Consider the following 71,782-nt stretch of genomic DNA (forward strand, 5'->3'; position numbering starts at 1 on the left):
AACAGCATTTATGTTTGTGTCCTGACACATTTTAGTAGCCAGTCTGTTTACTCCTTAAGACTTTTGTTATAAGTGTGAGCTCTAAGTTGTTTTCTTACATAACTATCTCTCATTGTTCTAGTTAAACTGGTTGACCACATGGATATGGGGTGGGGACACTTTTGGGATTTTGCTTTAACTGAAGTATGCTAAAATAGTTTTTTCCCACCTTTTGAAAAAACCTTACCTTGCTTAGACTGCTTAATTTAAAAAATAGCACATACTGGAGACAGAAACTGTTTACTTAAAGTGTGCTTATCTTAATCTCTGTTTAATATATAATTTTGTTTCATCTAGGAAGTGTCCTCAAGTCCTCAGAAAAGACTTTGCAAGTTATACATAAAATTGTTCCTTCTGCTTTTTATTTACTTTCACATTTTACATATATGAGGTTATAGATTTTTAAGAGCATTTAAATTACTTAGGATGAGCTAGGCATATGCTATTCTTTATGTGTGTGTGTGTGTGGTACTGGGGATGGAACCTAGGAGCTTTCTACCTCTGAGCTACACCCCCCAGCCCTATTTTTATTCTTTACTTTGAAACAGGGTCTCACTAAGTTGCAAAGGGCCTCACTAAGTAGCTGAGGCTGTCCACAAACCATGATCCTCCTGTCTCAGCCTCCCAAATGCTGGGATTACAAGCATGTGGATATACTGCTCTTAATTTTTTTTGTTTTATTTGTTTGTCTTTTTATTGTAGAAGGCAAAGAGGGCACTCTAAATTTGGTAGGGGCCAATTAGGGCACTCTAAGTTCAGTAGGGGCCAAAGAGGGCACCCCGAGTTTGTAGAGGCCAAAGAGAGCACCCTGAGTTTGGTAAAAGTCAAAGAGGGCACCCTGATATGGTAAAAACTGCCTGTTGTATTCAAGGATGCTTGCTTTCCAATAGCTGCAGAAAATGGGTGAGCCAGCATTGTCTGTTCAAATTATAGGCTGGCTATGGAAGATATTGACAGCTGGTTGGGGGACAGACAATGATCTGATCCCGAATTGCCTTTTGTTTTGTCTTGTTTGTTTGTTTTAAAATTCTAGTTTTGTGTTTTTCTCTTTATTTTTTTTTAAATCCTAAAGTGCACAAACAAGATCGTGGGTGATTCTGCTTTTGTGCCTAAGAACTCTTCCCTTAAGTATAAATTAAATAAGTAAAAAGCAAGGGACTTCCAGGAAGATGGCAAACAAGGTAAGCAGACATTTCAGTCCTGCTGACACCCAATCTCCATTGCCTTAAAAACAGCATTCTTACAAAAGCAAGAAAACATCATAATTTTAAAAAGATCATGATAAGTAAAAGGTGGAAGGGGGAAAAATAAGCTATAAGACTGATCAGAGAGCAGATAAGAAATTTGTTTGCCAATAACACCATTAATTAATTAATTTTTTAATTTTTGTGGTATTGGAGATGGAACCCAGGGGCATTTTACCTCTGAGCTACACCCCAGGCCTATTTTTTATTCTTTATTTTGAAACAGGGTTTCATTGAGTTGCAAAGTGCGGCAGACTGGCTCAGCTGGGCACTGAATATGTGCACTAAGTCCGTTCAGGACCGAGTTTATCAGAAAGGTGGGCAAAGGTTTTGGTTGTAGTTCTGCAGCCACTTATCTGCAGCAATTTTTTCCCTTTTTTATGAAATAAACTCCTTTAAGTTCCTGTTCATGGCGCTAAAAGTGGAGATTACTCTCAGGGAAAAAATCTGAAATGATTGACACGGACAAATGCCTCTTGTGAAATTGATACTTTATTACAAGAACCCAGGAAAAATTATATCCTTCACCAATGAGATTAATAGTTTAAAAAAAAAAAAACAAGTGTAATCAACACAAAACAATAGTGAAGGACATGTTAACAAAGTAAAAGGACACTAGTCCGGCATTCAAGATTAACTCCGGATCCTGTGACCAAGTCCAGCCCCCTGCACTTGAGCCCCCTGCCCTTGCAGACAGGCGGCTGTGAAGGGCAAATTCCAGAAGGCACAGGCACGCCCAGGGCTTGGAGAATACGGCCTCTCATGGAATTTCCTTTAACTCTTTTCAGAACTTTCCGTTCCTAGGGCTTAGTCCATATGGCAGGCATGGGAAGATATGGAGATCCAAGGGGCTGCGATGGAGGTCTCCCAGGTTTCGTCTGCATTGCCATCTAAAGTCTGAAAGCTTAAACAAGCTCACAACACAGTTTATTAGATAAACACCAAAAAGTAACATGAAGTTTTTAGATTTAGTTGTCAGATGTACTTCTCTAGCTGCTGAGCACTTTTCCTCAAATGATAGGCTTATTAGAAGCCTATTTTCCTCTTTTAATAATCCATTTTCCTATCACAAACCCTCTGCAATTTCCTTTTCTTTTCTGATTACCCTGATTCTCTCTTTCCCATTTGGGACAATCTTAGGATAAGCTCTTCTTCATACAAAAATGCTTTCTTATTCTAACCATTTTTCCTTTCACACTTACACATTTATTATATCTGTCCTTGTTCTGACATATTCATTTCTTAACCACGTGGTGCCTCCCTGTCTCGGGCAGCTCACATACTGGGTGTAAAGGTCAAGGATCTTCCTAGCCTTCTGGCTCTATTGTATCAGGCAGTATTGGCTGCTCATCTACTAGGCTGCTTTGAAGTCACACACAAAGTTTATCTTCTCTGTATCTAAGCTGGATCACAAGGAGAGGGGGTAAAAAGAGGCACCAGTTGCCTCCCTTGAAAGTTTTTAGGGCTAATGGTTTCAGCTGACTTTTAAGGCTTTTACTATAGGTTAATGATTAGAATGAAGGTTAGAGATAGAGAGGAATTCTGCACTTGTAATTGCTGTAGCTGGAATTCTACCACAGCATCTGAATTCAGACTAGATTTTATTACCGTTTGAGCAAAGCCAAGGGCGTTTAAAGGTTCAGACAAATTACTAGAAAATTTATTTTCCACGGACTCAGTTTCTCCCACAGTCCTGATCTTACATCACCGGAGCAATTCATGTGGAAAGTTAAAAGAATCATTACCAAAAGAATAATAGTTATGAAAGAATACCTAAGAGTGGGGGAGTACTTTGGCCAAAGACAACACTTTCCCTCGGGGCACTGCTTTCTTTAAGCTAGCCAATTTTTTGCGTGCGAATCTTTCACGCATGCAAATGCTGAGGAAGAGGAATCAGAGGCGGCAAAGGACCTCACTAAATAGTAACTGAGGCTGTACGTGAACCATGATCCTTCTGTCTCAGATTCCCGAATGCTGGTATTACAAGTGTGCACCACCATGGCCAGCTCAGTGGCGCCATCTTGCCTCACTGCACCCAACTCTAGAGATGAACAGAAAAACAACCAAGGACTTGAAACAAAGTAAGTGGCTACAGATCATCAGAATTGTAAGCCATCAGTTCCTCCTGCACAAACATTAGCTACAACTTGTAGCAGTGGCAGCAGAGCTCACCACGCCTTCCAGAGGTCCAGAGCAGTGCTCAATAACACCATAAGTGAACCCACTGTCTCTGGGGGAGAAGCCCAGTGTGGTGCCCCCAGGCACTCATGCAGCCCTGATAAACTCCCTGGGTCTGAGACTTTGTGGTTCAACCCAGTGAAGGTGGGGATGGAGTCTGCTTTGGACATAGCAGAGTCTCAGACAGACTCAGGTTCTGCATCAATGGAAAGCATGGAGAGAGACCTACACTTAACACTGGATCCAAATAGTAGGATCTCTGGGATCACCACAGAGCACCCAATTGTGGTGAATGGAGAAAAGTCAGACCAGACCAGCCCTCACTGTGCAGAATAAAAGACTCTTTGGTCCCAGAGGCATCCACCACCTACGCAGGCAGAAGAGACCCTGATTGATAACTTCTGTGGGTTCTTGGCTCCTGGGGTGAAAAGAATTTCAATACAAGCTAGTCAGAGATAAAAGCAAAAGTTTTAATTTAAGCAAAGTAAGGATACATGTTCAGAGGAAACACAAGCCATTTTAAGAGAGCACAAGAGCGGCCATGTGAAGAGAGGCCAAGAACTCAAAACATTGCCCAGAGTGTCCACAAGCTGCCCAAATGGCCCTCAAATTGCTGCAAAATGGTCTAGAGTGGCTTAGAGCTCCTTAGAGTTCTACTTTCTTATAGGGCTTACTAGAGAGGGGGTGGCCAGAGGCACATGGAATTACAGGCTACTTCTTTGAAGCTTCCTGGTTCACAAAAGGTGATAATTTTGGGGGGTCAGGAGTCAGAGACAGGAAGTTGGGATTGGAGATAGGCCTGTGAGGTGTGGGGCTCTGTTAACAAGAAGTGTGACTTTGGGGGAATCTTCTTTGAGGGGAATAGAACTTTCACAAAGGATAAAGCTCTTAGGTTTTAATTGACTCTGGAATTTCTTGAGCCATGCTTTTTTAATTTAAAAATGTGGGCCTGCCTTCTTAAGAATAACCAAGTTCTGTTAACTGAAGATTTCAGATTTTTTTTTTTTTTGGTACTGAAGATGGAACCCCTTTTTTTTATTCTTTATTTTGAAACAGGGTCTCACTGAGTTGCGAAGGGCCTCACTAAGTAGCTGAGGCTGGCTTTGAACCTGTGCAATCCTCCTGTCTCAGCCTCCCAAATGCTGGATTACAAGTGTGTGCCACCACGCCCAGCTAAGATTTCAGATTTTTTTTTGGTGGCACTGGGGATGGAACCCTTCTACCTCTAGGCTACACTCCCAGACCTATTTTATATTTTATTTGGAAACAGGGTCTCTTAAGGCAGTGAGGCTGGCTTCGAACCTGCGCCATCCTCCTGTCTCCACCTACCAAGCACGGGGATTACAAGCGTGCACTACCACGCCCGGCAAGATTTCAGATTTTAAAACCCTATCTTCCCTTCCCCAAGTCTCCTTTTTACCTAAAATTTTATTTCTTCTATTCTACCATATAATTCCCCCCACCCCCTGAGACTTTCGACCCTTAATCGTAAGGCTTGCCAAAAGATGAAGCACATTACACATTACTTGTGTAATGTCTTCTCAGCTGGCAAGGGGGTTCTATCCCTGCTTATCCAGGGACCAAAAATCTGGTCCTAACTGATCTAAAGGAGACATGGGAAGGTCAGGCCTATTGTTAGTTGTTGAATTATTATTCTCTGATGTTCTGGAACAGAAGGCATAAACATGCTAGAGATTAGCCTTAAGCCACAGCAAAGTAAACAACAGAAGACTATACTGGTACAGAGTATACTGGCCAAGAAAATAAAATTTTTATCCCACCAAGATGCTAAACCCATCATTTTTTGTAAAGGGAACATGCACCAAGGCAGTCTAGGTGAAGCGGAAGGGAGTAACAGCCCAGAAAATCCAAGAGGCATCCTCATTAATATCCTGTTGTGGTGCCCAGTCTAGGACAAAATTTGCTTTTCCCTGGAAGAATGATATGAGAATTAGGAGACAAATAAGTTGATATTTTCTAGTCTGAATAGACATAATGTACTTATAAGGGAAAAATCACAAAATAAAACTTATCCTGACTCAGTTATCTTGGTTCTTTTGAATAATTCCATTAAATCTTCCAAAGGCTCAAAGGAATAGTATTTGTGGGTCTTTTTAGCATCTGGGGATTTATTTCTGTCTTCAGCACCTTCATTCTGTAAAGTCTCAAGAGGGACAGGTTTAATTCTAGACATATGAATCCAGGAATTGTGTCCCTGTAATTTAACAGCCATGGTGGTGGCAAGAAGAACTTGGAAAGGTCCCTTCCACTTTGGGAGAAGCTGATCTAAGGGCGAGTCATTTTTCCAGGTTTTGAGTAAGACAAGCACTTGGTTGTACTTTTACCACATGATGGGCCATAAGCATAACCAGAGCGCTAAGCTGTTTAGAGGAAGTGGCTCTTTCTCTGTTACCTCCTGAAGGCTCACTACTGCATAGCCTGATTTCTGAGTTCCTCACTCATGAAGCTGTTATCAACAGTAAACCATTTCACATCAGGGTCAGAGGCTCATCATTTGGATCAGGCCTGGTAACATACAAGAATGAACTAAATTATCTTTTTACAAGCTTAAGACATTATAAATATATTTGGCCTTGGGGTGTTGTCAATTCCCAGTTAAAATACAGGTCTCTTTAGAAAATAATTCTAGGAGAGACAAAGTGAGCAGAGAACTAAGCCCTGGATCAATATCTTTACCTGCCATGTCAAGAGTCACCCAGGCTCCTCTGTTGTGATGTCCACCTGGTTAGAAGCTGATCAGAGGGGGACTTCTGAGCCTCAGGCATCCTCAGTCTTTGAGGGCAACCATGATGGAGGCAGATGACCTCACTTCCCTTCACAGGTGAGGGCAACACACCTCCCAATATATTTCTCTTTACAGAGGTGGCACAACCCAGGTGCAGAGGAACTCTGCTCGGGGAAGTCCTTGACCCAGTGCCCAGGCACTTTGCAATAAGGTAGGTGCCAGGCCTCTAGCTCCTTTTCCTCTCTCTGGAAGAATCCTTTGGTATCTCTGAGGGGGCAGGGAATTATTACCCAATGCCAGGGCAATTAAATGGGCTTGTCCCTGTGTCTGCATTTGTCTCCTCTGGTGCTTAATTTTGTATATCTTGTCTGTTGTTGAAAACTCCAAAGGTCAAATTTAAAAACTGATTAATAGGTCCTTTGCCTGGGCCCCCAGACCCGACCCTGGGCGGGTGGGCAGGTGCTGGCGGGTGCCCCTAGGCGACCCTCCTCTCCACCCAGAAGGACCCCGTGGTCAGGGCCCCGGGCCCTGACCCTGGGCGGGTGGGCAGGTGCTGGCAGGGCACCCCTAGGCGATCCCCTTTCCACCCAGAAGGACCCGGTAAAAAAGGAAAAGAAAAATAAAAAAAGAAAATATCGGAGAGAGGTCAAGGAGGCTGTGGCGGATGCCAGGATACTGGAGATGCAGACAAAACTTATCCAAATGAACTGGAATTATTGGAAAAATTCCCTGCTAAAGATGACTGTTTCTTCTCTACACTGTTAAGAATCTTGGACATCACCTGTAAGGAGAGAGACTTTAGCGGAGACCAAGGAGAAAGGCGGTGCTGAAAGCAGTCTCTGAGTTGGTGGTGGAGACTTGTATTCAGGAGGAGCAGAAATCGGAGCCTACCAAACTTATTTTTTTATTTTTTATTTTTTGGAGAAATTACACCAAAGGTCAAATGCTACCATCGCGCATGCTTAGGAAGACTGGACAACATTCAGAGTGGAAAAAGAGCTTGGGAAAGATTTGAAATGGTGGAGGCAGTGGCAATGGCAGTGGCCAGTACTCAGGGGAGGCAGAAATCTGATGCATTACACCTGAAACCTTTGAAGTAATGACCCCAGAGGCAGAATGCTACCACCACCACACACCCTCGAGAATGTGGGACAAATGGTTGGGCGAAGAGGGTGCTCGGATTAGAGCCTGCCGAGGGTTGAGGCCGGCGACAGACACAGCAAAGCTGGGATCAGAGCCTACTGTGAGGCAAGGCCGGTGCTGGGGCCTCCAAGGCCGGGATCAGAGCCTGCCGAGGGGGTAGGCTGGTGCCGGGGCCAATGGCTGGCATCGGAGCCTTCCATGAGGCAAGGCCGTTATTGAGGCCTCCGAGGCTGGGATCAGAGCCTGCCGAGGGGTTAGGCCGGTGCTGGGGCCAGCAAGGCCGGGATCAGAGCCTGATGTGAGGCAAGGCCGGTGCTGGGGCCTCCAAGGCCGGGATCAGAGCCTGCCGAGGGGTTAGGCCGGTGCTGGGGCCAATGGCAGGCATCGGAGCCTTCCATGAGGCAAGGCCGTCATTGAGGCCTCTGAGGCCGGGATCAGAGCCTGCCGAGGGGTTAGGCCGGTACTGGGGCCAGCAAGGCCAGGATCAGAGCCTGCTGTGAGGCAAGGCCAGTGCTGGGGCCTCCGAGGCCAGGATCAGAACCTGCTGAGGGGTTAGGCTGGTGCCGGGGCCACTGGCCGGCATCGGAGCCTTCCATGAGGCAAGGCCGTCATTGAGGCCTCCGAGGCTGGGATCGGAGCCTGCTGAGGGGTTAGGCCGGTGCTGGGGCCTCCGAGGCTGGGATCAGAGTCTGCCGAGGGGTTAGGCTGGTGCCGGGGCCAGCAAGACCGGGATCGGAGCATACCATGAGGCAAGGCCAGTGCTGGGGCCTCCGAGGCCGGGATCAGAGCCTGCTGAATGGGTTAGGCCGGGGCCGGGGACACTGGCCAGCATTGGAGCCTTCCGTGAGGCAAGGCCGTTATTGAGGCCTCTGAGGCTGGGATTGGAGCCTGCCAAGGGGTTAGGCCAGTACTGGGGCCAGCGAGGCCGGTATTGGAGCCTGCCGTGAGGCAAGGCCGGTGCTGGGGTCTCCGAGGCCGGGATAAGAGCCTGCTGAGGGGTTAGGCCGGTACTGGGGCCAGCGAGGCCGGGATTGGAGCCTGCCGTGAGGCAAGGCCAGTGCTGGGGTCTCCGAGGCCGGGATAAGAGCCTGCTGAGGGGTTAGGCCGGTGCCGGGGCCAGCGGCCGGCATCGGAGCCTTCTGTGAGGCAAAGCCGCTATTCAGGCCTCCGAGGCCGGGATCAGAGCCTGCCGAGGGGTTAGGCTGGTACTGGGGCCAGCGAGGCTGGGATTGGAGCCTGCTATGAGGCAAGGCCGGTCCTGGGGCCTCCGAAGCTGGGATCGGGGCCTGCTGAGGGGTCAGGCCAGTGCCAGGGCCAGCGTAGCCGGGATCAGAGCCTGCCACGAGGCAAGGCCGCTATTGAGGCCTCCGAGGCTGGGATCGGAGCCTGCCGAGGGGTTAGGCTGGTGCCGGGACCAGCGGCTGGCATCGGTGCCTTCCATGAGGCAAGGCCACTATCGAGGCCTCCAAGGCTGGGATCGGAGCCTGCCGAGGGGTTAGGCCAGTACTGGGGCCAGTGAGGCCGGAATCGGAGCCTGCCGTGAGGCAAGGCTGGTGCTGGGGCCTCCGAGGCTGGGATCAGAGCCTGCCGAGGGGTTAGGCTGGTGCCGGGGCCACTGGTCGGTATCGGAGCCTTCCGTGAGACATGATGGAGGACATGGAAGAAGCCTGAGGAACGAAAGGTTCCGAAAGAGTTAAGGCAGTTTGGCGAAAGGTCAAGCTTTCTGAGACTCTGGGTGACTTCTTGTCTTTCCGGAATTTCTTACACCCAACCCACCGGTGAGAGCAGGAACTGGCTGCAATCATACTCTTAATAATCTTTAACCAGGCCTCTTTGTTTCTTCTTTTTTTTAAATTTTCCCTCCATGATTGTATTCTGCAAGCATATGACGTATGTTCTATATCAATCATTCTGGATTGTGTTTGAGATTGTACTTTGATGTTTTTCTTTCTTTTGAAGTTGTGGTTTTGGTGCAGGGGAAAAAAGATATAAAAACTTAGTTCTAGAAAATAAAGTTGTCAGTGGTCCAAGAGACGACTGTCCATGTCTTCATTTCAGGTCTCTCCCTCCCAAGTCCCGGGGAAGAATCCCCATAAGGCAAGGCCGCTATTGAGACCTCCGAGGCCGGGATTGGAGCCTGCTGAGGGGTTAGGCCGGTGCTGGGGCCAGTGAGGCTGGGATCGGAGCCTGCCGTGAGGCAAGGCCGGTGATGGGGCCTCTGAGGCCGGGATTGGAGCCTGCCGAGGGGTTAGGCCGGTGCTGGGGCCAGCGAGACCGGGATTGGAACATACCATGAGGCAAGGCCAGTGCTGGGGCCTCTGAGGCCGGGATCGGAGCCTGCCGAGGGGTCAGGCCGGTGCCGGGGCCAGCGTGGCTGGGATTGGAGCCTGCTGTGAGGCAAGGCCAGTGCTGGGGCCTCTGAGGCTGGGATCAGAGCCTGCCAAGGGGTTAGGCTGGTGCTGGGGCCAACGGCTGGCATCGCAGTCTTCCGTGAGGCAAGACCGTTATTTAGGCCTCCGAGGCTGGGATCAGAGCCTGCCGAGGGGTTAGACCGGTGCTGGGGCCAGTGAGGCTGGGATCGGAGCCTGCCGCGAGGCAAGGCTGGTGCTGGGGCCTTCGAGGCTGGGATCAGATCTTGCTGAGGGGTTTGGCCGGTGCCGGGGCCACTAGCCAGCATCGGAGCCTTCCGTGAGGCAAGGCCACTATTGAGGCCTCTGAGGCCGGGATCAGAGCCTGCCGAGGGGGTAGGCTGGTGCTGGGGCCAGTGAGACTGGGATCGGAGCCTGCCGTGAGGCAAGGCCGGTGCTGGGCCCTCTGAGCCGGGATGGAGCCTGCCGAGGGGTTAGGCCGGTGCTGGGGCCAACGGCCGGCATCGGAGCCTTCAATGAGGCAAGGCTGTTATTGAGGCCTCCGAGGCCGGGATTGGAGCCTGCCAAGGGGTTAGGCCAGTGCTGGGGCCAGCAAGGCCGGGATCGGAGCCTGTCGCGAGGCAAGGCTGGTGCCGGGGCCTCCGAGGCTGGGATCAGAGCTTGCTGAGGGGTTAGGCCGGCGCTGGGGCCACTGGTCGGCATCGGAGCCTGCCGTGAGGCAAGACTGATACTGGGGCCTCCGAGGCTGGGATTGGAGCCTGCCGAGGGGTTAGGCCGGTGCTAGAGCCAGTGAGGCTGGGATCGGAGCCTGCCATGAGGCAAGGCTGGTGCTGGGGCCTCCGAGGCCGGGATCAGAGCCTGCTGAGAGGTTAGGCTGGTGCCGGGGCCACTGGCCGGCATCGGAGCCTTCTGTGAGGCAAGGCCGCTACTGAGACCTCCGAGGCCTGGATTGGAGCCTGCCGAGGGGTTAGGCTGATGCCGCGGCCATTGGTTAACTTTGGAGCCTGCTGTGAGGAAGGCCGGAGCTTGGGCCTCTGAGGCCGGGATCGGAGCCAGCTGAGGGGTTAGGCCGAGCTGTTGGGGCCAGTGAGGCCAGAACCGGGGCCTCCCATGAGGCAAGGCCGCTGCTTGAGCCAGCAAGGTCTGGATCAGTCCACCGGGTAGCCAGGCCACAACTGGGGCCGTCAAGAGTGGGATTGGTATTTTCAACACGGCATGCACAGAGAAATATTGCAGAAAATTAAAACCAGATGCTTCCCCTAATCAGCAATAACTAGAAGGAAACAGGCAACAGGAAGTGGTCGAGCTATAGAAAGGGCCCTATAGTGAAGCAATTAAGGTGACCAATCAGAGGGTATGGAATAGGGGAGGATGGAGCCTCTTTAAAAAGCAGGAGGTACATAAACATATGTATCATAGTTAATCACCAAACAAGCATGGGATCGAAGGAGGGGGAGGGAATGGGATGGGGACTGGATGAGGGCTAATTGGATGATGTGTGCTTGTATATCCTCTCAAGTCTTATATTCCAATGTGATGTATGATTACAATGCACCAATAAAAATAAACTTAAAAAAAATAAAAACTGATTAATAGGAGTCTGAGGTCCCAGAAATACAGAAGGTTTTACATCTCCTTATTTCTGTGAGACCAAACATAATATTCAGGTTTTTGAAACCCATTAATATATCCATCAAGGTCCTCTGAAAAAGACCCATTTTTTTACACTGGACTAGCTTAGTAAAGTAACTATAAGTCTGTGTAGCATAATAGCATTTGACAAAAATCAAATAGCTCTAGATTTTTATAATCTTAGATAATAACATTAATAATAAAAATAAACTGATTTTTGTCAGATGATTGTATCTTATACAATTATGTATTATTATTATTATTATTATTATTATTATTATTATTATTTTGGTGGTATTGGGGGTGGAACCCAGGGATTTTTCTACATCAGGGCTATACCCTCAGACCTATTTTTATACTTTATTTGGGAACAGGGTCTCACTAAGTTGCTGAGAGCCTCACTAAGTAGCTGAGGCTGGCTTTGAACCTGTGTAGTTCTCCTATATCAGCCTCCCAAGTACCAGGATTACAAGTGTGAGCCACCACACCTGGCTAAACCAGGTCTTAATGATGAGTCTTTGAATGGTACTAAACATAGATGACAAAAGATTTAGCAACTTAAGATATGAATACAATGCACATTGCATAAAAAGATCACTTATTAGCTCACACACAGATATAAAACCCATATACCTTTAACTTATAAGTTCTAATGAAATATTTAAATGAACCTAGATACATAGCACATGTAGTTTCAGATATACCTCTGTGGTCAGACATATATACTTCATATTTGGCAGCTGATATTTAGCTTTTAACTTATTTAGACATACTTTATTTACTTATATTTACTTAGTTTATCCATTTTAATATCCAGTCAGTACCTTAAGCCATCATTTTAACAAAGTAAAGCCTAAAAAGCAATGGGCATTGCAATGTAAACATCTACTAGGAAGACAATATGATAGTAATCGGCTAATTGGCTTAACCTGAGAAAAACAAAATCTGTTAGCCTTTTTTTGTGGTAGTAGGGATGGATCCCAGGGGCATTCTACCTCCAAGCTACACCCCCAGCCCTATTTTTTTTAAAATTTTTATTGGTGCACTGTATTCATACATCATAGTGGGATACAAACTTTTGTAGACATACATGCACACATCGCCCAGTCAGCCCCCACCCGATCCCCACCCCATTCTCTCCCCATCCCTCCCTCCCATGCTTGGCTTAGTGGTTGACATCTAGTATTATAGCAATTTATCCAAACTTAAAAATGATAATCTCACATAACAGTTTCATTTGTCTGATACCAAGCTTTTGATGACTTAAAGATAACATTTCAATATTTCTTTTTACTTTCTTTCTTACCAGAGAATATTTTTTTTCTATTTTTTTTTGGTGAAACTATCATATATTTATATATTTATTTTTCAGAAAAAAAATCTATCCTAATATGGAATATGGACTCTAGATACCCACAATGATCTTAAAAAAGAACAAAGCTAGAAGATATATATTTTGATTTCAAACCATATAAAGCTACAATAATTGAAACAGTGTAGTACTGTTCTAAAGGCAGATATATAAACCATTGGAGTTAAATACAAGCCTAGAGCTAAACTCTTCCCTATATTGTCAAGTTATTTTTGACTAGGTTTCCATGAACATTTGGTGGTGGAAATAATAATCTTTTAACTAAATATTGTTGAAAAATAATAATTACATGGAAAAGAATAAAATTGGACCCTTACCTAATCCCATATACAAATATTAACTCAAAATAGATATGGCGCTGCTGCCACGCCCTCGGCCGTGAGGCTGGTGTATTTCTTCTTGGTTTTGATTTCCACTCTGAATCCCTGCAGCGTGTGCTGAGCTCAGCCACTGGGAGCTTTAGATGTTCCTTCGCCGAGAAATCCTGCCTGGCTGTTCTGCAGCAGCTCACCTCAGCTTGCTGTAGCCGTCCGGTGAAATCGCTGCTGCCGCTGTCTTCATTGGCTGCCAATGTTTTCATACCTAGGGTCCTAGGCTATGGAAATTTGCAGCTCACCAGGGGTACATTGCCCCCTCCATGCTGACAATTCTCTGTGCCTCGGCATCCCTGTCACAGAGTTGCAGCCTGGATTCCAAATGGACCACTTCAGTTCATTTTCTCTGCCACCTTTGAAAATACAAATGTCATTTATCTAGTGGATGCCTTTTACCAGACCCTTGCCCCTTTCAGATCCTCTGAGCACACTCAGGGGCTTTAACTGAAAGGTAAGCAAACAAAACTAAACTAAACAAGGCAAAACAAAACAACACAGATAGTTTTTAAGTACAGTAAATTCCTTCTCTCTCCCTAATAATTTTACTCTTAAGTTGATAGGAAAGTCAGATCAGTTCCCTGAGAAAGCTTGTTGTGAGCATACAAAATATATGTCAAAAATGTTGAGTATATGAAATATATGTCAGGATATAGGTATAGTGTAGGGACAGATGGCCTGGCCAGATATACAAAAAATTGGGGCGAAAGAAGGATGTAACTGACATGTCCAAGACAAATTAATGGACACACCCCGGGCACACATCTGTAGGATGGGATAACTGGAAGACGAGATAAGGATGAAGTAATGGACACACATCCTGGACACATGTCTGTAGGATAAAACAGCTGGGAAGGCAAGATGATGGCCACGCAATGAGCATATGTGATCAGTGGCATCAATTTAGGGTATGTATGACCTAGTAAATGGCTCTGACCCAACTGTCTTTAAAAAGCTGAAAGGTAGCCCAGCTGGAGGGAGAGACTCCCCTGGTAGCTGCTGGACAATTCCTTTGATGACAGTCAGACTCATCCCCGTCCGACTCCTGGACATTGGGCATCTGCACCTCGACCATGGACGACGGCTGTGACAGCGATCCTGAGCCTAGGTTACCCATGGAGACCCGTTTTGCCTCAGGTAACCAAGTGCTATCTGGCCAGTGGCTTAGTTAGAGAAGGATGGGAGTGTTATGAGCATTGTGAAATAAAGCGAGTATTTGTGAAAGACATTAAGTGTGACCTGTCATTCTCGCCACTGTGTCAATAAGACTCATAACAAAGCTCCAGCCCAAGGCCAAAAGCTCCAGCCCCAGGCCAGCCTAGCCGCTCCATCTCTGTCCCCATACTCAGTTTTGTTTTCTTGGGAGGGTCCAACCCCTTTCCAGGAAACCACACAAACTGTCCGCACGCCATTTCTGTTATCCAATGAGTTTAAAAGGCCATAAGACCCTCCAGTGAGATGTGACATCCAGCCTGGTTGGCCAATGACAACACGCCAACTCAGCCTAAAACTGTATTTAGTCCCAAGCACTGCCAAGTTCTCTCTGTGACTGCTTCTCCTTCGGACCCCACTGCCCAAATAAATCTCTTGGCTGCGTGGTGGTTGTCTTTGGTGCAGTTTTTTGCCCTTAAAAATTTATAACCTTATACCTGCAACTAAAGCATTTAAGCAAACAATTTGAAACAGAATGAACAATTTTTATATAACTTGCAAAGCTCTCTTTCGAAACCTCGAGGACATTTACTTTTTTCTTTTCTTTTCTTCTTTCTTTCTTTCTTTCTTTCTTTCTTTCTTTCTTTCTTTCCTTCTTTCTTTCTTTCTTTTTGTTGGTCTGGGTATGGAACCCTGGGGCATTCTACCTCCAAGCTACACCCCAGCCCTATTTTAGTCTTTTTATTTTTGAAACAGTGTCTCACTGAGTTGTGAAAGGCCTCAATAAGTAGTTGAGGCTGTCTGCAAACTGCGATCCTCTGGTCTCAGCCTCCCGAATGCCTGATATTTTCTAGATAAAAACAAAATTAAGCAGGGTATAGTGATGCATGCTTGTAATCCCAGCATTTGGGAGGCAGAGACATGGAGGATCACCGTTCACAGACAGCCTCAGCTATTAGTGAGGCCTTTTACAACTCAGTGAGACGCTGTTTTAAAAATAAAAAGACTAAAAAATAAGGCTAAGGGTATAGCTTGGAGGTACAATGACACTGGGTTCTATCTCTGGTACCATAAAACAAACAAACAAACAAGGTGGTGCTGTTCTTAGGTGCCCCCACCCCAGTAACCATGTGGTCTTCCAGCAATAACTAGAGTCTGAGACGACAACAACCACAATTCAGAGCTCACAGAAACAACAGGCTTAAGGTGTCAACAGATTGGCTGCAAAAATGTGCCATGGTCCAAATATACGTGCTGTTTTCTGTTAAAAAGAGTAGGATCCTTTAAGAGAGGATGGGGCTTGACAAAGAAGGGAGGGAGCATGAGAGAGGAAGGGAGAAAGAGAAATCTCTTAGATTGTCTCCAGCTGCACAGTGGGCAGGCAGGCATGGGGCTGGAGGAGGTTGCAACTGTCCACGCCACTGGCTTTCTAGCATCCCGCCAGTGGCAGGAGGAGGGGCCACGATCGCCTGTACAATTGCCCACTGCAATCCTGGATCCTCCTGTGGCACGCAAAAGGCTTTGGGTAGGTGGCCTCTGAGCTTGGCCTCACCACTCGCGGGCTCAGCCCCGTTCATACACCTCTGATCCATGAGCTCCCCCGGTACTCCCCGAAATCTGCACACACAAAGAGAACATTTAAAAACAGGAAAGGAAACAACCCAAACATTGTTAAACTTCACCAAAACTCCACAGTTGAGCGCCTAAGCATATGCTATAAGAGGACTTAAAAATATGTCTCTAAAACCAGGTGTGGTGGCACATGTTTGTAATCCCAGAAATCGGGAGGCTGAGCCAGGAGGATTGAAGTTGGAGGTCAGCTACTTAGTGAGGCCCTCTGAAACTTAGTGAGACCTTGTTTCAAAATAAAGAATAAGAAATAGGGCAGGGGGTGTAGCTCAGAGGTTGAATGCCCCTGGGTTTCATCCCCAGACCTGCAAAAAAAAAAAAAAAAAAAAAAAAAGTCACAAACAGCACAGTAACTTCTTTAGTTCTTGGATTCTGTGGCAAAAGGAATTTCAACACTAGCCAGTCAGAGATAATGGCAGAGGTTTTAATCTAAGCAAAGTAAGGATATATGTTCAGGAGAAACATGGGCCATCTCAAGAGAGCATGAGAGCAGCCCAGGGAGAGAGGATAAGAGCTCAAAACATTGTCCAGAGTGTCTACAAACTGTCCCAAATGGTCCAGAGCTCCTCAGACAGAGCTCTACGTTCTTATAGGGCTTATTAGAGAGGGTGTGATCAGGGCACATAGTATGGCAGGCTACTTCTTTGAAGCTTTCTGGTTCACAAAATGTGATAAATTTTTTGGGGCCAAGAGTTGGGACCAAAAATACCAAGCTCTGTTAACTGAAGATTTCAGATTTTAAAACCCTATTTTCCTTCCCTTCCCAAGGAGTCTCCTTTCTACCTAAAATTTTATTTCTTCTATATTACCTTCTTGGTACTGCAAAGAAGAAAAAAAGAAAAGATAATGCGAAAAAGGAATACAAATTCTGCTGTGTTTCTGGGACCCCAGACTTCTATTAATCACTTTTAAATTTGGCCTTTGGGATTTTCAACAACAGAGACAAGGTAGATGAAATGAAGGACCAGAGGAGATAAATGCAGATACAGGAACAAGCCCACTTACTTGCCCTGATATCAGGTAATAAGTTCCTACCCCCTCAGAGATATCCAAAAGACTTCTCTCAGAGAGAGGAAAGCAAACTTCAGGCCTGGTGTTACGGTGGTACAGCAGAACTGTACCAGTGTGCAATGTAGCTGTGGGTTCTTGTTCTGAGCTATTTTAGAAAAAGAATAGCTTGAATTCTCTTGTAAACTTAAGTAATTTTATTATTACAAAGACAGGAAGAAGAAACCAAAATTAGATTAAAGTACTGCATTAAAGAAATAAATGCAGTGAAGCAACTTGAAAATAAGTTACTGAAGTTTTTGGCTATAAAACAGTTTTTATAAAAAATTTTATCCCATATCTTTGCCTAACCAATCATCTTCCTGACCCGACTAGATCTGCCCCTTTTTGGGGCAAGTCTTTTGACATAGGGATTCACTGTCTTACATCCTGTCTGACCAAAAGTCTTCTTCCTATAGCTTAAATCTTTAAGACCCCAAAATGTGTTATTTGATCAGAAGTCAGGGATCTCTTGAAGGCTTGTGCCATCCTCTCACATCCTAGCCTATCTGCTAGAATTTATTTTCCCTGAAAACTTCTCTTTTGCAAAGGCCCTGGGATACCTCTATTTTCTTGCTAATCACCCTTGGCGTGGGGTGGGGTGAGATGGGGGGGGACTCTGCAGGGTTCCTTCCCTGTCTGAGTGCCTGTGCAACACCCAAGCTCTGACTACGTTCTATATTTTAAAATTAATGCCAAAGCATTTGAAGTCAATATATTTTGAAATTAGTATCAAAGACATTTCTGAAATTAGTTCCCAATACCAGCACATTGGGACCTGAAATTGCTGCAAAGAGCCTGGGTATTGGGTCAAGGACTGCCCTAAGTGGAGTTCATCTGCACCTGGGTTGTGACCCCTCTGCAAAGAGGAAAAACACTGGAAACATGATTGCCCTCATCTCCAAATGGAAGTAAGGTCATCTGCTCCCATCATGGCTGCCCTCAAAGACTGAGGATGCCCGAGGCTCAGCAAGGCCCCCTTTGATCAGCCTCTAACCAGCTGGACATCACAACAGAGGAGCCTGGGTGACTGATGTGGCAGGTAAAGATATTGATTTTCTTTTAAATATATATATCTTAGTTCTCTGTTTGCTTTGTCTCTAAAGAGACATAAATTGTAACTGGGATTGACAGCATCCCAAGGCCAAAAATATTTAAAATGTCTTAAGCATGTAAAAAGATAATTTAGTCTACTCTTGTATAGAGACTATAGAACAGATGTATGCTATCAGGCCTGATCCTAATGATCAAATGGCACTTCCTCCAAACACCACAAAGACCTGGTTGCACTTACTGTCCACTAACCTATGTGGCAACACTACAACCAGGTGATTACGTCTTACTCAAAACCTGGAAAAAGGACTCCCTCTTAGATCAGCCTCTCTCAAAGTAAGAGAGTCCTTTCCAGGTCCTTAGCACTCCCACAGCTCTTTATTTTTTTATTTTTATTTTGTATTTATTTATTTATTTATTTATTTATTTATTTATTTATTTATTTTGGTGGTACTGGGGTTCCTGGAAGCCCTTCTACCTCCGGGCTACACTCCCAGACCTATTTTATATTTTATTTTTGGGAACAGGGTCTCTTAAGCCAGTGTGCCTGGCTTCGAACCTGCACGATCCTCCTGTCTTCGCCTCCCAAGCACGAGGATTACAAGCGTGCGCCACCACGCCCGGCTCCCACAACTCTTTAAACTATAGGAACACAATTCCTGATTTCATATGTCTAAATTAAATCTCTTGAGACTTTACAGAAACAAGGCCCCAAAATCAGAAATAAGCCTCCAAACACTGATAAGACCTATCAGCATTATTTCTGAAACCCTTTGGAAGTTTTAAAAATATTATTAAAAAGACTAAGAAGGACAGCTGCGCTTGAGTGAGTCTGGGAGAGGAGTTAGTCCTTTGGGGTGACATTCAAGATGGATCCAACCCTAACAGCGAGTGAAATCTGGAAGCGATTTATAGATTTCTTCAAGAGAAATGAGCACACCTATGTCCACTCATCTGCCACCATTTCCTTGGATGATCCCACGTTGCTCTTTGCCAATGCAGGCATGAACCAGTTTAAACCTATCTTCTTGAACACAATCGATCTGTCTCACCCCATGGCAAAGCTGAGCAGAGCTGCCAATACCCAGAAATGCATCAGGGCTGGAGGCAAACAACGACCTGGACAACATGGGCAAGGATGTCTACCATCACACCTTCTTTGAGATGTTGGGCTCCTGGTCTTTTGGAGATTACTTTAAGGAATTAGCATGTAAAATGGCTCTGGAACTTCTCACCCAAGAATTTGGCATTCCAGTTGAAAGACTCTACGTTATTTACTTTGGTGGGGATGAAGCAGCTGGCATAGAACCAGATCTGGAGTGCAAACAGATCTGGCAAAATTTGGGGCTTGATGATGCCAAAATCCTTCCGGGCAACATGAAGGATAACTTTTGGGAGATGGGTGACACGGGCCCATGTGGTCCCTGCAGTGAGATCCACTATGACCGAATCGGTGGTCGGGATGCTGCACATCTGGTCAACCAGGAGGACCTCAATGTGCTTGAGATCTGGAACCTTGTCTTCATCCAGTACAACAGGGAGACTGATGGCATTCTGAAACCTCTTCCCAAGAAAAGCATTGACACAGGGATGGGCCTGGAGCGATTGGTGTCCGTTCTTCGGAATAAGATGTCCAACTATGACACTGACCTTTTTGTTCCTTACTTTGAAGCCATTCAGAAGGGCACAGGTACCCGGCCATACACTGGGAAAGTTGGTGCTGAGGATGCTGATGGGATTGACATGGCCTACAGGGTGCTGGCTGACCATGCTTGGACCATCACTGTGGCCCTGGCTGACGGCGGCCGGCCTGACAATACAGGGCATGGGTAGATGTTGTGACAGATTCTCAGACAGGCTGTTCGATACTCCCATGAGAAACTCAATGCCAGCAGGGGTTTCTTTGCTACATTAGTGGATGTTGTCGTCCAGTCACTGGGAGATGCATTTTCTGAGCTGAAGAAGGATCCAGACTTGGTGAAGGACATCATCAGTGAAGAAGAGGCGCAGTTTCTCAAGACTCTCAGCAGAGGGAGTCGCATTCTGGACTGGAAAATTCAGAGCCTGGGAGACTGCAAGACCATTCCAGGAGACACTGCTTGGCTCCTCTATGACACCTATGGGTTCCCAGTGGATCTCACAGGACTGATTGCTGAAGAGAAGGGCATGGTGGTAGATATGGATGGCTTTGAAGAGGAGAGGAAACTGGCCCAGCTGAAGTCACAGGGCAAGGGAGCAGGTGGAGAAGACCTCATTATGCTGGACATCTATGCTATCGAAGAGCTTCGAGCAAAGGGTCTGGAGGCAACAGACGATTCTCCAAAGTATAATTACCATTCAGACTCCAGTGGTAGCTATGTGTTTGAGAGTGCGGTGGCTACGGTGCTGGCTCTGCGCAGAGAGAAGATGTTCGTGGAGGAGGTGTCTACGGGCCAGGAGTGTGGAGTGGTGCTGGACAAGACCTGTATCTATGCTGAGCAAGGAGGGCAGATCTATGACGAAGGCTACCTGGTGAAGAAAACTGAGTTTACGGTGAAGAATGCTCAGGTGTGAGGAGGGTACGTGCTGCACATAGGAACCGTCTACAGCAGCCTGAGAGTTGGCGATCAGGTCTGGCTGTTCATTGATAGGCCCCAGCGGAGGCCTGTCATGGGCAACCATACCACTACCCACATTCTTAACTTCGCCCTGCGCTCTGTGCTTGGGGAAGCTGATCAGAAAGGCTCACTGGTTGCTCCTGATCGCCTTCGGTTTGACTTCACTGCCAAGGGAGCCATGTCCAACCAGCAGATCAAGAAGGCCGAAGAGATTGCTAATGAGATGACCGAGGCAGCCAAGCCTGTCTATACCCAGGATTGCCCCCTGGCAGCAACGAAAGCCATGCAGGGTCTGTGTGCTGTGTTTGATGAGACCTATCCTGACCCTGTGCGAGTCGTCTCCATTGGGGTCCCTGTGTCCAAGCTGTTGGATGACCCGTCTGGGACTGCTGGCTCCGTCACTTCGGTCGAGTTCTGTGGTGGAACGCATCTGTGGAACTCAAGTCAGGCGGGAGCGTTTGTGATTGTGACTGAAGAAGCTATTGCTAAGGGTATCCGGAGGATCGTCTCTGTCACAGGCGCTGAAGCCCAGAATGCCCTCAGGAAGGCGGAGAGCTTGAAGAAATCTCTGTCTGTCATGGAGGCCAAAGTGAAGGCCCAGACCGCATCAAACAAGGATGTGCAGAGGGAGATCGTTGACCTCGGAGAGGCCCTGGCCACTGCAGTCATCCCCCAGTGGCAAAAGGATGAACTGCGGGAGACTCTGAAATCCCTTAAGAAGATCATGGATGACCTAGACCGAGCAAGCAAAGCCGACGTCCAGAAGTGGGTGTTGGAGAAGACAAAGCAGCTAATCGACAGCAACCCCAACCAACCCCTGGTTATCCTGGAGATGGAGAGTGGCGCCTTGGCCAAGGCACTGAATGAAGCCTTGAAGCTTTTCAAGACGCATTCCCCTCAGATGTCTGCCATGCTCTTCACAGTGGACAATGAGGCTCGCAAGATCACATGCTTGTGTCAGGTCTCCCAGAATGCAGCCAACCGGGGTCTGAAAGCCAGCGAGTGGGTGCAGCAGGTGTCGGGTCTGATGGATGGCAAAGGTGGTGGCAAGGACGTGTCTGCCCAGGCCACAGGCAAGAACGTGGGCTGCCTGCAGGAGGCGCTGCAGCTGGCCACCTCCTTTGCCCAGCTCCACCTGAGAGATGTGAAGAACTGAGGGCAGGGGCAGCTCTCACTGGGAGGTGTCTCCCACTTGCCTGGAGGCATCAGTCCAGCTGGGAGCTCATCTGCCACAAGGACATGTGAGTCTTGGGACTTGTACACAGCCCCATCCGTCCTCCTAAACCAGCAATGACTGGAACACACCTGGGAGCCGTCCTGTGACTCAGCGCCCCGTTACATTGCTGCCCTGAGCCCTCCCACAGCGCCATCTGTCTAGAACCACCACCCCAGGATTGCAGTTTAACATTGTCATGCTTGTGTCTGTAGGTAACAGTTCTCTGCCCACCCAAAGCTTCTGGGTCTATAGTAGGAAGCCTCTTTGATGTAGAGAATAAAAGGACCATGTGCAATAAAAAAAAAAAAGACTAAGAAGACTGGATCAGGATAAGTTTTTAAAGTGCCTTTTGGATTTGTGTGCTAGTACTCACCTCCAATTCAGATTACCTTGGTGGATTTCCCCTTTTCCAGAAGAGTATTGTTAACATCTTGGTGGGATAAAATTCTTATTTTTTTGGCCAGTATACTTAGCTTTAGTATACTCTTCTGTTGTTTGATTTGCTGTTGTCTAGGGCTAATTGATAGGTCGGGTCCCTCCCTTCCCCACAGGACCCCGTAGCAGTGACAGGAGGAGGAGCCCCAGAAGCCAGAAGCGGGGATATTGTGAGACTCCAGGTGTCAGGAGACTCCAAACATCATGAGACAGACTCCAGGCATCATGAGACTCTGGATGTCGTGAGAGAATCGGCATTCCTACACTGCTAGCCCCCCTCCCCCTCCCCCCCCGCTTTAAATATCGGGGTACTTCTGCTCCCCTGTGCGACTCTGCTGACTGCATGGCTCATCAGTCCCTTCTATTATGGTTGAGGAAACTGTTCCGGGGACCCTGTTAGGCTACCAAAACTGTTCTAGTAGCTGCAGGTTCTTATTATGAACTAGGTAAAACACTAGTCTGAACTCTTGCTGAAAGCTTAAATGAGTTATTATTACAAAGATGGAAAGATAGAATATAGTTTAATACAGCCCTATACTATCCCTAATCCGAGATAGTATGGGGGGGGTGTGACTTGAAAAGAATACCCCGAGTATTTTATACCAATAATCTTCTAACCCAACTAGATCCACCCCCTCTGGGGCCAGTCTTCTGATGTGGAGATTCCTTCCTGTAGGTCTGTCCTGTCTCCAGTACAGATCCTATGCCTGAGTCTGGTATCTCTTGAATGCTTATGGCATCCTCCCACGATTATCAGAGTCTGGGATCTCTTGAAGGTTTATGGCATCCTCTTACATCCTTGGGAAATCTTACCTTTACAATGAAAAAGTCCCTGAACTATCTCTGTTGTCTTGCTAATCACCCTTGGTGCCTGGAATTATGCAGCCCTTTCCCTGAAGCCCCTGGCCTTTTTTTTTTTTTTCACTACCAAAGATATATTTTGAAAATTGAAAATATTTCCCAATACTGGTACATTAATATATTTTGAAGCCTCTTCCCAATACTGGTATATTTGGCAGACCAGCCCGAAGGCACCTGTTGATTAAAGCAGCTTTTGATAACTCAGCTAGTGTTTACCCTCTTTGCGACCCTCGCTCAATTTTAACGTTACACTAATATCTTGCATGTTTATGACTTCTGTTCCAGAATATCAGAGGATGATGGTTGTTGAAGCCAACAAAAAGACAATAGAAGAAATAAAATTTCATGTAGAAAGGAGACTCATTGGGAAGGGAAGGAAGATAGGGTTTTTAAATCTGTAATCTTCAGTTTACAGAGCTTGGTTATTCTCAACAAGTCAGGCCCACACTTTAAAATGAAATAGGATAGCTCAGGAAATTCCTGAGGTGATTAAAACCTGAGTTTCACTTCTGTCAAAGTTCCTTCCCCACCATTGGGCGTGGTGGCGCACACTTGTAATCCCAGTACTTGGGAGGCTGAGACAGGAGGATTGCGCAGGTTCGAAGCCAGCCTCAGCTACCTAGTGAGGCTCTCTGCAACTTAGTGAGACCCTGTTTCCAAATAAAATATAAAAGAGGTCTGGAAGTGTAGCCCAGAGGTAGAAGGCCCCTGGATTTCACCCCAAGCACCACAAAAAAAAAAATAAAAAGTTCCTTCCCCTCTAGGGAGATCCTCAAAAGGTTTCCACGAACATTTGGTGGGGGGAATAATAATCTTTTAACTAAATATTGTTGAAAAATAATAATTACATGGAAAAGAATAAAATTGGACCCTTACCTAATCCCATATACAAATATTAACTCAAAATAGATAAAAGACCTAAATATAAATCTTAATACTATAAACTTTTAGAAGAAAATCTGGGTCATAAAACCTCACAACATTGAAATTGGCAATGATTTCTTGGATATGATTTCAATGGCACAGGCAACAAAAGGGTATACAAACTCCCTAAAAAATAAGAAAATATTGTATATCCAAAGACAATGTAAACAGGGTTAAAAGTTACTGATAGAATGGGATAAAATATTTCCAAATGCTATATCTGAAGGTATATTAATATTCCAACTAGAAATCCTAAAAATTAACAACAATAAAAGCAAACAATACAATTTAGAGATAGGTATAAGACTAACATAAATAATGAATCTCCACAGATAACTAATCTTAGTTGTCTGTTGGATGGAAAATCTTGTTTCTCTGGTTCTGGTGTGTGTTACCTATTTCTTCTTTGTAGTTAATCTCTTTGAGTATTTTCTCTAGCGCTGGTTTTGAAGACATAAATTCCTTCAGTTTCTGTTTGTCATGGAAGCTTCTTATTTCTCCATCTAATTTGATAGAAAGTTTTGCTGGGTAGAAAATTTTTGGCTGGAAGTTGTTTTCTTTCAGAGTTTGGAATATGTTACTCTAAGCCCTTCTGGCTCTCATGACTTGGTTTGGGAAGTCTGGAGTGATTCTAATTGGTTTGCCTCTGAATGTCACTTTGTGGCAGACTGGAAAAATACTAAGCCCACCTCCTGGAGGCCTACATGACCTTTTGAGAAGTGATATAGATCAACTGTAGCAGGAAGGAGCCTGCAGCTGTAACCATAGGAATTTTTACAACACTGTTACCTCCTCCCCTTCTCATTTACTTCCTTCTTCTACTCTCCATATAAACTACCGCTTATCACTGAAATAAACAGACCTTGATAGGAATTATCTACTTGGTCTCGTCTCTCTTTCTCGCCCATTTTTATTTGCAGATTGGGGTCCTCCTCGCCCCCCGAATTACTTGTCCCGCGGGACGGGACACGTGGCTCCCAATGTGGACTCGAGGCACGGACCCCCATCGAACGACCCCTCATCAGATGAACGCAGCTGCGCCCCATTCTCGTGGAAGACATCCTCATCGCTCGTGGGACCGATATCTTCCTGGTAAGTCTTTTCGTCGTTCCATTTATCAAAATGGGCCATACTTTGTCTAAAGAAGCAGTCTCTATCAGAGACTTAAAGTGTTCTCTCAGAGAAAGAGGGATAAGAGTTAAGAAAAAGGATACCATACCACATGAGCATTAGAAAAAAAAATGTTGAATGTTGTTAACAGTTTTTATACAGAGATAAGTCATTTTGGATAAAGACTTAAAATTTTATGAAAAATGTTCAGCACTTAAACGTGCTTAGTGTGAAATTTAAATGTTTTTATGTTTTACCTGCTTTGTGGATGCAAAATATTTCTGAGTGGTAGTTTTCTGACAGGTAGGCCATGTCTTCTTATCTTGTTTCAAAATAAATATTTCTGATTTTGTAAAATGAAATATAAAATATGTCTCAGATCTTAAATTTTCATGCAAGTTTTTACTGTTAGAATGGTTAAGATGTATATAGGAGAAAATGTTAAAGTCTCTACTATACCTACTTTTTTGTTGTTTCCTTGACTAGTAATAGTAGTAGATACTTCTTTTAAAAATGTTCTCTTAAGATCCTAATTCTTGGAGATTATAAAATACTGACAAGTATATTGTTTAGATTTTTTTAAAGAACTTGAATTCAAGAATCAGTATGGGTAAACAATGGAAGTTTAAAAATGCTTCATAGAACACCCAGGATTTACACTAGAAGGTTCTCATGAGAGCTACTGTAGAGGGGAGTGGAACATTTTACTGCAGAGAACAGTTTGAGAATAAAACTATAAAAAACTTTATTTTTGTTATATTTTCTAATAGAGAGTATTGTTATGTTTTCCTAACCTCTGTTGACTACTTTGTAAGTGATACCCATTTAAAACATTGAAAATTTAAATGAGAATTTTAGAAAGTAAATAATGATTGACCTATTTTTGTCTTATTATGTAAATCCTCATTTCCTCTCCTTTGCTCTGTGTTCCACTTGGGTTTGGTTATATGGCTATTAAGTTGAATTTGGTCTGAATTGTCTAAGTTTTACATTTAATTATACCTATCTCAATACATAAGGATAAAAAAAGTGTTAGAGTTTTTAAAATATGGTTTCCTGGATAATTAAGCTCCAAGCAGGTAGGTAATTGAGTCCAGTTGTTAGCCAGGGTGGGGAGTCGTTTCAGGCCAGCCCTGAGCCATCTCTTCACTCAGCCTGCAGAGGTGTTTAAAATGACCTGCCATTCTACGGTCTTAGCCACACCAGGAAATTCAGCGCCTTTGTTCTTACTGGTTGCACTAAAGTTATTACTCAAAGATATTTTATCTCAATTAGTCTTAGCTAAAATGGTTACTTCAGAAAAGTTGTCCAACTAGACTCCTGTGAGAGGTGATTAAATAAAGTTATTTTCTTTGACAAAATCAATATTTTAAGACACTAGGGATGCTTTTATGATGTCATGAATTTCTGTGGTAATTTACAACAGTTTTAAGGTATGTGGTCAAATAGGATATACCTTGTCTTTAATATTACTCCTTTTGCAAAATTAAGGTTTTAAGGTGCTAATGATATCTATCTAATGTCTTAATTTTCCATATAATTTATAGTTCATTTATTAAAAATGCTAAATATAATGCTTTAAAAGGCTCTTAACTTCATGAGGTTTAAAATAACACTTAAGTCTTTTAAATGTTTTTTTTTTGATTGCTGGTATGTGGACAACATTAAATGGTATGCTCCTTTTGGGGTTTGTTTATAGATAACAACAAAAAGATAGACGGAGAAAGTCTATAGATGTATTTCTTTATATGTTGGTAAATACAGAGAAAGGAGGTTTTGTGAGACTAAGAAAGCATGTTGTGAGGTTTGTCCTAAGGTTGTCCCTAAGGAAAACAAAGGACCAGATAAAAAGTTAGAGGGTTAAAGCAAGGTATAAAGCATGGATGGAATTTGTTTGGTTGTAAGTTTTATCCCAAGATTGTCTCAAATGGAAAAAGTAAGAAATAGGATAAAACAAGAAAGTTAAAGCACATTGCAAAAGGTGTGTGATAAGTTGCAAAACAGTGTTTGTGATATGTTTTGGGTATGTGATGAAGATGGATTATTAAAAGGAAATACTAAAGTTCACCAGCAGGGATATACTATGGATAGAAAGGCTAGAGGATTACTTTTTGCCATAAAATTGGGAGCCTCAGTTCATGGAAACTTTTCCTTTAAAACTTGTGTTTAGAGTTAAGTAAGTTCTTTTTTTTTCCCTCTCCATGAGTTGTGAAATTTAATGCATGAAGCTGAGGAGGCTAACAAGTGTATTTTAACAACTGTTTAGAAATGCTGTTGCTTCAGGCTCTTAAATCACTCAGCACTCCAACTTCTAATCAAAATTTGGAGACTTACCAGAGTCTGTCTGAATTCACACTACAAAAAAGCTTTAGACCCTTTCCATCTAATTGTGCAAAAATTTATCATTTACAAGGTTAATAATATAACCAGATCCAAATCTCCACAGTTCTTACTATCCACATGTAGACAATTCCCTTGTGTGTAAGGTTCACTCTAGAATTTTTTGGGAAGTCACTCTATTTTATTACATTTTAGTCATGTGAAGATTGAAGTTATTTTGTAATAATTTGGTGTGCTGATGAAAAGCTTGGCTTCACCTTTGAGCAATGAGCTTAGCATTTATAAAATTCCAGTTTATTAATTAATGACTCCAAATTGCCTTCCCTGCTAGATTTGGTTTTTCTCCCCTCCCTTTGATTAGGGACTGAGGTTGAGTGGGTGAGTGTATATAATGTGCATTATGATATTTTGTTGTTTTATTGTTATATTATTTAAATTTATTTATTTTCATTTTAGTAGATGGAATTTGTATTTTGAGCTCTCAAAATAGTTACTACCACCCTAGCATTAGTGGCATATATTGTTCCTTTTGGACCCAAATCATTATGTATAACTCTGAAAAACCTTCCCTTGAAAAGGCACAAGAAGCTCATGCCCTTCACCATCTTAATGCTAATACTCTATGTCTAAAATTCGCCATCACTAGAGAACAAGCATGACAAATTGTTAAAAATTGCAAGGGATGTTTAACATTTTTACCTGAACCACATTTAGGCGTCAACCCTCGGTGGCTAATACCTGGGGAATATTGGCAAATGGATGTTACACATTATCCGCCCTTTGGAAAATTAAAATACATACATGTATCCATAGATACTTTTAGTGGCTTTCTTTGTGCCACTTTACAAACAGAAGAAGCAACAAAACATATAATTAATCATGTTCTTTCCTGCCTAGCTTATATTCCCCTCCCAAAAACTATTAAGACAGATAACGGACCAGGATATACTAGTCAAAAATTCAAACAATTTTGTGCCCAAATGAACATTAAACATATAACAGGTATTCCTTATAACCCACAAGGACAAGGCATTGTCGAACGTGCTCATCAAACCTTAAAAAATATGATTTATAAACTCCGCACCGGACATCAATCCATTTATATTGCCAATACAAATCCTAAACTATTATTAAATCATGCATTTTTTGTATTAAATTTTTTTAATAGTAGACCAAAATAATAAATCGGTAGCAGATTGCTTTTGTCATCCTACCACTTCACAAACTTATGCACAAGCCTTATGGAAGGACCCTCTGTCACACAATTGGCAGGGACCTGATCCTGTGCTAATCTGGGGCAAAGGATATGCATGCATATATGACTCCAAAAATCAAAATGCCCGATGGCTCGCGGAAAGATTAATAAAACCATATAATTCGTCCAGGAACAACCGTCCCTGAGAATTTCTGCATTTCCTCTCTTTTAGATGCCTCCTTCACAATGGCTGATAATTGTTATTCAGGTATGTATACCTCCTATTTTAGCAACATCTCCCCACCAAATATTTAATTATACATGGACTATTATCAATGAGGCAGGAGATATTGCTCTTGCCTCCTCCAGCATTGGTCCTTCTCCCTCTTGGAATCCATTAGAAGTGGACTTATGTAAACTAGTCCTCAGAGGCCATCCCGACTGGGGAACACCCAGCACCTTTTTACCCTTATCATCTGCCCCCGAATTACAGGATAGTACCACCGATCCTGGGTGTAGTAATGCCCGAAGGAGAGCCACCCTTGCTGTTTTCCGTGATGGAATATATATATGTCCTGGACCCACCCACAGAGATCGTACCCTAAATCATAAATGCGGGTTCCAGGAAGCTTATTTTTGTGCCTCCTGGGGATGTGAGACTACTGGAGATACATACTGGAATCCTAGCTCCTCCTGGGACCTCATAGCCGTTAAAAGAAAACATCCCCCTAAAAAAGTTTATTCTGCTGATGAACAGCCCTTAAACTCTGAATGTTCCTCGGATAGTGCCCACCATGGCTGGTGTAACCCCTTGCTTATTACATTTACATCAGCAGGAAAAAATTTTAATTGGGCTTCCCCCCGGGGAGCAGAATGGGGCCTTATATTATATAAGGACAGTAAAGACTTTGGCCTCACTTTTAAAATAAAACTTATTAAAGATTCCCTCGTATCATTATCTGAAGTAGTGCTACAAAATAGACGAGGCTTAGATATACTTTTTTTTTTTTCAAGAAGGAGGGCTTTGCGCTGCTCTTAAAGAAGAATGCTGTTTCTTTTCTTTTTTTTATCTTTTCTTTTTTTATTTAAAAAAATTTTTTTTATTGGTGCATTATATTCATACAACTTATTGGGGTAAAAAACTTGTGTGTACAAACATGTACTCATCGCTGATTTAACCCCTAACCAAATCCCACCCCATTCCCTCCCCGTCCCTCCCTCCCTTGCTTGGCTTAGTGATTGACTTCGATATGTTTTTAAGTACATTGTGAGCTTTAGAGATTTTCCTCTTCCCCCCTCATTTCTCCTCCTTTAGGTTGACTTGTTTGCTCCTCTTTTCTCCCTAACTCTCACATATTAGGGAAAGAATCTGATTTCTTATTTTTTGTGCCTGACTAATCTCACTTAGCATAATGTCCTCCAGTTCCATCCATTTCCCTGAAAATGATGTAATTGAGTTTTTTTTGATGGCTGAGTAAAATTCCGTTGTGTACATATCCCACAATTTTGTAATCCATTCATCTGTTGATGGACATCTTGGCTGGTTCCATAGTTTGGCTATGGTGAATTGTGCAGCTATGAACATAGATACACATGCATTAGTTTGGTAGTTTGGTTTCTTTTCTTTTGGGTAGATACCCAGAAGTGGTATTGCTGGATCATATGATAAGTTCTTTCCCATTCTTCTGAGAATCCTCCATACTGTTTTCCAAAGTGGTTACACTAATTTGCAATCCCACCAACAATGTCTTAGAGTTCCCACTTCTCCACATCCTCGCCAGCATCTGTTGTTGTTTGTGTTTTGAATGATGGCCATTCTAGTTGGAGTTAGGTGAAATCTCAGGGTAGTTTTGATTTGCATCTCTCTGATTGCCAGTGATGTTGAGCATTTTTTCATGCATTTATTGGCCATTTGAATTTCTTCTTTTGTGAAGTGTCTATTTAGTTCATTTGCCCATTTTTTTTATTGGATGCTTTGTTTTCTTAGTGTTGAGTTTCTTGAGTTCTCTGTATATTCTAGATATTAGTCGTCTATCAGTGGTGTAGGTGGCAAAAATCTTCTCCCATTCTGTTGGCTCTCGATTGAGATTCTTGATAGTTTCCTTTGCTGAACAGAAGCTCTTCAGTTTCATGCAATCCCATGTATTGATTCTCCTTTTAATTTGTTGTGCCTTTGGGGTCTTGTTGAGGAAATGTTTGTCTGTGCCTATGTGTTGTAGTGTTGGACCTATGCCCTCTTCAAGGAGCTTCAAAGTCTCTGGTTTAATTTCCAAGTCTTTGATCCATCGTGAGTTGACTTTTGTACAGGGTGAAAAAGTGGGATTAACATCCAATTTTCTGCATATGGTTAACCAGTTTTGCCAACACCATTTGTTGAAGAGGCTATCTTTTTTCCAGTGTATGTTTTTGGCCTCTTTGTCAAAAATCAATTGGCTGAAAGTGTGTGGACTTGTTTCTGGGTCTTCTATTCTGCTCCATTGGTCTATATATCTGTTCTTTTGCCAGTACCATGCTGTTTTTATTACAATGGCTTTGTAGTATAGTTTAAAGTCAGGTATTGTGATTCCTCCTGCGTGGTTTTTGTTGCTGAGAACTACCTTGGCTATTCTGGGCTTTTTGTTATTCCAGATAAATTTAAGGACTGATTTTTCTATGTCTGTGAGGAATGATCTTGGTAGTTTAATGGGCATTGCATTAAATCTGTAGATCACTTTTGGGAGGATGGCCATTTTAATGATATTTATTCTGCCAATCCATGAACATGGAAGGTCTTTCCATCTTCTAAGATCTTCTTCGATTTCTTTTTTTAGTGTTTTATAATTTTCTTTGTAGAGATCTTTTACCTCCTTGGTCAAGTTTATTCCTAGGTATTTTATTTTTTTGTGGGAGATCCTGAGTGGAAGTGTTTTCTGAATTTCTTTTTCAGTGGATTTATGGTTGGTGTACAGGAAAGCTTCTGATTTATTAAGATTGATTTTGTATCCAGATACCTTGCTGAATTTGTTGATCAGTTCTATAAGCCTTTTGGTTGAGTTTGTTGGGTTTTCTAAATATAGTATCATGTCATCTGCAAATAGTGAAAGCTTAAGTTCTTCTTTTCCTATTTGTACTCCTTTGATTTCCTTTTCTTGCCTTATTGCTCTGGCTAGAGTCTCTAGTACTATATTGAAGAGAAGTGGTGATAGTGGACATCCTTGTCTCGTTCCAGTTTTTAGGGGGAATTCTTGAAGTTTTCCCCCATTTAATATGATGTTGGCAGTGGGTTTATTGTAGATTGCCTTAATAATGTTGAGATATGTTCCTTCTATTCCAATTCTCTGCAGTGTTTTTTATCATGAATGGATGTTGAATTTTATCAAATGCTTTTTCAGCATCTATTGAGATGATCATGTGGTTTTTGTCTTTGATTCTGTTTATATGATGAATTACATGGATTGATTTTCGTATATTGAACCAGCCTTGCATCCCTGGGATGAACCCTACCTGGTCATGGTGAATGATTTTCTTGATGTGGTTTTGAATGCGTGTTGCTAGTATTTTGTTTAATAGTTTTGCATCCAAGTTCATCAGAGATATAGGCCTGTAGTTTTCCTTCCTTGAACTGTCTTTATTCGGTTTGGTTATTAGTGTGATGTTGGCTTCATAGAATGTATTTGGGAGAGTCCCGGTTTTTTCTATTTTCCAAAATAGTTTGAGTAGTATTGGGATTAGTTCTCCTATAAAAGTTTTATAGAATTCACTTGGGAAACCATCTGGTCCTGGGCTTTTCTTTGATGGTAAGCTCTTTATTGCTATTTCAATCTCTTTGATTGTTATTGGTTGGTTTAAGTGTTCTATATCTTCTTGACTCAGTTTAGGAAGGTTGTATTTATCTAGGAAGTTGTCGATTTCCTCCAGATTTTCCATTTTGTTGGAGTATAGTTTTTCAAAGTAGTTTCTGATAATCCTCTGGATTTCTACGCTGTCAGTAGTAATGTATCCTTTTTCATCCCTTATCTTCATAATTTGGGTTGATTCTCTCTTTTTTTTAGTTAGGTTGGCTAGTGGTTTATCAATCTTGTTAATTTTTTCAAGAAACCAGCTTTTGGTTTTGTTGATTTTCTGTATTGTTTTTTTATTCTCTATTTCATTAATTTCTGCTCTAATTTTAATAATTTCCCGTCTTCTGCTGGCTTTGGGGTTCAATTGTTCCTGCTTTTCAAGGGCTTTGAGATGTGTCATAAGGCTATTTATTTGAAGATTTTCTGTTTTTCTTATGTGAGCACTCAGTGCTATAAATTTTCCTCTTAATACTGCCTTCAAAGTGTCCCAGAGGTTTTGATATGTTGTTTCTTTATTTTCATTTGTTTCTAGAAATTTCTTGATTTCACCTCTTACATCTTCTATGACCCATTCTTCATTCAAAAGTGTGGTGTTCAGTCTCCACATGTTTATGTTGTTTCTCTGGGTCTTCTTATAGTTGATTTCTAGTTTCATTCCATTATGGTCTGAAATGACACAGGGAAGTATGTAACATTTTTTAAATTTGCTAGTGCTCATTTTGTGTCCCAGGATGTGATCTATTTTGGAGAAGGTTCCATGAGCAGCTGAGAAAAATGTAAACTCTGCTGTAGTTGGGTGAAATATTCTATATGTGTCCAACAGGTCCATTTGGTTAATGGTGTTCTTTAGTTCTGAGACATCTTTACTGACCCTTTGTCTGGAAGATCGGTCTAGTATTGTGAGAGGTGTGTTGAAGTCTCCCAGTATTATTGTGTTGGGATTTATGTGTGACTTCATATCACAAAGAGTTTGATTTATGAAAGTAGCTGCCCCATGTTGGGGGCATAGATGTTGATTATTGTTATTTCCTCTTGCTGGACTATTCCTTTTACCAGTAAAATGTGACCTTCTTTGTCTCTTCTAATAAGGTTGGGTTTGAAGTCTAACTTGTCTGATATCATAGTTGCTACTCCTGCTTGTCTTCGAGTACCATTAGCATGGATTACTTTGCTCCAGCCCTTTACCTTGAGTTTGTTCCTATCTTTACTTGTAAGGTGTGTTTCTTGTAAGCAGCAGATGGATGGATTCTGGCTTTTAATCCATTTTGCCACTTTATGTCTTTTTGTTGGGGAGTTGAGGCCATTTACATTCAGTGTGATTATAGAGAGATAATTTTTAATTACCAACATGTTAAGATCTTATTTCTGTTTAAGATACTGTTTATTCTTCTTTGCTTAGTTGTCTGCTGGATGGGAATTCTTGTTTCTTTGGTTCTGGCGTGTATTACCCATTTCCTCTTTGCAGTTAATCTCCTTGAGTATTTTCTCTAGTGCTAGTTTTGAAGACATAAATTCCTTCAGTTGCTGTTTGTCATGGAAGCTTCTTATTTCCCCATCTAATTTGATGGATAGTTTTGCTGGGTAGGAAATTTTTGGCTGAAAGTTGTTTTCTTTCAAAGTTTGGAATATGTTACTCCAAGCCCTTCTGGCTCTCATAACTTGGTTTTGGAAGTCTGGAGTGATTCTAATTGGTTTGCCTCTGAATGTCACGTGGCCTTTTGTTTTTGTTGCCTTTAAGATTCTCTCCTTGGCTTCCACATTACTCATTTTGACAATTATGTGGCGTGGGGAACCTCTTCTCTGATCCTGTCTAAAGGGAGTTCTATAAGTTTCCTGGACCTGTGTATCGACTTCTTGCTCTATGTTTGGAAAATTTTCTGCTATTACTTCCTTGAAGAGATTGTTGATACCTTTGGTTTCACCTTCTTTTCCCTCCTCTATTCCAATTATTCTTAGGTTAGCTCTCTTGAAATGGGCCCATATAATGTCAGATTCCTGCTGTCGGGTTTTTTTTTTCTAAATTAGAAACTATGCGTTCATTTTTAGAATGATCATCTTCAAGAAGCGAGATTCTATTCTCCATGTGGTCTAATCTGTTGTTTATACTTTGAATTGAAGCCTTTACTTCATTAATTGCATCCTTTATCTCTTTTTGACTCTCTCTAAATTCTTTTCGAAAGTCCTCTATTATTTCTAAAGTTATTTTTCTAATTTGATCTTCTAGAGATCTTTGGATTTCTGTGTTATCAGATTCTGATGTTGTGGGGTTGTTGGCATTCACTGCTCCATTGTTATTTCTCTTTCCCATGATTTTGGAAGTTTGTGCCTTCTCTGGGTTCTTCTCTGAGTCACTACGAGTTCACTTAAGATGCTCTGGATCTCGTGTCTGTGGTATCTCAGTCACCACTACTCCTTTACTGGGTTGTATCACAAAGTCTCAGACCCAGGGAGTCAATCAAGGCTGCTTAGACCGTGGGGGATGCCAAGTTGGGCGTTCTCCAGTGGGGAGTTGTGACTATGGTATGATATCTCTGCCACTGCCACTCCCCCACTGGGCTGCACTGCTAAAATCTCCGACCCAGGGAGACTATCTGCGCAAGTCCCTGGGAGTGCAGTACTGGGATTTCTCCCCTAGGGGCCGCAATTTGACTCACGGTTGTTGAGTGCACTGATGGAGCTGTAGTGAACTCAGTGGATTCGCTGCTGCCGCCACTGGCAATATGGCACCACTGCCACGCCCTCGGCCGTGATGCGGCATATTTCTTCTCTGGTTTTGAACTCCGCTCTGAGTCCTTGCCAGTTGTGCTGTGCCCGGCCCTTGGGAGCTTTAGATGTTCCCTGCACCAACAAAACTGCTGACTGCCGCCCGGCTGTTCAGCACCTGCTCACCTCGGCTCACTGTCCACCCCTCCTCTCAGGCGCCTGGTGGCTGGTTGAGTGGGTTGGCCTAGGGCTGTCCGGTGAACTCACCGCTGCCGCCAGCAGTAAGACGCTGCTTCTGCATCCTAGGCCGCGAGGCCAGAGTACCTCCTCTCTGGATTTGATCTCTGTTTTGAGTCTCCCTCCTCTCTGGAGCCTGGTGCTGCTAGGGGAGATGTAGGCCGCGCCACTCCGGCCGCTCTGCGCCGTGGCTCTGGCTGCTCCACACCACGGCTCTGGCCACTCCGGCTGCTCTGGCCGCTCTGCACCGCAGCTCTGGCTGCTCTGCACCGCGGGTCTGGCCACTCCGGATGTTCTGCGACGCAGCTCTGGCTGCTCCGGCTGCTCTGGCTGCTCTGCTCGGCTGCTCTGGCTGCTCCGCTCAGCTGTTCTGGCCGCTCCGCTCTGGCTGCTCCAGCCGCTCCACTCCGCGGCTCCGGAAAATCCGCGCCGCCGCTCCAGCCAATCCGCGCTGCGGATGTGGCTGCTCCGGCTCTTCTGGCCGCTCCACTCGGCTGCTCTGGCCGCTCTGCTCGGCTGCTCTGAACCGCGGCTTCGGCTGCTCTGCACCGCGGGTCTGGCCACTCTGGCCACTCAGGCGGTTCCGTGACGCGGCTCTGGCTGCTCCGGCTGCTCAGGCTGCTCCGCTCCGCGGCTCCCCCCAATCTGCGCTGCAGCTCTGGCCGCTCCGGCTGCTCAGGCCGCTCCCCTCCACCAAGAATGCTGTTTCTATGCAGATAAAACAGGTTTAGTTCAAGATAGCATCGAAAAGGTTAAAGAAAGCCTAGAGAAAAAAAAAAAAAAGAGAGAGAGAGAGAGAGAGAGAACGCGAAAAACAAGAATCTTGGTACCAAAACTGATTTTCTTCCTCTCATTGGCTTTCTACCTTGCTGCCCAGTCTTCTAGGTCCCCTCATGAGTATTTTTTTTTTTTTATCATTTGGACCCTGGGCCTTCAATCGTCTAACATGCTTTGTCAAGTCACAGGTCGATTCCGCCTTCAAAAACACCGTCTCCGTGCATTATCACCAAATAGCCACCAAAGAAGAAGATGATCATACCTCGACCCCGGTCACCACTCATGGCCTACAATTTTCAAAACTTACCTCTGCCAGATCACCCTTCTGGTCACGATGGGCTCACAATATAAAAACTGGAGGCCATAAGCTGTAAAGTTGCCAATGACGGGATTTTTGTGGTACCAAGGATCAGAGGCATGTCGCTAGGTGCTACAGAGTTACCCAATGACGGGAATAGAATGAGGCCGAGATCCAGAGTTCCACTGTTTATGGTGCTGGAATCGGGGGCACCTCATTTAGCCTAAGACAGGGGCTCTGTCACTAGTCGACACTGACCTTGGAGGCATACCACATAGCCTAAGACAGGCGCTTTACCGACCTCCTTTTCCCACCCTTCATTAATGAAAAAACTAAGGGGGATATGTGGCAGACTGGAAAAATACTAAGCCCACCTCCTGGAGGCCTACGTGACCTTTTGAGAAGCGATATAGATCAACTGTAGCAGGAAGGAGCCTGCAGCTATAACCATAGGAATTTTTACAACACTGTTACCTCCTCCCCTTCTCACTTACTTCCTTCTTCTACTCTCCATATAAAGTACCACTTATCACTGAAATAAACAGACCTTGATAGGAATTATCTACTTGGTCTCGTCTCTCTTTCTCGCCCATTTTTATTTGCAGATTGGGGTCCTCCTCGCCCCCCGAATTACTTGTCCCGCGGGACGGGACATCACTTGGCCCTTTGTTTTTGTTGCCTTTAAGATTCTCTGCTTGGCTTCCACATTGGTCATTTTGACAATTATGTGGCGTGGGGATCCTCTTCTCCGATCCTGTCTAAAGGGAGTTCTATAAGTTTCCTGAACCTGTGTATCGACCTCTTGCTCTATGTTTGGAAAATTTTCTGCTATTACTTCCTTGAAGAGATTGTTGATCCCTTTGGTTTCACCTTCTTTTCCCTCCTCTATTCCAATTATTCTTAGGTTAGCTCTCTTAAAATGGGCCCATATATCTTCAATGTCAGATTCCTCCTGTTGGATATTTTTTTCTAGATTAGAAACTATGCATTCATTTTTGGATTGCTCATCTTCTAAGAGCGAGATTCTATTCTCCATGTGGTCTAATCGGTTGTTTGTACTTTGAATTGAAGCCTTTACTTCATTAATTGCATCCTTTATCTCTTTTTGGCTCTCTCTGAATTCTTTTCGAAACACCTCTATTATTTCTACAGTTTTTTCCTGATTTGATCTTCTATAAATCTCTGAATTTCTGTTTTATCGGGTTCTGATGTTGTGGATTGTGGGCATTCATTGCTCCATTGTTATTCCTCTTTCCCATGATTTCGGGAGTTTGTGCCTTCTCTGGGTTCTTCCCTTGGGTCACTACGACTTCACTTAAGGTGCTCTGGATCTCAAGTCTGTGGTATCTCAGTCACCACTACTCCTTTACTGGGTTGTATCGCAAAGTCTCAGACCCAGGGAGTCAATCGAGGTTGCTTTAGACCATGGGGGGGGGGTGCCAGGTTGCGCGTTCTCCTATGGTGTGATATCTCTGCCACCGCCACTCCCCCACTGGGTCAAGTCCCTGGGAGTCAGTACTGGGATTTCTCCTCTGGGGCCCGCAATTTGACTCACTGTTGTTGAATACGCAGATGGAGCTGTAATGGACTCGGTGAATTCGCTGCTGCTGCCGCTGCTGGTGGCAATATGGCGCTGCTGCCACGCCCTTGGCCGTGAGGCTGGCGTATTTCTTCTCTGGTTTTGAGCTCTGCTCTGAGTCCCTGCAGGGTGTGCTGAGCCCAGCCACTGGGAGCTTTAAATGTTCCCTGCGCCGAAAAATCTGCCGAATCCCGCCGGGCTGTTCCTCAGCGGCTCACCTCAGCTTGCTGTCTGCCGCTCCTCTCTGGAACCTGGTGGGCTATTGAGGTTGCCGTTGCCGCCGGCAGTATGGCACTGCTGCTGCTGCGTCCTCGGCTGTGAGGCCAGCGTATCTCCTCTGTGGCTCTGAGCTCTGTTATGAGACCCCTTCCTCTCTGGGGCTGGTGATTTTCTTGTTTCTCTGGTGATGGTGTTTTCTGGCTATGAAAGGCACTGATTTTGTGCTAATAGAGATTGGTTGTTAGCGGGGCTCTTAAGCCCCGCTTTTCTCGGTCGCCATCTTCCCGGAAGTTCCCTATTTTTATTCTTTATTTTGAAACCGGGTCTCACTGAGTTGCAAAGGGTCTCACTAAGTAGCTGAGGCTGTCCGTGAACCGCGATCCTCCGGTCTCAGCCTCCCCAATGCTGGGATTACAAGCGTGTGCCACCTCGCCCCGCTAGCCCTTTTAATTTTAAAGCAGGATCTTGCTAAGTTGCTGAGGCTGGCCTCTGACTAGTGACCCTCCTGTCTCAGCCTTTCAAGTACTAAGATTACTGGCATCTGCCTTCCTCTGGAGCACAGGGCCTGGAGGGCAGAGGCCTGAGCTGAGGAAGCCCTCATGCAGCGCCTGGAGCCTGCTAGCCTGAGACCTGGGGCCTCTATCCTCCTGCTCAGGCTTCTTCTACTTTGGGTGGGAGACAGTAAGTGCACCTGAAGGTGGCTTCAGGGTTACAGGGAGGCCTCCAGGGGGCTGTGGGAGGAGCGCCCTGCTGCAGCCTGCTGGTCCTGTCCTCCAGCCCCTTCCAGTCTCTGGGCAGCTGTGTGGCCACCAGCCCTCTCCTAGCAGCCACTGGCTAGTGTCAACCTCTCCAGGTGTGGTTGTCCCCAAGTTAGTACACAGCCCAGAAAGTGGGTGGGAAGTGAGTGGGAGCAGAGGGCAGCCAATGGGCCCTCCCTCCCCCTCCCTCCCTCCTTTCTCAGCCATCCCTGCTTCTGTACTCGTGTGTTCTCTCTCTCTCTCTCTCTCTCTCTCTCTCTCTCTCTCTCTCTCTCTCTCTCATCTCTCTCTTTCTCTCTCTCTGCAGTACTTACTGGGGATGGAACCACCCAGGGGCATTCTACCTCCAAGCTACACCACCAGCCCTATTTCTGATTCTTTAATTTGAAACAGGGTCTCACTGAGTTGCAGAGGGCCTCATTAGTAGCTGAGGCTGTCTGTGAACCATGATCCTCACAAATGCTGGGATTACAAGTGCCTACAACCATGCCCGGCTCTTTCAGTTTAAATTTTAATTTTTTTCTCATTCTTCCCTTTGTCCTCCTCTCCCTCTCTTTCCTCCCCTTCCTCCCCTTTTCCTGCCTTTCTTCTCCCTTGCCTCTCTTTTCCCGCTGTCTGTAGTCACAAGGATTAAGATTGTGGACTCTGGTGTCAACCCTCTGGGTTCCGATCCCCAGTTCTGCCATGTCCTGGTTGTGTGATCTTGGGTTAAGTTACGTGTGTGTGTGTGTGTGTGTGTGTGTGTGTGTGTGTGTACGCATGTGTGGTTGTGCCTTGTGCCTTGGTCTCCTGATCTGTAAAACGGGATACTACTGGTGCTCTGGGCCCAGCTGTGTGCCCCCTGGGGACTATGTGAAAGTTCCCTCTCCATCATCTCTTTCACCTGCTGCCCTTGCTGTCTGTACTGTCAGCCTCCCTCCCTTTCTCCAAGCCTCAGGCTGCCAACCTGCCTCTCTCTGCCAGGCATCTTGGGCCCATGTGGCACCCACCCTGCGCCACTGTCCCTCCTCTCCTGCACAGGCAGGGAGGGGAGCCCAGGCTTGGAGCCAGGCTGCCCGTGAACACTGGCACAACCGGTGGCTAGAGCTCTTCCCTCATCCTGTGCCGGGGGTGACAGCCCCGCTGGGTGCCTCACTGGTGAGCTGCAGCTGGCTGGCCAAGGTGGCCCTGGAGGCAGGGCACCTGGGCGTCCCTATGCTCACTTGCATGGCCTGCATAGAGCAGTGTGCCTGACTGGTGCCACAGCCAGCCCTTCCTCTCTGTTTCTGGTGTCAAGGCAAGATCAGGGCCCCTCTGCCCACCATCTGCAGAGAAGCCTGAGAACCTGCCTCTTCCCCTTGTCCCAGAAGCCAGCTTGGCAAGGATCACATGCGCCCTGCAACCCACTCCCCATTCCTTCCTTTCTGGAATGTAGATACTACACACACCAGAGCACACAGAACATGCACATCCTAAGTGTGCAATTCAGTGAGTGTTCCCACAGCACACAGCTGCCTGACTACCCTGCAGATCAGGACAGGGAGAACTGCTGGCCACTCAGCCCACTGACCACCCCCGAGGGAAACACTATCCCCACTTTTCATCACTACATATTTTTCTTGTTCTCAAAATTCACATAATTTCAATCATACTTACTGTACCTAATTGCCAGATGAGGAAAGTATGGACCAGAGAGGGAGGCTGGCCCGCCACAGCTCAGCACTCATTCCAGCAGAGCCAGGGCAGTGGAAGCCTCCTGAGCCACAATAGCTCAGTGGCTAGAGACAGGGCCGGAGTGTTATTTTCAATAAATGGAGAGCATGAAGCTCCTACAGACGTGTAGCGATTCCATGTCAAAGTTTTGATGGAGCTGGCAGGAAGGCAAAGCTGGCAAGATGCAGTGAGGTGTAGCTGGCGAGTGACTTCTAGAACAGAACAGTAAGTTTTATGGTTATTTTTACTGCCAGACAGAAAGTATTTGCAACATGCGTTTCTCTTACAAGCCAGCAAGCGATTTCCTAGAGAACTAGGGGCCCAGGCAGGCTCATCAAACAGTGGCTTACAGTGATGTAGAGGGTGCACGGGCTCCCTTGGTCTTTCACTTAACACTGTGTGTGTGTGTGTGTGTGTGTGTGTGTGTGTGTGTGTGTGTGGTGCTGGGGATGGAACCCAGGGGTCCTCTACCTCTGGGCTACACTCTCAGACCTATTTTATATTTTATTTGGAGACAGGGTCTCTTAAGCCAGCTGAGGCTGGGTTCGAACCTGCACCATCCTCTTGTCTCAGCCTCCCAAGCACTGGGATTACAAGCGTGCGCCACCACGCCCAGCCTGACCTATTTTTTATTTTATTTGGAAACAGGGTCTCACTAAGTTATTGAGAGCCTCACTAAGTAGCTGGGGCTGGCTTCAAACTTGCTGAATCCTCCTGTCTCAGGCTCCTAAGTACTGGAACCACACCCAGCCACTTTTTTTTTTTTTTTTTTTTGAGGCACTGGGGGTGGAACCCAGGGGCATTCTATCTCTGAGCTACAATGCAGCTCTATTTTTATTCTGTGTGTGTGTGTGTGTGTGTGTGTGTGTGTGTGTGTGTTACTGGGGGGTGGAAACCAGGGGCATTCTATCTCTGAGCTACAATGCAGCTCTATTTTTATTATGTGTGTGTGTGTGTGTGTGTGTGTGTGTGTGTGTGTGTGTTACTGGGGGTGGAAACCAGGGGCTTTTCTACCTCTGGGCTATACTCCCAGACCTATTTTATACTTTATTTGGAAACAGGGCCTCACTAAGTAGCTGAGGCTGGCTTCGAAACTGTGAGATCCTCCTGTCACAGCCTCCCAAGACCACCCCTGGCTTTATTATTTTGAAACACAGTGTCACTGAGTTGCAAAGGGCCTCATTAAGTAGCTGAGGCTGGCTATATACAGTTTTTTGTTTGTTTTTTTTTTTTTTTTTTGGATACTGAGGGTTGAACCCAGGAACATTTTACTTCTGTGCTATTTTTACCCAGCTCTTTTTATTGTGAAATCATGTCCCCTAAATTGCTGAGGCTGGCCTCCAACCTGTTGTCCTCCTGTCTCAGCAGAAGTAAAATGCAACCAGGGGAGGAGACCTGCAGCAGACTTATTTTGCCAACCACCAAGTCCTGAAAAGATTGCTGTGACCCTTCTTGTCAAGTGGAATACGGCGACCTGCAGATGTAGGAGGCGATTCCACTTGGGTGGTGTGCCCGGGTCAGTCACCAAAGGTATCTTTCTGGTCAGGCAGTTCTGGACAAACGGTCGCAAACCCACGTTAGCGGGCCTGGTGGGGAGAAGGGGAAACAATCTTGTAGAAACAGAGGAGCAAAGAACTGCATCTTTCACGTCGGCTACTCTGAGCTCCTTTCCCTGTGTTATTTGTGGCTTCTTAAAATGTGTCTTTCCAGGCTTCTGGAAGAGCCAGAGGGACAAGGGCCTCCTGCAGGTTCCCTTCTGCTCCCTTTGGCTTCTCATTCCTGCTGTTGCCCTTCCAGCCCAGGGCAGGAGCCCAGGAGAGACGGGGCTGGACGCCAGCGGCGCGGGGCAGGGTGCTGATGTCGGGGGAGCCGGGCGCGGGGCCGGGGCGCCGGGAGCCGCCCGCCCAGGCCTGGCCCCTCGGCACGGTCCGGGCCGCAGCTGGCGGCGGCGGGGGCGGGTGGGAGCAGATGGACCGGGCGCCGCGGCTCGGGTCCGTCCCGTCCAGGTGGCCCCGGCCGACTCCCAGCCAGCTGCGGGGCGGGGGAGGAGCGCCTCGGGGCGGGGAGGGGACCCCGCTTTCCATGACAATGCGGGGCGGCCAGTGAGGAGCGCAGTCGCGGGTTATTGGTGGGAGCTGAGCGTCCCGAAGATTCCCCAGGCGGTGGGCGGCCCGGCTCAGCCCGGCGCCGGCGCCCCCTGGCGGCCCCCGCGCGCACTCGCTCGTCCCTCCACGAGGCCTCCGCAGCCGGGGAGCGCCCAGAGCTCCCGGCTCCCTCCTCCTTAAGGAAAGGCTCTCAGCCCAGGGCTGTACCGAGTCCCCGAACGACAGTTTACAATGCGTTCCCCAGGGCTAGCGCGAAGGCAGGACTGGGGTGGGCCCCCAGGGGGCTTCAGAAGAGCAACCCCTGCGGGCGCCCTGGAGGAGCGGAATCTGAGCTAGGTCCAGCGGGGGCGGGGCCGGGGAAGGAGAGCGGGCCGGCCAGGTGGGGAGGCTCCGCCCCCTGACAGTGTGGGCTGGGGGTGTGTGGACAGGAGCGCGTGCCACCTGACAGTGTGGGCTGGGGGTGTGTGGACAGGAGATGCCTTTCAGATCAGGTAACCGTGGCTTCACAGGGTAGAGGCATTTGTCTCTCATGTAAGCAAAGTTCAGAGACAGGCCGTCTAATCCTGGCGTGGCGCCACAGTTCAGGAACCCAGGCTCCTATCCTGTTATTCCACCGCTCTCGGTGCATGGCTTGTGTTTCCATGGCCCGACATGGCTGCTCAAGCACCAGCTGTCATATCTGCATCCCTACATAGAGAGCCGTCCAGTCATTAGACGGGAGAAAGGCGCCAAGGTGGGGAGCATTTCTCTTAGAGACCCCCTCTGGAGGTCACCGGCGACCCTTGTTCCTCTCTTTCATTGGCTAGTCCTTGATCACGTGGTCACACTAAGCTATAACACAGGCCATACAAGATGGTCTTTGTTCTTGGCATCGCGCGTCCAGAAGAAAATCGAGACTCTATTTCAAAGGAAGAAGTGTCGTGTGAATCCTGGGGGCCAGCCTCAGTCTCTGTGTGCCCAGGAGTTCCGCGAGTGACACAGCCCAAGGCTATTCCCTGCAGCATTGTTTGTTACAGTCAGAGACTGGCGATGACCTCAGTGTCTCTGAAGAGGGCGTGGCCAAGCTACAGGGCCGCGTAGGCGGGGCGCACGATGGCAGCAGAGCCCGAGGCTCTCAGTGTGCCGGGATGAAATGACACTACACAGTGGAAAACAGCCTGGCAGTTTCTTCCAAAGTTAAACATATGCCTTCTCTTTGGCACACCAATTTTGCTCCTGGGCTTTTGCCCTTTAAAAATTAAGAATAAAGCCAGGCATGGTGGCACACACTTGTGATCCCAGTTCTTGAGAGGCTGAGACAGAGGGATTGCAAGTTCAAGGCCAGCCTCTGCAACTTAGTGAGACCCTGTTTCAAAATAAAAAGATAAAATAGAGCTGGGAATGTTGCTCAGAGGTAGAATGCCTCTAGGTTCAATCTCCAATACCACAAAAAAAAAAAAAAAAAGAAAAGAAAGATGTAGCCGGTGTGGTGGTGCACGCTTGTAAACCCAGTATTTGGGAGGCTGAGACAGGAGGATAGTGGTTCACGGTCAGCCTCAACTACTTAGGGAGGCCCTTTGCAACTCTGTGAGACCCTGTTTCAAAATAAAAAATTAAAAATAGAGCTGGGGCCGGGCGTGGTGGCGCACACTTGTAATCCCCACGCTTGGGAGGCTGAGACAGGAGGATCGCACAGGTTCGAAGCCAGCCTCAGCTACTTAGTGAGGCTCTCAGCAACTTAGTGAGACCCTGTTTCCAAATAAAATAGAAAATGGGTCTGGGAGTATAGTCTGGAGGTAGAAAGCCTCTGGGTTCTACCCTCAGTACCACAAAAAATAAAAATAAAAATAAAAATAGAGCTGGTGTGGCCGGGCGTGGTGGCGCACACTTGTAATCCCCACGGTTGGGAGGCAGAGACAGGAGGATCATGCAGGTTCAAAGCCAGCTGCGCTGGCTTAGGAGACCCTGTTTCCAATTAAAAATATAAAAAGTAAGTCTGGGAGTGTAGCCCGGAAGTAGAAGGGTTTCCAGGAACCCCAGTACCACCAAAAAAAAAAAAAAAAAAAAAAAAAAAAATAGAGCTGGTGTGTAGCTCAGAGGTAGAATGCCCCTGGGTTCCATTCCCAGTATCACAAAAAAAAAAGAAAGAAAGAAAGAAAGAAAGAAAGAGAGAGAGAAAGAAAGAAAAAGAAAAAAGAAAAGAAGATGACATGTCCCCCAAGGACCTGTATTCAGGTGTCCCTAATAGCTGGATCTCGCCCTAGATCACCTGGGAAAACCTCAGTGCCAAGTGGTGGAGGGAGAACCACGCCTCCCTAGAGTCAAAGTATGAAAGTATGGAGCTCAGCACCAGGCAGCGAGCGGGGACACAGCACACGGAAGCAAGCAGCAGACAGAAGTGACACGTGAGGATTTTATACAAATGGTGAGATTCTAGAGCGGGTGGGATGAGGTGGCCTCTGGCTCTAGAGAGCAGAGCGGGCTGCCCTGGGGTGGGGTTCGGTAGGACCAGAGAGGGTTTCTTGGGCACTGGAAGTGTTCTGAGTCAGGGTTAGGGTTACATGGCTGCGTTTCACAGCACTTACATGATACCTCGCTATTTGTAAAGAGCGAGATGCAGGATGGCGTGCACATTTGATGATCTTGCACATTTGAGGAGGAAGGGAATTTGTATCTGCACCTTCTGGAGAAACAGTAGGAGCCCGCGGGGCAGTGGGGACCTAGGCCGGGAAGAGGGAAGCCTTTTGTGGGATCCTATTAGACCTGTTGAATTTCAATCTGAGTAAAGTATTGTTTAGTAAAAAAACAACAAACCAGTTATAAGTGAAGCACCGAGGTCGCTGAGGATCTGACCTCTCTGCGTCCCTGCTCTAATGGTTCCTCAGGGCAACACGGACAAAGTCCAGGCCGAGCTGCCCTACCAGCCAGCACCCTCAGCACCACCTGCCACCAGCCCACAGGCTCAGCTGTGGCTCCTGCACACACGCCGCCCTGGGCCCCGGTGTCTCCGCGCCATGTGCAGCTGCTGCGGGAAGCCCTTACCAGTCCCTGGACTGAGCTGGTCCCTGTGGACTCACGGACTGTCCTCCCCACTTGTCCAACCAACACACACTTCCTGGTGCTCACGTGAGTTGGATCCCAGAGTCCTGCAGACCCGTGGGACCCATGTTGAGAGACAGTCTGTGTCTGGATCCATTGCCCTCCGGATACAGCCTTTTCCTGTCAGATAGATCATCAGAGACCCTCTCTTCCTGGCCTAGCTGTGGGCGGGGGCTGACGCCTTGATGCACTGTGTTGTTTTTAAATCAAGCGATAGCCACATTGAGAATATATCCCATGACATAAGCCAAAAGGGCTTGCCAACTCAGAACACCAAAAGCAAACTGCTGAGGACTGCGTCTCCAAAATGAGATGCCCTATCCCAACCCAGCGGCTCCGTGCATGTGGCCTTACGTGGAAATAAGGTCTAGATAGAAGTAATGGAGGGCAGATGAGGCCGTACCAGAGTGAAGTGGGCGCCAATCCACTGTCTTATGTCCTCATCAGAGGACAGTGTGGACACAGATACATGGGAAAGACCATGTGACTGCAGAGCCATCCATCTGCAAGCCGAGGACCTAGCAGGACGCTCATTTCCTTCCTTCCTTCCTTCCTTCCTTCCTTCCTTCCTTCCTTCCTTCCTTCCTTTTTTTCTTTTTGTGGCACTGGGGATGGAATTCAGTGACATTCTACCCTTGAACTATACCCCCAGCCCTATTTTATTCTTTATTTTGAACCAGGGTCTCACTAAGTTTCGGAGGGCCTCACTAAGTTGTTGAGGCTGTCCTCAAACCTGTGATCCTCCTGTCTCAGCCTTCCAAGTACTGGGATTACAAGTGTGTGCCACCACCCCATTTCTGAGACCCTGTTTCAAAAAAAAAAAAAAAAAAAGGCTGGGGGTGTAGCTTGGAGGTTGAATGCCCCTGGGTTTGATCCTCAGTACCTCAGTACCCCAAACAAACAAGACACATTAACAGAGCAAGGGGTGGGGAAGCAGCCACACTGGCCGGTGGCCAGCAAAGGCTCTGGGAGGAGTGGCCAGTCAGGGGGGCCCGTGGGAGGTGGAGCTGGCCATGTGAGGACCAGGCAGAGGTGCTGGAGAGGCGCTTGGTGGGTGTGAAAGCCCCAGGTGCAGCCCTGCAGATGGAGGGCACTTGGCTGGGTCTTCTGGGAGGTCCTAGGAGAGAGTCGGGGAAGCAGTGGGTTCTGCCTCTGTGGTCTTCAAGCTTACCGCGTGGCTGGTATGGGTCGTCCCTTGGCCAGGCCGGCTGGCAGCCGATGGAGAGGGCCAGCCTTGCAGCTGACGTCCTGCTCTCCTAAGTGTGATTAACTACCAGGCCTCTCCCTGCTCAGGCCCGCGGCCCCACGTGTGACAGCTGCGGAGTAAAGCAACGAGGCCAGGAAGGGGTTAATGGGCTGCCCTTGCATCTGAGCCTCAGACAATGAGGGGAGCGGAGGCCCCTGCGGGCTGCGTGGCATCAGCTGGGGCGAGGGAAGGGAAAGCATGCGGCCTGGTCCCTGGGGACAGGGCACAGGGCTCGGTGGAAGAGGGGTCAGGAGGACACCCCCACCCCGCACCATTATTTTCATCCTTCCCCTCAGCCTCGCCCCTCCCCCGCCCGCCAGAGCATCGCAGACACCTGCCTCCGGATCTCACAGTGGCCGAGCCTCCCCTCCGCCATCCTGGGGCCTGGGGTGGACCGAGAGCTGAGAGAGCTGGGGAGCTGCGCACTCCTGCAGTTTACCTGTGTGGGGATTCCTCCCTCGGTCCCTTGGTGCTAGCGATGGAACCCAGCATATACCCAAGCTACACCCCCAGCCCGATTTTTTATTCTTCATTTTGAAACAGGGTCTCACTAAGCTGCGGAGGGCCTCACTGAGTAGCTGAGGCTGGCCGCGAACCCGGATCCTCTGGTCTCAGCCTCCCGAATGCTGGGATTACAAGCGTGCGCCACCACGCCCGGCCTCTTCACACTTTCTTGCATAATTATTAGCAGTGGAGCCCAGAACTCCTCAAAGCACCTCTCCCCAAGCAGGGCGCCCACTGCAGAGAGGAGTCGTCCAGCCCGCTCGTCCTGCCACCTACAATGTGTAAGTGGGACAGATAATGACAGTTCTGTAGGTTTTGACAAGTGTACAAATTATGTAATGACCCCCCCCACCATGATTAATACATAGTAAACGTCCATTGTCCCAAAGTCCCCTCAGGCCCCGTTGTGGTCAAAATCCCTCCTTGAACCCGATGTACCAGGATGAACCAAGACAGTGAGTTCTAAACCTGGAATGTTGCAGTGCGACCTATGTTGACAAAAGAGCTTTGCAGGCACACTTCCATCAAGGGTCTTGACGTGAGGATCAGCCAGGTGGACCACAACTGTCGTCGCAAGGAGGCGGCATTGTGACCCTGGGGACAGAGGCTGAGGGATGTGGCCACAGGCCAGGGGATGACAGGAGTCATGTGAAGCGCGGAAGGGACTCGCCCCTAGAGTTCTGCTCCAGGGTGGCCTGGTGACCTCTCTCAGGCTAGTGGCTTCAGGACTGTGAGAAGAAATTTCTGGGTTTAAGCAGCTCAGAGCATGATTCTTTGTTACAGTGGCCTGCAGCACGCCTGTCAGCCATGCTGATTTCTGTCTGTACAGTTTTGCTTGTGCAAGAATATTAGATAAGAGTTCCATGGTAAGCTTGTAGCTGGTGTGTGTGTGTGTGTGTGTGTGTGTGTGTGTTACTGGGGATGGACCCAGGAGCTTTCTACCTTCGAGCTACACCCCCAGCTCTATTTTTTATTCTTTACTTTGAAACAGGGTCTCACTGAGTTGCAAAGGGCCTACTAAGTAGCCGAGGCTGTCCTCGAACCATTATCCTCCTTTCTCAGCCTCCCAAATGCTGGGATTATAAGCGTGCGCCACCACGCCCGGCTAGCTTCTAGCTTTCTTTTTTTTTCTTTTGTGATACTGGGGTTCCTGGAAACCCTTCTACCTCTGGGCTACACTCCCAGACCTATTTTATATATATATATTTTTTAATTTGGAAACAGGGTCTCTTAAGCCAGCACGGCTGGCTTTGAACCTGCACAATCCTCCTGTCTCTGCCTCCCAAGCGTGGGGATTACAAGTGTGCGCCACCACGCCCAGCTAGCTTCTAGCTTTTTTGATATGACCTCTTTCACTCAGTGGGGAACACATTTGAGACTGTGTGTGTGTGTGTGTGTGTGTGTGTTGCTGGGGATTGAAGCCAAGGGACATTCTACCTCTGAGCTACACTAGCAGCCCAATTTATTTTATAATAATAATAATAATAATAATAATAATAATAATAATTATTATTATTATTATTATTATTATTGGTACTGGGGTTCCTGGAAGCCCTTCAACCTCCAGGCTACACTCCTAGACCTACTATATATATATATATAATATATATATAATATATATAATATATATATATTATATATATAATACATATATATATATATATATATTTTTTTTTTTGGAAACAGGGTCTCCTAAGCCAGCGCGCGCGGCTGGCTTCAGCCCTGCGCGATCCTCCTGTCTCCGCCTCCCAAGCGCGGGGATGACAAGCGTGCGCCACCTCGCCCGGCCCTGTTTATTTATTTTGAAATAGGGTCTCATTAAGTTGCTGAGGGTCTTGCTGAACTGAGATTACAGATGTGTGCCACCATGTCCAGCACTCCACTCCTTTTTATTGCTGAGTAGTATTCCATGATATATATAAGCACCATTTATTTATCCTTCCACCATTTGGAAGGGCTTTTGGATTATTTCCATTTTTTACAAATAACCTGCTTTGAACATGTGTGTACAGGCCTTTGTGAGAACATAAGCTGTCACTTCTCTGGAGATGAATTACTGGTTATATTTCAAGTGTCTATAATTTTATGAATTTACAGGCTACCTTGTAATGTAGCTGTACTGTTTTGTATTTTCTGCAGCACTTAGTATTATCGGTCTTAAAAAATAGCCATGTTAATAAATATATACTGATTACAGGGTCACTGTGAGGACTAAATATATATGTGTGTGTGTGTGTGTGTGTGTGTGTGTGTGTGTGTGTGTGTCTATATATATGAACATTCATATGTGGACATACAGATGACCCTTGACTTACAATGGCATGACTTACCATTTTTGGGGTTTACGATGGTTTGAAAGTATACCGAATACAACCCATTCTGTTTTTCAATTTCTTTGCAGTATTTAGAAAGTTACATGAGCTATTCAGCATTTATTATAATATAGCAATAAAAATATAGGCTTTGTTACATGATTTTGTCCAACTGTACTAATGTTTTGTAGGCGAGGTGTATTGAGTACTTTTCTTCCTCTATCCCTCTCTCTCCCTCTCTCTCCTTCCTTCTTTCTTTCTTTGGCAGGGATGGAACTCAGTGGCATTCTACCTTCTAGCTATTTTTTTTTTTTTTTGGTGGTACTGGGGTTTCTGGAAGCCCTTCTACCTCCGGGCTACACTCCCAGACCTATTTTCTATATTTTTGAAACAGGGTCTCTTAAGCCAGCGCGGCTGACTTCGAACCTGCGCCATCCTCCTGTCTCCGCCTCCCAAGCACGGGGATTACAAGCGTGCGCCACCACGCCCGGCTACCTTCTAGCTATTTTTTAAAGTGGGGATTGATCCTAGGGGTGTTCTACCACTGAGCTATACCCTCAGCCCTATTTTTAAAATGTACTTATTGATTGATTGATACTGGTGTTGAACCCAGGGGTATTCTACCTCTGAGCTACACACCCCTCGCCTATATTTTAATTCTTTTCTTTCTTTTTTTTTTTTTTTGCAACAGGGTCTCTCTAAGTTGCAGAGGGCCTCACTAAGTAGCTGAGGCTCGCCAAGAACCTGTGATCCTCCTGTCTCAGCCTCACAAGCACTGGGACTACAAGTGTGTGCCATGTGGCACAGCTGCTATTTAATTTTTTATTTTGAAACAAGAGTCTCACTCAGTTGCGGAGTGGCTCACAAGTTGCTCAGGCTCGCTGCTAACCGGTGATCCTCCTGTCTCAGTCTCCCAGGTGCTGCGATAACAAGTGTGTACCACCACTTGAGATGTTTTTAACTTCTGCTGGATTTACCAGGATGTCACCCCACAGGTAGCCTATGACCCAGCTTTGGGAGTGGTGGCCTCTCCTCTGACGCCCTGGGAGACGCCAGGATGAGTAGGGTGGGAAAGTCAAGTGTTGAGGGTGCGGTCAGAAGTGGTGGGAGCTGGCGGGCACGTGGCCTTTCTTGGAAGTCAGGGTCCCTTGGAATCCAGCGAGATGGGCATGTGCTTGTGGGATTTTTCAGGAAGTGCATTGGACTCTTGGCAGGTGAGGAAGCTGCCCTAGCCTCAGGGGCCCTGGAGCTGGGACTGGCCACAACCTGCTGCAGTCTGAGACAGGAAGAGGCGACTGCAGCCAGGCCTGCCCAGCCTCCAGAGGGACCTGAGGTGCCTGGGAGGATTCAAGGAGTCCTCAGCCCCTTCCTCCTGAGCAACCAACACTTCAGGCGGGTGGGGGCTGTGTCTTCCACACAGCAACTGCCAGGGCACCAGGCCCAAGTCCTCATATCTTTCAGCTCTCTTCAAAGGAGCTATAAATCTAGATTTTGGTGTTAACTCTCCCAATGTTTTTAAATCATGGAAACTCTAGACCTTCAGGACACGCTGTCAGGGGCTGGCATGGGAGCCAGGGTCAGAGGAGGTCTGAGGCTGCCTGCCACCTCCTGACACGAGCGAAGAGTGTCGGACGGAACCCAGGGGTCTGCTCCCCAGGGCACACCTGGCAAAGACCAGTGCCACGGAAGGAAGGCGGAGCCACAGTGAGTGATTCGAGTCAGCTTGTAGGGGATGTGATTTCAGAGAAAGACAAAGTGCTGACTTGATGTGCATGCCAACAGGAAGATGAGCAAAGGGGTGCTTTCCAAGGAAGACACACGAATGGCCAGGAGGCTTATGGAAGGGTGCTCATCCTCACAGGCCATCAGGGAAACGCAAAGCAAAGCCCGAGCAGTGGGACGCCACTTCTCCCTGCCCACAGAGAAGACGGAAACGAACAAGTGCTGGTGAGACTGCAGGGAAACTGGAGCCCTCGAGAAGGGCTGGTGGGGATGTCTGATGCCACAGCTGCTGTGGGAAGGCGTGCGGTGGTTCCTCAAAAACAACCTAGAGTTAGCCTGGCATGCTGACACATGCTTGTAATTAGTACTTAGCAGGCTGAGACAGGAGGGTTGCAGGTTTGCAGCCAGCCTTAGCAACTTAGTGAGACACTTTTTTTTGGGGGGGGTCAGGGTCTGGGGATGGAACTCAGGGGCATTCAACCTCCGAGCAAAACCCCCTGCCCTATTTTTTTTATTCTTTATTTTGAAACAGAGTCTCACTGAGTTGCAGAGGGCCTCACTAAGTAGCTGAGGCTGTCCGCAAACCAAACCGTGATCCTCCTGTCTCAGCCTTCCGAATGCTGGGATTACAAGCATGCGCCACCAAGCCAGACTCTGAGACACTGTTTCTAAATAAAAACAAAAATAGGTCTAGGGGTGTAGCTCTGAGGTAGAATGCCACTGGGTTCCATTCCCAGTAAACACACACACACACACACACACACACACACACACACACACACACCAGAAGGATCTGGGTGTGATGGTACATACCTGCTATCCCAGTACTTGGGAGGTTGAGATAGGAGGATCTCAGGTTCAAGGTTATCCTGGATCACTTAGTGAGACCCTGTTTCAAAATAAAAAGGGCTAGGGGTGCAGCATAAAGCACCCCCAGCTCAGTACTCCCCTACGACCTCCCCAACACACACAAAGAAGGAAATTCGGATACCTGCTGTAACAAGATTAACCTTGAGGGCTTCCCAGGAAATGACAAACCAGTCACAAGAGACACAAAATCATGCAAAGCTCGCGGGGCGGGAGTGCCGGGGAGTTAGGGTTCAATGGGCACTTTCAGTTTGGGAAGCTGAGGGGTCTGGGATGGGCGATGGTAATGGTTGCCCAACTATGCTGATGTACTTAATGTCACCAGTCTGTAGGCTCAAAAGGAAAGTTGTAAATTGCATGTAATGCAAATTTTACCACGGTAAAAGGGGGGAGGGATTTCTCTCCTCATGGCAGCTAGCTCCAAATGGCCTTCGGTGCTGCTCCCACCATTCGTGCGTGGAAGGAAGTACCCCTCGCCTCTGGTGGGGCTGCGCTGACCAACAGGCCAGGGTAAAATGGCTGAACACGGTCTGAGGTCGGGTCATGTCTGGGCAGGACCCGCAGCAGCAGCTCTCTTGATCTCTGGCTGTGGGAGGAGGCAGCCATCACTTCAAGAATGCCGGGAGCAGCCAGTGGAGAGGAACTGAGGGTCTTTGGTAACAACCAGCTCCATATACCTGAGTGGCCTTGGGAATGGCTCCTCCAGCCCCATCAAGGCTGCAGATGACACCTCATAAGAAACCCAGAGCCAGCCAGGGTCCTTTGTTAGGGAAGGTCCCCAGCCCACCAAAGAGAGGGCAGGGCAGCGGCAGGGCCAGCTGTGAGGTGTGACTTGCCGTGCATGCTGTGGCTCGCAGGGGACAGGTCGGGGTGCCGTGCATGGGTGTGAGGGGGCGTTTCCTGCATACCTGAGTCCCAGCAGCCAGAGCAGGGCTGTGGCTCAGAGCTCTGTTTATTCTCTGGAAGGGTTCCTGCTCACGGCGCAGCATGCTCAGGGCAGCATGAGCACACACAGGAATCCCACGAGGCCTGGCTGGAAGTGTTATTACAGGCAGAGAGCGGATCCTGGCTCTGCCACCCACTTGCTCTGGGCCCAGCTGTGTCGCCTGGGCTATACCCCTATCCCTATTTTATATTTTACTTGGAAATGGGGTCTCCATAAGTTGCTGGAGGCCTGACTAAAGCGCTGAGGCTGGCTTTGAACCTGTCATAGCATCCCAAGTGTTGCAGGGGATAGGTTGGGGGGGAAAGGTGCGTGGTGTGTGTGTGGAAAAGTAATCCCATCCCCCACTATCACACAGACAGACAAACAGAAAAACCGTGGATTCTTGTCCTAAGCTAAGAATAAGTATTCATCGCTTGGACAGCTGCTGAAGATTTAAAGAAGTTTATTAAAAAGATAGAAATATAGAGATAGTTACAGCCCTGTGCCGGAGCGGGGCACAGGGGGGCAATTCGAATGAAAATGCCAACGAACTCCAGTTTACTGAGTTTTTATCCTGTCTAAGTCCAGCAGGTCCCTCTGATTTTTGGAGATCATGTTACCCCTTATCTCCAACCCCGGCTCTGCTTCTGTTATCTCTCCAGCCGAATTTATGGCCTAAAGGGGGAAACATCTCTGTCTCCAAACACAGGCTCAGATTTATGGCCTGAGGGGGAGGCATCTCTGTCTCCAGACACAGGCTTTTACCTTTCGTCTTCTCCCCCAAAATGTGTTAAATTGTTCTTAGGAATGCAAGGACATGTTAGCTAACCCTGGCTTTCTTAGTAAAGAAGACATATTTCAAGATTGGACATCTTTCCCAGTATTGACACATTAATACATTTTAAACCCTCTTCCCAATACCAGTACACCAAGTACTGGGATTAAAGGTGTGTGCCACCATTTTTTTTTTTTTTGCAGGTCTGGGGATGGAACCCAGGGGCATTTGACTTCTGAGCTACACCCCCTGCCCTATTTTCTTTATTCTTTATTTAAAACAGGGTCTCACTGAGTTGCAGAGGGCCTCACTAAGTAGCTGAGTTTGTTTGCAACTGCGATCCTCCTGTCTCAGCCTCTCAAACTTTGGGATTACCAGTGTGTGCCACCATGTCCAGCTTGTCTGATTGTGTGTGTGTGTGTGTGTGTGTGTGTGTGTGTGTGTGTGTTACTGGAGGTGGAACCCAGGGGCTTTTCTACCTCTGGGCTATACCCTCAGACCTGTTTTTATACTTTATTTGGGAACAGGGTCTCACTAAGTTGCTGAGAGCCTCACTAAGTAGCTGAGGCTGGCTTTGAACCTGTGCATCCTCCCGTCTCAGCCTCCCAAGCGCTGGGGCTATAATCATGAGTCACCACACCCGGCTTATCTGATATTTTTGACTGTCTTATCTACCCATTTTTTTTCCTGCCAGGGAAATGACCACCCATTCCTGCTCTGCTCCTGCCTTTCCCCCTGGGGCGTGGTGGCTGTGGGGCACATGTGCTTGAAAGGAAACAAGCAAGAGAGTGCAGAGTGAGGGGAGCTCACACTGGGGTTTCTGGTGCCCTTGGTGGGGGGCCAGGCTATCTCCCTGTGGTTGATGTGTCAGTGCCATGTTTGAAGAGGGGCCAAGCATCTCTACTACTCCAAGGGCAGAGACACCACGGCATGCAGTCCTCCGGAATTTGTCCTTTACTCTTGGGAAGCATTAAACCTTAAAGAAACCGCTCATCTTCTTCCTGACAGCCTGGCTTGCATTCAAATTAGAGGATGATGAAACCTGGCTCCTGCAGGGAAGAGTAAACCCCGACACTAAAACAGATCTCTTTTGTCAATGTTTAGGGAAGGGGTTAGAAGTGGCAGGCTTCTCTGACAATCCCAACTTTTGTAAGAGTCAAGGCAGGTCCCAAGCTTGCCCGGGCAGTTAGACCCATTCCATTCAAGGACCCTGGCTTGTCACCCTTGGGTCCTCTTCCTCTTTTCTCTGGCCTGTCTCTGGTCTCTTTTACACACCTGGCGCTGATATTCTCTGCCCCTGTTAAGATCTTGGGCCTCTGCTCCCTCAACCTTGCTGCCTCCACAGGAAACAGCTCCAGAATTTGATCCTCAAAATATACATGTACCCTTTCCCTTAGAACATCAGGGAAATAAAGGCGCACTTGGGAAAGTTATCAGATCACCCCCAAAATATAGAGACGGGTTCTTAAAATTAGGCCAAATGGAGGGATGTTGATCTTCGGGCAAACCTGCCTCCCACAGAGAAACAGAATGTCTTGACAGTGCCATTGCCTATGGGGACAACACCGATACACGTGTCCTCTGGGGGGTTGGTAAAGGTCTAGAGGCACACCTCTATGAGCGGTGGTGGAAGGAAGGCAAGGAGCAAGCAAGTCCAAACTCCGCCAGTAGACCAACTTTCCTCCATTGACTAAGGGCCGCAGGCGAGTCCTGTGGCGTATCTAGAACACTTACGGGAAGACATGAAAATGTTTACCCCAGAAGATCTAGATACCATGGAAGGGCTGATCCTTTGTAGGGGCAAGTTCATGAGGCAGGCAGCCTCTGATATCAGATGAAAACTCCAAAGGATTGTTGTGGGCAAGAGACCAATACCAATAGATGACCTCTTACAATTCCAAGACCAGAAAGAGCTCTGTAGGAGGAAACCCATGCAAAAACAAATCAATGCTTTAGTCTTGACATTGAGAGCCCTTCCTTGGTCCCAGGGACCCAGCGGATCAGTAACTGCTACCAGTATGGCCAGCCAGGACACTGGAAGACAGAGGGCCACAAGGGAAGGTGTCCATATTCTAGAGCCTGTCCATCTGAGGTGGAGACCATTGAAGAGAGACTGCCCCAGGGGCCTAGAACCCAGGAGTCAGTGCCTCCCACACATATAGCCCACAGAAACCCAGAAGTTGGCGGGTCCTGTGGCCTCCTAAGACTCCCGTTCTCACCAATCCCACAGAGAGGAAGGTCAGGTGCTTGAACTTTTACAGAGTACTGGAGCTATGTATTCCATCTTGATTTCCCACCTGGTTCTAGGTGTCAGAGGTCAGCTACTGTCACTGGGCCTCAGGTCAGCCCTGGCCCCACACTTCACACCTCCCTCAGTTGCCCTGGGGGCAATATCTTCTATCACACGTATAGTTAGTTATGCCTGAGTGTCCTAGCCCAATGTTGGGGAGGGGTCTTCTCTCCCAACTTGGAACAAAAATACTTTTTATTTTGATACTTTTTATTCCAATACTTTTTATGCCTGTTACTAGTAGAAATCAACCTAGAGATATGGGCCATTAAGGACAAGATAGGCTGAGCCCTTAGAGCCCAGTACACACACACACACACACACACACACACACACACACACACACACACACAAACAATCTCTCTCTCTCTCTCTCTCTCTCCAGTTCCCTTGGCAACTGAGCCCAAGGGCATTTTACCTCTGAACTATACCCCCAGACCTTTTTTTTTTTTTGGTGGTACTGGGGTTCCTGGAAGCCCTTCTACCTCCGGGCTATACTCTCAGAACTATTTTATATTTTTATTTGGAAACAGGGTCTCTTAAGCCAGCATGGCTGGCTTCGAACCTGCGCGATCCTCCTGTCTCCACCTCCCAAGTGCGGGGATTACAAGTGTGCGCCACCACGCCTGGCAGCCCCCAGAACTTTAAATTTTTTGTTTTGAAACAGGGTCTTACTAAGTTGTTGAGAAGCCCCCTAATTTGCTGATGCCAATTGTGAGCCTGCAATCCTCCTGTCTCAGCCTCCCAATTACCGGGATTCTAAGAACTTGTTCTCACCATTAGGAACCTTTTAAACCAGCATCTGTTGACTCTTTGCAATAGCCCTGTGACACTCCCAACGTCAGGGTATAAAAACCTAATGGATCTTGGAGGCTAGCACATGGTCACATCAGGGAGCTGGTTGTGCCCCTACATCCTGTGATTCCCAAACCCCATACTTTGTTGGCAAAAATCCCTGAAGACAGTAACTATTTCTCTGTCTTCAACCTCAAGGATGCGTTCTTTTACATCCCAGTACACCAGGACTCTCAGTTCTTGTTTGCTTTTGAGGACACCCTAAAACAACAACCAACCCTCTTTTACCCCCAGAGGAACTTAGAAGTCCCCTCACTAACAGCAGGTCCTGGTTTATCTATCTGTGCCTCTCACCTGGCATGGCTTTTGTACCATTTCAGCACCTGTTCCTTTAGTGTGATTCCTTAACAGCCCTCAAATGACTGCCTCTGGCAACTTTTGTAACCCCGGCTTCATTTTTTTTAGAACAATCTCTGCAGCGTGGCACCCGAGGAAGTGTTATCTAAGCCCCCAAAATATTAGGTGCTGACTTGTCAGACTGGGATTGGGGCAGACACTCCCTTGACAATCCTCTTCTAGAATGACCAGGTGATCAGCACTCTATTTCTAGTGGCTTCTTCTGGTTTTCTGGTATAATGGTTTATATTTAAAGTGTCCTCCCAGCCCTCATGGAAGCAGTGTAGCAATGTTCAAAGCAGGACCTGCTATGGAAGGGTCCCTGGGAGTGTGGCCTTGGGATTACATATGGTCCCCCCAGTTCTCTCTGCTTCTGGCCTCAAGACGTGAGAGTGAAGCCTTGCACTCCCCCTCTCTCCACTTCTCACCACCATGCCCTGAGATCCAGATCCTGGCTCACATGGACTGAACCCAGAATCTCCAAGAAACTGTGAGCAAAAAACACTTCTTCTTCCACGTTGTGTGGTCAATTGTCTTAGGTTATACCAGTGAAAATGTTGACCAAGATAACTGGTATCTCAATCCTTGATTACTTAGTACTAAATCTTACCAGCTTAGTATTAGTACATCAGTCCTGGAAACAACTGTAAGGTATAGAAGCCCAACAAGAGTCTCTTAATTCTCTTGCCTCTCTAATGCTCTCAAATTGTTGGGCACTTGATTTGTTTTGTTTTATTTTTGATAGTTTGGGTCCCTCCCCCTCACCTCATGGGATAGGAGGCGGAACCTCGGAAGCCAGAAGCAGAGATGTCGCGAGACTCCAGACATCACAGAGTAGACTCCAGTTGCCACAAGACTCCAGATGTCGTGAGAGGGCCGGCATTCCCATGCCGCTAGACACACCCCAAGACCGGGCTACATAAATACCCTCAATTCCTCTCTGCATCATGACTCTGCTGACTGGTCATCAGCCCCTTCCCCCGCGGTCGGCAGACCTTGCCCAGAGGTGCCAGTTAATTAAAGAGACCTGGTCTCACACGATAACTTGGCTGTTTTTTTGCCTCCTTTGCAATCCCCAACTCAATTTAAATGCTACTTCTGGTGTCCAAACCTGCCGAATCCGAGTGGATTCATTCATATTTTTTTTCTCTATTTTTTACCCCTCCCTGAGCCCCTGTAATTCCCCTCAGGAGGCCTCCTCTTTACTCCCAGGAACCTGGACTCTCTGGCTCTTAATTGGACAGACCACTTCTGCTTTCAGACAGGGTAAGTTTACTTCACTTCCTCTGGTCAGCAGGTCCCGGCTTCTTGCCTCTGGCTTCTCTGTTTATCCAAACATGTGGCTATGTCAGAGTTGCCTCCTGATGACCAGGTCGTCCTCTGGCCTTGAGAAGTGGAGACGTCCCTCCCGTCCTCTTGGCTCCCATTCCTGGGAGGACAATGGGGATGCCTGTTTCCTGTTCTTTGTTCTTGCCCATGGATCAGACATGGGAAACCAAAATTCCAAAATAATGAGTTACGGTGGCCCCAAAATGGAACTTTGGATTTTAATATCTTGACCAAACTCAACAACTTTTGTAAGTGGTCAGGTAAATGGTCAGAAGTCCTTTATGTCCAGGCCTTTTTCCTGTGCTCCTGTACCTCCAGCCCCTCTCCTCCAATTAGCCTCCATTTCCCCATCAGCCTCCATCTTCCCGTCAGCCGCCATTTTCTAACTCTGCTAGGTCACTGTCGCCATCTTGTGACATCACACAGTTGCAACCTTGTGATGTTACACAGTGGCCATCTTGGTCACCATCTGGTGATGGCGCACAGTCACCATCTTGTGACCTTCCAGGTTACAGGTGCCATTTTCTGATTTCACCCAGTTCCCATATCTACTCCTCCCTCTTCAATCTCAACCCACCATCGGAGCCCCACCCAAGGCCTCTCACTCTAACCCACTCCTTCCCCCCACCCTCGCTATCATCCTTTAAGGGACCCTCAGACCCCTATTCGAGATTTGGTGAACATGGCATTTGCCAAAGACCAGCTCCAGCCAATTCAGGGGTTCTCAAAGGTGGTGAGGAGTTGACTTGAGGGAAGAGAGACAGCTTTTTTTTGAGGCGTGACTCCACCATGCAGAGTCAATGCTTTATTTTTATATGCTTTTACATGAAAGTATTTGGTATTAACAACTTTCTGCAAAACATCCTCAGTACACCTGGATATAAACATATTTTCAGTACACCTGGGTACTTTATTTGGAACAATTCAACCTGCCCCATGAGCTCATATTTCAATACCATGGTTGTAAAAAAAAAACCCAAATTATCCAAATTAGCGTCACCCAATTCATTCTGATTACCTAGCCACAAAAATCAATTTTATTCTAATTATTAACCTAACTGATAAGTTGGGTCCTGCACTCATGTGACTTTGTGTCACATGACCTCTGCAGGGCAAGGGAGGGGCTGAAACCCCCGCGAGAATTGGGCGTTCCCGCGAGTAAACCCTCATCTCGCGAGATGCATACCTTGAAAAGGAGAGCCCGCGTCCTCAAGCTTCGGACAGGTGCGCGGGCTCCACGGTGCCTCGCCCTGATCCCCGGGAGAGCCATGCCATTAAAACTTTACATGCCACGTGTACCGGACCTCTCTCGTGTTTTTCACACTCCGCCATACGCACATTATTTTTTATTTTACTCACATTAATTTTTATTTTACTTATCATTTGGTGCCGAACCGGGAGAACTCTTGGGTCCCTCCCCATTTTTTTCCTTTTTTTTTTTCTGTTTTCTCTTTTTATTTTTAATCTCTTTTTGAGCCCCGGACTCTCCGACCCGCCAGCAGCTCGACTGTGAGGTCCCACACCAGCGCTCCGCTTGCAGGCGTTGCTCCCACCACTGCCGCCGCTGCCGCCCCGTGCCTGCCCGGACCGTAAGCCTTCTTCCCCAGCCCCGTGCTCTCCAGGAGAGCCAGCGGCCTTCTTCCTGCCCCGGGCTCTGCTGAGAGTCCACGGCCATCTTTCCAGCCCCGAGCTCTGCTGAGAGCCGGTGACCATCTTTTCGGCCCCACGCTCTGCTGAGAGCCGGTGGCCATCTTTCCGGCCCCGCGCTCTGCTGAGAGCCGGTGGCCATCTTCCAGCTCTGAGCTCTGCTGAGAGCCGGTGGCCATCTTTCCAGCTCCGAGCTCTGCTGAGAGCTCGCGGCCATCTTTTCGGCCCCACGCTCTGCTGAGAGCCGGTGGCCATCTTTCTGATCCCGCACTCTGCTGAGAGTCTGCGGCCATCATTCCGGCCCTGCGCTCTGCTGAGAGCCAGTGGCCATCTTTTCCTGCCCACGTGCTCTCTTCTGGAGCGCCGATGGCCATCTTCCACTGCCACCGCGGCCGCAGCCACCACTGCCGGGGCGTGCAGGCTCTGCCGGCCGCCAGTTCCACCCGCCCGGAGCCAGGCTCCTTGGGTGATGCTGGCACCTGCTCTGCTTGCCGACCTCCTGCACGGGCCAGGACCTTTGCCTGCTGCTTGGACCTCCTAAAACCGCCATTCCAGCTCGGCGCTCCAGTCACCACCGGGACCTCTGGCCGATTTGCCCCGCCCGCCCCGAGCCAGGCTCATTGGGCGGCGCATAGTCGGCTTCGGTGTCCGCCACAGTCACCCGCGCCAGGCGTAGCTCTACTCGCTGCTGCTGCTCCGTTTCGCCCGCCCAAGCCAGGCTCACTGGCGGTGCTCCTCGGGGCCCAGCCTCAGCGACTGCTGCATGCCTGGAAGCCATTTTGTCTCCACGCCGCAAACTGGGCAAGCCATGCCGCCTGCGTGCCACCGTTTGATCCCGCCTGCGCCAGCCGTCAGTACCATCCACACCAGCCACCAGCATCTGCGTGCCCCAGCTCCACGGCGCCCCCAGCAGCTTCTCAGCGCTTCTGTTGCAGCCAGCACTGGCTGGCAACACTTCACTCCGGTAAACTGCCTCCTTCCCTTGGTTAGCGGGTTCCGGACTTGGGTCTTCCGGTCCACTGGGACCCCAAAATCCAAGCGCTTGGTGACCCATTGTCCCCCATTCCACTGGGACCACCCTGCGGATGACCAGGTCATCCTCCGGTTTTGAGAAGGAATGAAGACGTTCTTCCCTATCTCTTAACCTCCGTTTCCGAACGATTGAGCAGGGAAATCGGGGACGCCCATTTCCTGTTCTTCGTTTCCGCCGTGAACCAATTATGGGAAGTTGAACCTTTATACTAGCAGATGCCCTGAGAGCCTGTCTGCCTTGATACAAGTTGGGAAATGGGTTGTGGTGGCCCAGGAATAGTTAGGAACTTTTATAAGCAGTCTCGTATCCCTCCAAATGCTCTCCCCTATCAGCTGCCATTTATTTTCCCGCCAGCTGCCATTTTGTGATGGCGCATAGTTGCTGCCTGGTGATGTCACAGTCGCCATCTTGGCCTGTGCCAGACTGCAATTTTGCTGGGCGGCCTGCGTGGGCGCACCCTAGGTGCTGTGGGAAACGCCGGGCCGGGGCTGGGGCGACACCCTCTGTCATGGGGAGTCTGCGTTGCCATTCTTGCCGGACACCAGCCCCGGGACGCGCTCTTTGTGAGTATAGGTCCGTCGTAGCTGATAGAACCTTAACATGGCATCTAAGTTTTAATTACAGAGAGAAACAGGCGGAAATGGAGCATACACTCCGACTTTGCCAAAAAGCAGATCCCTGGTAGCTGCCCTTCGGCTGGCGGTGGCGGCTCAGCCCTCTGAAGTGCCACCTAGATGTGGAGGACTGCAACGATGACTACCTCCAGGAGCCTGTCTGAAGTGGGGCGAAGCCACGCCCACCAATCAGACTGTGCCCGGCGTGCGGCCAGGAGGGCCACTGGAACAGTGCCCTTGGAAAAGGGTGAGCCCCAGGTGCCTCAACACAGGGGGAGCACCTTTCCAGACCCGGCCCCGCCTCTGGCCCTACTCAGCCTGCCTGAATACTGACGGCTCCTGGATCCCTCAACCTCCATCCTCTTTGCCAGCTCAGGGTAGCTCTCCAGGTACTGAGTAAGCCAGTCTCCTTTTTGGTTGCCTGCTCAATCTCATGATTTGTTTCTTTCTTTAATAGCCCTTGCCTGTTCAAGCCTCCTCAAGCGCACATCACTAAGCTGTTCAGGGTAACCTCCAATTCGCACTGCAGCTATGCACCCACCTGCACCCCCTTCTGGGGGACTGGACTCCTGACTCCTCCCGGCCTGGGGCCCCTGACGACACCCCTTGACAGCAGGAAGAAGCTAGAGGGTCCAATCGTCATCCTTTATCCCTACCATCAAAAGGCCGGGATGATAAGTTGGGTCCTGCACTCATGTGACTTTGTGTCACATGACCTCTGCAGGGCAAGGGAGGGGCTGAAACCCCCGCGAGAATTGGGCGTTCCCGCGAGTAAACCCTCATCTCGCGAGATGCATACCTTGAAAAGGAGAGCCCGCGTCCTCAAGTTTCGGACAGGCGCGCGGGCCCCACGGTGCCTCGCCCTGATCCCCGGGAGAGCCGTGCCATTAAAACTTTACATGCCATGTGTACCGGACCTCTCTCGTGTTTTTCACACTCCGCCGTACACACATTATTTTTTATTTTACTCACATTAATTTTTTATTTTACTTATCACTAACTAACAGTGGAGCTCTGCAAAGCACATTCAAACCTAAGGATAAACTGAAAGTACAGAAAACAAGGGGCTTTTCCATTAGAAGGAACACAAAGATTTTAGGAGATCTTTAAGGGGCATAAGACATTTTGCTTTTATATTTCATATTTTAAAATACAAAGTGTACAATTTATTTTTTTGAATTCTTATAATCTTTGGTCAGAAACGCCAAAAAAAGGGAGCCCCACCTGGCCAATCACTTGGAATAAACTTAAACTTATTCTATCCTCTAACTTAACTACTAAATATTAAACCTCCTCTCTCTCTCTCTCTCTCCCTCTCCCTCTCCCTCTCTCCCTCTTTCCCTCTCTCCCTCTCTCTCTCTCTCTTTGGTGGTACTGGGGTTCCTGGAAGCCCTTCTACCTCCGGGCTACACTCCCAGACCTATTTTTACATTTTTATTTGGAAACAGGGTCTCCTAAGCCAGCGTGCACGGCTGGCTTGGAACCCTCGTGATCCTCTTGTAATCCCCAAGCACGGGGATTACAAGCGTGCTCCACCACACCCGGCGTAAACTTACTATCTCTATAATCTAAAATTAACTGGTAATATTATCTGCTATTTAACTACTAAATATTTTATTAACTTATTCTAACCTAACCACCAAATCCACACTAAACGTATTCTATTTTTCCAACATACAATGTCTACACCTAGTTTTCTATAATACCTAGTAAGCTGTTTACCAAGAGAACTCTGTTGTGTTTTAGTGAGCAGGCAGGCACCAAGGAGGTCCCTGCCTGCCCAACCCTCTGTAGGAATGGCAGAGTTCTGATGTCAAGCAATTTTCCAGTAATATTAATTCTGTGCTTTCCATTCATTATACACTCCTGTATAGGGAAGTGGAGGATTGGTTGGAGGTGGGAAAGTATTCTAATTAGTGCTAGCCCCCTGAGGGGGATACCACAGTCAAACCCCTAACTTATGAGCAACATATGGAGGGCCTTGAACAATAGGAATAATTTGCCTGAAGTTAACCTTTTCCTTTCATGGCTAAAACCTTAAGTGAGTCGGGTGTTGTAAGCAGAGGAGCAAAGAACTCTTTCCTCTGTAGCTTCTTGAAAGTTCTCCCATAGTCACAGTCTTCTTAGCGCTATTCCCAGCACAAATCTTAGGGCATTTTCCAGTCATAGTCACATCAACTTCAGATTATTACAAAACAGCCATTCCCATTCAAAGCAATTTTCAAATTTCATAAATAATATTATTATAACTAAAAGCAAAAGGGATAATGGCTTCAGTTTTGCCCAAGTCTTCCAGCCCTGCAGAATTCTCTCCCAGCTGCAGCCCTGTCATACAGCAGGAATGGCGCCGCCTCCGCCAGGCATATAAAGTTTTTAATTCTCGAGAGGAACAGACTGAAATGGAGTATACAATCCGACTCCGCTAAAAGGCAGATCTGCAAGCACAGCCTTAGCACTGGCCCTGCAGCCCGTGGTGCCCGCCCAGCTCTCTGGACAACCAGCACCACCTAGGGGTGAAGGACTGCAATGACAACTATCTCCAGGAGCCTGTTTTATTTTTTTCTGGTGGTACTGGGGGTGGAACCCAGAGGCTTTCTACCTCTGGGCTATACTCCCAGACCTATTTTACATTTTATTTTGAAACAGGGTCTCACTAAGTTGCTGAGAGCCTCACTAAGTAGCCGAGGCTGGCTTAGAACCTGTGTGATCCTCCTGTCTCAACCTCCCAAGCGTGGGGATTACAAGCGTGCACCACCACGCCTGGCTAGGAGCCTGTTTTAAATTCGGTGGACAAGGTCATTGGGCCAAACACTGCCCTCAGCCACATCCACCAACCAGACCATGCCTGTTGTGTGGCCAGGAAGGACACTGAAAAAGTGATTGCCCTTGGAAAACTGGTGAGCTCCAGGTGCCTCAACACAGGGGACCACCCTTCCAGACCGGGCCCTGCCTCTTTCCCTACTCAGCCTGGCTGAAGACTGATGGCTCCTGGACTCCTCAACTTTGATCATCCTGGCCAAGCCCAGGGTAACTCTCAAGGTAGCAGGTAAGCCAATCTCCTTTTGGGTTCCTGTTTCAGTCCTCCCTTCCTTTTCAGGTCCCAGTTTTCCTTCTCCAGTCTCGGTACAGGGGATCGACAGTAAGCCCTCCTGCCCATGGCAGGACAAAATTGCACTCCTTGAGGCTCAGCCTGAAGCGGTCATTAACCTAATACCTAATTCCCTGCATGTTGGGCCTATGGTGATTAAACATTTCCTAACTCTCTTGTGTTATTCCCTCCTACAACAGCTGATTAGTCAGGTCAGTGCCTCCTGTTCTACTTGCGCCACTGTTTTCCCCCAAGGAGGCCTTTGCCCCTCTTTTTCTACCCACCAAATGAGAGGACAAAATATTTTCTTACCATAATTGACACCCTATCAGGTTGTAGAGGTTCCCCCTCAAAGGACGAGACGGCCAGCACGGTGAGCAATGCTGTATGCTTGGACATCATCCCTTGATCTGGAATCCTTGATTCCTTACAGTCCGATAATGGACCAGCTTTTATATCTAAGGTTACTCAACAGGTGGCACAGGCCCTTGGCATTTCTTGGAAGCTCCATATCCCATATTGACTACAGTCATCAAAATCAGGCCCACCTGGGTTTTTTTTTGTTTGTTTGTTTTGTACTGGGGTTCCTGGAAGCCCTTCTACCTCCGGGCTACACTCCCAGACCTATTTTTATATTTTTGAAACAATGGTCTCTTACGCCAGCACGGCTGGCTTCGAACTTGCGCGATCCTCCTGTCTCCACCTCCCAAGCGTGGGGATTACAAGTGTGCACCACCACACCTGGCAGGCCCACCTGTTTATGTCTGGAAATGCACCATGCAGGAGACCTATTTACCCCTTCCATAAAATGGACCAACCACAAGGTGGGTTCAGCACAGTGCTCTCCCTCTCTGGATGCCAGACAGCTGTAGGTATTAAACTCTTTCTAAAATCTATTACTGATCCTCCTGATCCAATAGCATGTTATCCATTTGACCAGACTGACCCATACTTACTCACTGCTGAAGAGGGTGGTGTGTGTCTCTTTCTTAGGGAAAAATGCTGCTATTACATTAATTAATCTGGTCTAATGAAGGAAACTGCTGAAAAGGGTGGGGTGTGTCTCTTTCTTAGGGAAAAATGCTGCTATATTACTGAATCTGGTCTAATGGCTGAAAATGTCTAAACTCTGACCAGGTTAAGTGAGAATCTAAAAATGTGATATTGACAGTCCGCCTCATATCCGGAAGAGTTCCAAGGGCCAGTAGCTGCTGGGATCCTTCCCTTCCTGGGACCTGCTGTTACAATTTACCATTTTTTAAATAGCCCCTTGTCTGCTAAAGTTCATTCAAACATGCATTATCGAGCTGTCCAGGGTAACCTTCAGTCAACTCCTGCTGCAGCCATACTTCCACCTGCCCACTTCCAAATGACCTGACCTCTTTTGGCCAAGGGGCCCCTATAACGATGTCTCCTCTGACAGCAGGAAGTAGTTACTGACTCGGTCATTGCCCAATATCACCAAAAGGCCAGGGTGATAGGTCGGGTCCCTACCCCTCCCCTCATGGGACAGGAGGCAGAACCCCAAAAGCCAAAAGCAGAGATGTTGCAAGACTCCAGACATCGCGGGGCAGACTCCAGATACTGAGAGACTCTAGATGTCACGAGAGGACTTGCATTCTCATGCTGCTAGCCCCACCCCAAGACCCTGGCTACATAAATACCCTCACTTCCTTCTGCTGACCATGACTCTGCTGACCGTGACTTTGCTGACCAGCCATTGGCCCCTTCCCCTAAGGTCAGTAGACCTTGCCCAAAGTAGACTTAATTAAAGAGGCCTGGTCTCACATAATAACTTGGCTGGTTTTGGCCCTCTTTGTGACCCCCAACTCATTTTCAATGTTACAATTTTGTGTGTGTATGGTACTAGGGATTGACCCCAGGGGCATTCTACCTCCAAGATTTACCCCTAGTCTTATTTTATTTTTTATTTTGAAAGAGGGTCTCAGGAAGTTGCTGAGGATCATGATATGTTACAATCCTCCTGCCTCAGCCTCCCAAGTACTGAGATTACAGGTGTGCCCAGCCACTTGATGTTCTGACAGCCAAAATGGGAGGTATCTGTGCATTGCTAAATGAAAGGTGTTGCTTCTGGATCAGTATCTCCTCCAAAGTTGAGGAAAACCTTAACATTATCAAATACAAAATCAGAATTATTGACGTCTTATGAAACAATGACCAGGATGGTTGCAATCCCTAGTATAATCTCTTGAGTCACAAATCTGGTCTTGGATCTTTCTCTGTGTAGTGCCCCTTTGCCTAGTTTTGCTGTATAATTCATGTCTGCTTAACATGACTGTCAGGAGCTGGGTGTGGTGGAGCATGCTTGTAATTCCAGCATTTGGGAGGCTAAGGCAGGAGGATCATGGTTCGAGGCCAGCCTCAGCTACTTAGTGAGGTGTTTTGCAACTCAGTGAGATCCTGTTTCAAAAATAAACAATAAAAAATAGGGCTGGAGGTGTAGCGCGGAGGCACATTGTTCTTCATACTTTAAGTCGGGGATGCTGCAGATGCCTGTCAACAGGGCTGCTGAGAAAACCCAGGCTGAGCTTTGGGCTGAGGATAAGAAATGAGGTCATTCTGGACACAGGACCTGGAACTAAGACCTTCTTCTGTTCAATAAAAAGAACATCTGAAAAAAAGAAGTTTCCAAATCCACAGGAATCAGCCAAATATATATAAAAAAAGATGAGTCAAGTTCATGTGTGTGACCTCTGGAAAGGCTTCTGAAGCAAACCTTGGTGAATTAAACAACAGGGTCTATTTATAGAGCCTTTCTTTCTTTTGACTTTACCTTTGTTGTATTTTGAAATAATACATACTCAAAATAAAATTCAGAGTACAGAAAAGTGTCAGGGGCGGGGCACCCCAAGACCGGAAAGTCATCTCCCTAGAGTACCGGCTAACATTTTGGTGTATGTCTCAGGTTCATGTTCTGGGTGACATAGGCGTATGTGTGGATGTGTGTTATTCTCAGCCTGTGACTTCCTCCTTGCGGCCTAAGTCGACTGATCCAGATCCGGCCATTACATCTGTATTCTTGCCAGCAGGCGAAAGGGAATGGGAAGCTCCTTCCTTGTAGTTAGGCCACGGGGAAGTCACGTACATTATTCTTGGCTATAGCCCATTTGTTGAAATGTAATCATGTGGCCACTCCTAGCCATCAGGAAGCTAGGGAAATGGAGTCATTACTCTGAGCTACCATGTGCCTGGTGAAAAGTCCAGGGCAGGCTCTAAGGCTTTGGAAAGAAACAGGAAGTGTGTGTGGCCACAGCCGAGCCTTGCTGCTGGAGCCTTGCTGCTGGGGGCTAATCGGCTCTCTCAAGGCTTCCTGGCTCCCGCCTGGAGGGGAGTTCTTACAGGAGGAACGGTGGGTCACACGGAGCAGCTCTACTTTCTAGCGCTTGTGGCTTATGGACTGGTGAGGGTCATGTTTTTGCTGCTACACAGGCAGAGCTTAAAGACAGCACGTGGCAGGGCAGGAGCCAGACCCTCTGCCGCTCCTCATGTGATGCCATCAGTCCTGGAGTGCAAATCCCTCCTGTCTAGCAGAGCACCTCATTTCTCTTCCTTCCATTTCCCTTCCAAGGGTGTGTGTGTGTGTGTGTGTGTGACAGAGAGAGAGAGAGAGAGAGAGAGAGAGAGAGAGAGAGAGAGAGAGAGAGAGAGAGAGAGAGAGAGAGAGAGAGAGAGAGATTGGACAAGAGGCCACAGGAGTGGATTCCAGCTTTTTAAGATTGAATCTGAAAATGATAAGCCGGAGGAGGGGATTTAATCTTCCAGTGACTCAGTTTCCCATCTGGTGCTGGCCTTGGCTCTGGGTTTTCTTGGACTGGTTCACATGCTTTGAGACTCATGTCTCTGACAGCAAGACTGTGTACTGCACAGCTTGGGTAGCCTGGGTCTGAGTCACTGGCCTGGTCTTAGGAAGACACTAGACCTCTCCTGCCTTAGTTTCTGTTTTTGCAAAACAGGACTGATAAAAACAGGAAGCATTTCATAGAGTTTCTGTGAGAACTAAGTAAGGAGAGGCGGGTAGGGAGCAGGGAAGGCAAGCTGCAGAGAGCCTTGAGCCCTGGCACCGACCAAGAGGAAGGGCAGAGGTACGAGGCCCTTTGAAGTCATAAAGTGGTTGGAGTTTTATTATTTGCCTTTTGTTTCAGACGGTCTTGCCCTGTTGCCTGGGACGATCTTGAACGCCCAGGCTCCTGCCTCAGCCTCCTGAGTCGCATGTGCTGCTGCACTGGGCTTAAAGCCACAGAGGTGGCAGTGCCCGTGACCTCAGTGGGCAGGAACGGGGACAAGCTCGGTCACTCCAGGGATGTCCAGCCCCAGGGACTGTACACTCTTCCAGATGACTGTGGGCTGTCCTAAGAGTGGTCTTAGCCTCATTTTACCTTTCTCTCTTCCTGCGGCTACCTTCCTGCAAGACAGATTCCAAGTGTGTCATCTCAGTCTTTATGCCAAAGGTTCACAAGGAAAAGCCCTGTGCTCAAAGTCACTAGAGTGGCCTTTGCCTTCCAACGCTGCAGCCTATTCCCCGGGGACCGTGGCTAGATTTTCCCCCATCTGCAATGTGACTCTGGTCTCCCGAGGCTGCTCTGTGATGATTGTAAAGCCCAGAACACACTTCCTAAATCCAGAGGTTGTTGGAACTTGGGAGGAGACGCTACTGTGTCAGTTTTCTATTGCTTCAGCCACAAAGACAGCAAATAGCAGCTCGAACCCAGTGCTGTCATAAGCCAGGCACAGTGGTGCACACCTGTAGTTCCAACCACTGGGGAGGCTGAAACTAGAGCATCTCTTGAGACCAGGAATTTTGAGACCAGGCTGGGCAAGCATTGTAAGGTCCTGTCTCAATAAACACAATAAAAACAAAGACAAAGCATAGGTGTGATTTCACAGTTCTGTAGGTTAGATATCAGACCCAAGTCTCAAGAGGCCAACCCCAGGATGACTGCGGGCTCCTGGGAGGAATCAGCTTCCTGCTCCTTCAGGCAGAACCAGTTATACTGAAGCAGGATGAGCTTCTAGGCTGCTTACTGGCGCAGCCTGGCTGTCCCAGCTCCTGGCGTTCCTGGCTAAGCCCCTCTGTGCCAGCCTGCAATCCTCTTCATCCTGGGACCTCCCTGGACCACTCAATCCCTCCTCTCACCCCTTTGCTGAATCTTCTGTGATTCTCACTTGGAGAGGCTGGGTCTTCTCAGGTAATCAGAGATAATCTCCCTATTTTAAAGTCTGCAACCTTTGCCCATTTGTTGAGTTCTTTTTCTAGGTTATATAGCCTGTCCTTGGGTTCCAGGAATTAGGGCGAGGCGCCATGCTGTGCTCTGGGGGTGGGGTCAGGGTGAGTGATCAGACTCAGTCCTGCCTTCTGTACAGCTCCTGGAGACCTGAAGATCGGGAGCACTCCCACCTCAAGTGCAGGCTCCAGGCCATTTGGTTGAAGCCCAGGAAGGAGGCCACGCCACGCCCACGTGGGTGTGGCCTGGAAGGCTAGGGTTCCTTCCCAGGGCCAGGCCGGGAGGGGCAGAAACTGGGCTCTGGTCCAGCATTCCTGGGCTTGTCCAAACTTAGGACAGGACTGACTGAGTCGAGCTTCCCATGGTGCCAGTGGCTGGCCCTTGCCTGGTCTTGTTTCCAGGCAGTTCGAGTCTCCCTGAGTAGGGAGCAAAATGACAGGAGAGTGTCTCCCGGGGGCAAGGCCAGCTTCAGGTCCCCGGGGCCCCTCTGGCCGTGGTTTCTCAGGCAGGGGGTGGGGCCCCACACCGACCCACCTCTCTCCTCTCAGTGCCCATGGCGGCCTGCACTGGAGGGAGGGCCATTCTGTCCTTCTCCCTGCTGTGACCAGTGCATGCTGCAGGGCAGGGACCTCCTTCCTCCTGCCTGCCGCAGATGCCAGGTTGGGGGCATTCTCAGGGAAGCTCACTCTGTGCCCACCCAGGCTGAGTCCTGGGTGCTGATCTTACTCTTTTTTTCTTTTGAGCAGAGGTCTCACTGTTGCCCAGGCTGGCCTCAAACTCCTGGGCTTGAGAGATCCTCCTGCCTCAGCCTCCTGGGTAGTTGGTACTGCAGGCACGTGCCATCGTGGGCCTGGCTAATCTCATTGTTTGGACACTTGGCTGGCTGGTCACTCATTGGTCCATACAAAAATTGGGCTTTAGGAGAGGTGGCCACAGTGCATCTCGTGGGCATCAGGGGACTGTGGTGGTCATTCTCCCAGCTTTTTAATGACATGTATTGAGGACTTACTGTGTGCAGGTGCAATGCTATTAAGCACTTTACACACATCAGCTCAATTATTCCCTAGCAATCCGAG

At 47.4% G+C, this 71,782-nt stretch overlaps 1 protein-coding gene across 1 annotated transcript; it reads left to right on the forward strand.

Moving 5' to 3' along the window:
- Window positions 1-18,838: 18,838 nt before the first annotated feature.
- Window positions 18,839-21,728, forward strand: LOC308277029 (alanine--tRNA ligase, cytoplasmic-like; the record flags this gene model as incomplete). The annotated part of the gene is given in 5 exon segments (XM_080716064.1): window positions 18,839-19,086; window positions 19,088-19,805; window positions 19,809-19,814; window positions 19,818-20,525; window positions 20,529-21,728. Coding segments are annotated over 5 exon segments (2,874 nt in total). The 5' UTR covers window positions 18,839-18,844.
- Between the last annotated feature and the right edge of the window lie 50,054 nt (window positions 21,729-71,782).

This window comes from Muscardinus avellanarius (assembly GCF_963383645.1).
Source record: "Muscardinus avellanarius genome assembly, chromosome: 19".
Lineage (NCBI taxonomy): Eukaryota > Metazoa > Chordata > Mammalia > Rodentia > Gliridae > Muscardinus > Muscardinus avellanarius.